General features: G+C 46.1%; 1 protein-coding gene across 1 annotated transcript; it reads right to left on the bottom strand.

Annotated features, from left to right (window-relative positions):
- Window positions 1-14,947: 14,947 nt before the first annotated feature.
- Window positions 14,948-52,407, bottom strand: LOC138293824 (retinol dehydrogenase 7-like). The gene is made up of 5 exons (XM_069233146.1): window positions 52,167-52,407; window positions 38,856-39,114; window positions 23,316-23,329; window positions 21,338-21,487; window positions 14,948-17,518 (listed from the first exon to the last, which is right to left on the bottom strand). Exons 1-5 carry the CDS (start codon window positions 52,405-52,407, stop codon window positions 17,307-17,309), a joined length of 876 nt encoding a protein of 291 aa, XP_069089247.1. The 3' UTR covers window positions 14,948-17,306.
- Between the last annotated feature and the right edge of the window lie 19,682 nt (window positions 52,408-72,089).

Genomic DNA, 72,089 nt, shown 5'->3' with positions numbered 1-72,089 from the left:
GGGGGTCGCAAATTGCGACCCACCTCATGAATATACATGAGGTGGGCCTTTGCGACCCCCTTGCGAGTCGCAAATGGTGTCGGGGACACCATCCTACATTCTGATTTGCAACTCGCAAATTGCGAGTCGCTCTGACTCGCAATTTGCAAGTCGCAAATATGAACCTACCTACATCTGGCCCATAGTTCTGAGGTCGAGTATCTCAGGCAGAGTTGGGAAGGTGATGGGCCAGGGTGCCTGAGCACGAATGGGCGTAGGCAAGCATGTCTTAGGTGCACCCTCTGCACGCAGATGCACAGCTGTGCCTGTTTTATATATGCCTGGGTGAAAAGAAGCTTGGCCAAGAACATAGTGAAGTATGCCAAAACAAGTTGCGAAAATAAAAGCCTACCATAGAACCCAGTCACTCCTGTTACAGCTGCCAAACTGCACTGCAGAATTCTATGTTCTAGCCCAGAATGCTGTTCTTTTTGTCTTTTTTTATTGGGGGACTAGCTAGATCTCTTGTGATTAGGGTGATCACCTCTCATTAGGGCCACTTTTTGTGAGCAATGACTTCAAACATTCAGAGCAAAAGGGCAAAAGTCAGGGTACAAGCCCAATTTCATAAACTCATCTGAACAGGTCAAGTATTAATATAAAAGTAGGTAAATAACATTTGACCCAAGTACAAGTAAAAATAGCATAGTAATCTACAACTAGCAGCGCACTCTGCCAGCATCCTCAGAATAGTGAACTGCAACTTCTTGCACAATGTTCCACACACCCAAGCAACAACGGTTCCCGAAATGCGTCGGGTGGATGTTTTTCTTTTGCAATGTAAAATAAATTGGATTTGAAGGCAGCTGTGACCGAGGTGTTTTCTCTTTTGGTTAAGAGGAATGATGTGTTTATTTACGGGGTTTGCGACACCACCTCGGTCTGCTGTGTCTGGGTGTGGACGAACTTTAAAGGACTTCATATATATATATATATATATATATATGTATACATATGGCACTACTCACGAAAGAACAAACACCGACACATCCAGGTGATTCCAATACTCTGATTAATTTCTCAGAGGCAGCTTGACACATTTCGACCGTACAATGCCGTTCTTGTTCACAATACATGACCCCATTTTGTTTTGAGATTTTACACTCTCACATGATCACATGCGTCCTCACAGACTTAAAAGTTTAAAGAACGTATTTCACATTAAAGGTTTTTTCTTTCTTTTCAAAGTTGAACATGCTAACAATTTCAAAATTGATTGTGCATAAAAAACAACATTTTGTAGGTAGATTGAATTACTATCACTTAGATCCAAATACTTCCCTTGATTAGTTTCATTCTCTCCCTGTAGCCCAAACGGGAAATTAGAATGTAACCTTATGCTATATATACCTGCTCCATATGTTCTAGTGCAAAGGAAATATAATTATTAGAAAAATTCAAACTCAAACATTGAAAAATGTCTCTCATTTTTCAAAACCAAAATTGTTCTCAGAGAACATTCAAACATAAAAGCAACATCTACTGCTTCTTTGTTTGGTGGAGATGTGATCATATTCCTGTGCATCAAGAACACATCTCCAAAGTAGGTGGGAAATGCAGTCGGGGGTCCTTTTAGTAATCTGTCCATCATCCTAGGAAAATGGTTGGAAGATGCTTCATACTACTAATGTATGTGGGGGAGGGCCAAACGGACAGGGCTTCTAGGCAATTTTACATACTTGTAGATTTTGAAAGGGAGAACACGATCTTTGGCCTGAGCAGCAGGTGACAAGAAAGATCCCACTGGTCGCAGTCACTACCTAAGATATTGAACTCGAAAAAAGCAAGAATGCAAACACCTCCATCAAGGATTACAGATAACCGTTCAAGGTGGAAGTGCAGAGAAAAAACTTGCTTTGCCTTGGTTATGTGCAAGAAATTAGGATGATTAGTGCTTTACCGAAGTTGGCCACCTGCTTTGTTTATATCTGTAAGTGCTTCCCATTGAGGTTCAATATTTTCTGTGAAATGAGCATCATGCCAGAATGAATCCTGCCTTGTGTATTTATCCAAGAAAGGCCATAGTTTTTTTTAAACATGTCAGGGAATGTGGGTGGAGCCTCGAGCCCCCGCAGTTCCAGCCAGCTCCCCCCCTCCTGCGGGGAAATGCAGCTCCTTGCGTGCAGGAGCAATACTTTCCTCTATTTAGATACACACAGACAGGTGTGGTGTGTCTCACCCAAAATTACAATACACAAACTGTACATTTGGGCTAATATGGGTCAAGAATGGGACCTAAGCATACAGTTATCTGATTTTACCTTCTCTCAAGCAGGTTAGACTAAAATCAAGTATTTTTTATCTTTTCCCTACAAGAACTACTGAGGTGTTACAAAGAGGGGCTAGAATATCCATAGAAAGTATACACATCACTAATGAATAGGTAAAGATGGCGGATACTAAATAAGGAAGATAAGGGATCTATAATCCTGATGAAGGTCCAGTGACCCATAGGGAAGAATGAAAGGGGCAAAACATGTTGATTAAAGCAGAGAGGGTAGTAATTTCCCAAGGTTCACCCAAATTAACAAGTTTGTAACTCTGCCTGGGGGGCTGAAATACAATTAGCGAGTACCCCCTTAGGCAGTGTAGTGGATCCCTTAAAGAGATAGAGGATTGGCCCTGGCTAATACATCTTTGCCCCACTCTGAGTGTTGGTCTGCAACTGGGTGTTGCAGCACACCCTATGATGAAGCATGCCACTATTTAGTGGGTGAGGGCAATTTTTTAAAATCCACTTGTGTTTCATGATTAGTGGGTACGAATGACCCTTTTTAGGTTGAGCCTAGACAGCGCTGTCGCTCAGCAACCTGTTGTTATATGCTTTGTGGACTTCAACTCCACCCATTTTTTTCATTTGTCTATTTCTGCGTCCTTTAAAAACCCTTGCATCCAAGCAGTTATATTGTCTTCTTTGTCCCTCCTTTTCATCGGTTGATCACTCCCCTGGAGCACCTCCAAAGTACTTGTAGCCTTCCACTAGTCCCATTATAGAGACTGGAAAAGGGACTACTTTTTCCTTTGGCCAACAGCAGTGGACACGAGGGCTCGAGTTTTTCCAGAGCAATCCTCAGAAGTGCTTGTGCTTTCACTGCTCGGACCCTCCTTCAGTAAACAGGGCTATAAATTGGGTTTTTATCCCATCACATTTGCTTGGGATTCAAAGACCAAAGTCAGCTGTTTTCATTGGACCTCTAATTTATTTAAAGTTGCTTTCTTCTAATTAACACTGTGCAGCACTTTATCATGCAGCAAAGGGGTGCAGATGCACATCAACGGACAGTGGACAAATGAACACTGTAAGTAGCATATCCTGTGCCTGGGTGTCTATTGATATTATTTCCTTGTTATTAATGTTATTGTTATAAAATCTTCACGGGGCAGTGCAGTCCACGTGTGTGTTTTATCTCGTGCAGTAATTTTGTTGCTGTTGTTTTAGATATATACCTTTTCGGGGCGTGGCCAAGCCAGAGACCGTCATGGCCACTCGACTGTGAAGCTCCGGAGGCAATCCTCGTGGAGCAACGGACAATTGGCAGCTCGGGACAGCGCTCTCAGCTGACGCCGTAGCCTGAACACCCCAAAAGGTAGGGGAGTATGGAGGAGTCGCAGCGACTCCATTTGCATGGCAGCGTGACTCAAGCGGCCCGCACGCATGCGGCCTGTGCGTCTCAAAGGCCCTGTGGCAATAGGGGCCTTGGGTGAGCCTGAGGCACAGGCCGGTCAGGCAGCGCAGTGCTCCCTGGGAGTGAATCCAGCGGGTGGCCTTCCCTTCCCCTGCCCATTGCCAGCAGGGCCCCCTCGCCCTGGGGACGGACGACAGAAGGAGACAGGGGAGATTGGAGGCAGCGCATGACTGACACTGAGTGCTGTGGCTGCCCCACGCTCGGTGTGGATCGGAGTGGTGGGGTGCTGTTGTAGATTTCTAATGGTTTCAGGTACACTTGTGGGCCTTAAGGTACTGCTTATAAATGTATATGCACCAAACACTGACTTGCTTGACTTCTTGCAGGACTTACAGGCCCACATGGACTGCTTTGAAGCAGATCACCTACTCCGGGAGGAGACTTTAAGATGGTGCTAGACCCCTCGGTGGATACCACTGCCACAGTCCCTACCACTCAACCGCTGTCTCATCGACTTCTGCGCACTATCTGCATATATATCCCTTACAGGATGTATGGCATTGACAAAATATGGGCCCAAAGGCATTCATGTTTCACTCAGTGCCCCACGGTACCTGGACATGCATAGATTACTGGCTCTTGTCTGGTCCAACTACTCCACTGATTACTGTCGTAAAGCACCTCCACTGCACGTTATCTGAGCATTCCCCAGTATTGATCACACTTAACGTTCCTGTGCAGGGGAGTGTTGCACGGTTCTGGCGTTTCCCTGATCTGGCGTTGCACGAAACAGTCTTCAGATCGGAGCTGAGGGAGGCCATGATCGAATACTTCAGGATTAAAGAGGGCTCAGTGAAATCGCAGGCGATTTTGTGGGATACATTCAAGGTAAACAATAGGGGCATATGCATCTCTAAACACTCTGGAGTTCTGCGTGACATCAGACACAGCCTCACTGGGGTGGAGGCACAGCTGGCAGTGGTTGAGAATGAGGCTTTGGAATCTGATGCTGAATTCCACCTTTACAAGAGTAAATTGCTTTTGGATGAGTTTCATGAATTGGCGGAGAGGGAGGCACTCCATCTGGGGAAATATGCTAGGGCCCACAGATATGGTGAGGGAGAGTGCCCAGGGCATACACTGTCCTGTTTACTTCGTCCTGCTTACTCGTCAACATACCTACTAGAAGTCAGGAGGGAGGATGGCACACACACCGTGGGCTCCTCTGAGGTCCTATCTGAATTTTCTAACTACTACTCCAGAATATACGCATCCCTACCTGCTCCTCATCACGAGGATTTGCCGGCATATCTTGATGAAATGCAGAGGCTGTAGGCACTGGAGTACTCCCGCAAACACTGCGGGAAGCAGTCATCACTCTGCTGCCTAAGCCTGGCAAGGACCCACTAGAGTGCGGCTCTTACAGGCCCCTCTCTCTTTTAAACTTTGACAATAAAGTTCTAGCAAAGCTAATAGCCATGCGCCTTTCGCTACTTTTAGAACAAATTATCTCCCCAGCTCAATCAGGCTTTGTACCACATCAATCCACTTCTCTTAACCTCTGCACTGTCTTCTCAATGTTGAACAGAGTTTTACCTACAACCCCGGCAACCATAGCATTGTTGGATGCAGAGAAACCCTTTGATTCCCTTTCCTGGCCATTCCCGCACGCCGCACGGCGTAAGATCGGATTCCCTCAGGGCTTTATGGCTTTAATCTCCCTTCTCTATTTGCAGCCCACCGCTGCTATTCAGCTCAATGGCACGTTATCCCCCTCTTTCCCTGTTGAGTGGGCCACTCGTCAGGGATACCCACTCTTGCCCATACTCTTTATAATGGTAATGGACCCCTTGGTGCGCCACATGCAGGAGAAGCATATTCACAGATGTTTTCAATGTAAAAGCAGTCCGCTTCTCATATCACTATATGTGGACGAAATGTTATTATTTGTACATCACCATGAAGACAATTTGAATCCCATATTGGACAAAATAGTCTATTTTGGTGCATTATCGGGGTTACACATTAACTGGGGGAAATCTGAACTCTTGCCCCTTACTGATTCCACTAACACCCCGCGTTCGGAATATCCACTAAAATGGTGTACTGACTCGACCAAATATTTTGGCATTTGTATTCATAGGGACAGTGAGCAAATTATAAGGCTTGATTATGGGGTGCGGTTGACAGATTGAAGGTGCAGGTGGAATGCTGGGTGAGGCTCCCACTGCTTTGGCAGGCTGAATATCTGTTATTAAAATGATAGTTCTAACATGTTTCTTCACCTATTTTTAAAGTTCCGATTCCGCTCACTAACAATTTTTTTGATACGCCCTGTGGCCAATTGACGCTGCTGGTCTGTGCTGACAAGTGTCCTCGTATTCGATGGGAAGTCCTCACTCTCCCATATGAACGCAGTGGATTCGGGGTGCCCCATTTGAAGCTCTATTTCCTGACAGCACAGTGTCACTATCACTGGTTCCATCCAGACATGCGAATTCTGTACGCCATACCCGAGCGGGACCTTGTGGCCCCCATGCCCTTGCACATGCTGCTGCCCCGTGGCATTCTCTTGGGCCCCAGTGACGTCCAAACTCAATCCACTACCTGTTGGGCATGGTTAAACTTGCACGTATGTTACAATATGATTTCCTGTACTCCCCCACTCTGCCACTACTGAATAACCCTTATTTTCCTATAACGCAGGAAGTATTAGTACAGCATACACTGCAGGCATATATCATTCGCACGTTGGGCAATGTGTTTCCAGACGAACATGTTTTTTCGCACATGGAGGACACACGTTTTGCTGACGCCACTCAGCTTGAGCACCTTGTGCACTGTCAATTCCAGAGTGCTCTCTGTGCCCCCTTCTCTTCATACCCACCAGCACCTGCAGACTTTCTGCCCCTCACTTTAGCCATCACAGCAGGCACAGGGGTACATTTAGTTTCCAGGCTATATCAGGCGAGCATTGCTCTATTACCCATTGATCACACTAAGCTTAGAGAGGCCTGGGAGGTGGACCTAGGTAGACCCCTCTCGGAGAGCATATGGTCCACGTGCTGCATTCAGACCTGGTATGTGACCTTTAATCAAAGGCATAAGCTGTTGCATTTTAAACCATGTGTAGAGTATGTCTGACACCAGTTGCTCAGGCCTGTATGGATCCTTCTAGATCCTCTACCTGCCCTAAATGACTTGCACCAACGGCGGACTTACAGCACATGACATGGGCATGCCACCACATTGGTACATACAGGTGTGAGGTGTGAGGTGTTTGGTCTGCTATTGATAATGTTGGGTATGCATACTAACCCGGACCCACTGATGGCTCCCTTGGGGTACAAATCTTCCTAAAAGCTTGAGGCCTTATATCGCTAGTGCACTCTTGCTGGCCAAGAGAGAAATTGCACTCCTTTGGGCAACCAAGAAGGCGCCCACTTCCAAGCGCTTGATTGCAAACCTCCTTCACTGTGATGCCACTAGTGAAATTTATGCATCTCTCCAGCCCCCAGTGTCGCATCCACGTGATATCTGGCAGCCACTCAGGGACTACTTATGCACTCTTGACACTACCCTGTCCATTTCCCCTCATCACGCAGAACCATGTTGACAAATGACAATGAAATTGGCTGTTATTAAATGTTTCTGCATGACTTTGAATGTTTTCATTTAGGTCATTGACTGCTGTTTGACCCTTTACTGCTAAGTCACCTGGATGTAAATGCATGCCATCTTCATTTACCCTTGGTATTTTCTTATGTTTCTCTATGATACATTGTGTGCTATCCTCATAGCATTGCTTGCTACTTATTCAGACATTCCTCTTGCTAATTGCATTGCTGTATGTTCTTGAAAATGATAAAGTTAAAATAAATAAATAAATAAATATGCCTTTTCTCTTCCCCAGTCAGCGTATGTTTCCCCACCATCCCTGATTTATAGCAGTCATAGGAAACAAAGCTTTTCAAAATAATTAGCAAACACAGGTTTGTTATTGTGGTTAAGATAAAGACATAAAAAGAAATGTCTAGCAAAATGCTTTTTTTTAAAAATGTAAAAAGTAATTTAAATTCGCACACTTTACATTATCATTAGATAAAAAGTGTTTTTCAAACGCTTCCTGGTGCATGTGTAGGCACTTTGGAAACTTGGGGGCATATTTATACTTGTTTTGCCCCGAATTTGCGTCTTTTTTTTAAACGCAAATTCAGTGCAAAACTAACTCCATATTTATACTTTAGTGCTAGAGCCGTCTAGCACCAAAGTTATGGAGTTAAAGTCATTTTTTGGATGTAGAAATCTACTTTGCGTCAATGAGATGCAAAGTAGGCGTTCCCGTGCAAAAAATGACACTATGGCCTTAGCGCCATATTTATCCTCCGTGCTAAAATCACGCACTGGGGGAGGAGGGGTCAAATAATGGTGCAAAGCTTGCTTTGCACCATTATTTAATGCCTGGGTCAGGGCTTGGAGTTAAGGGACCTGTGGGCCTATTTCCATGGTGGAACACCATGGAATAAGCCCACAGGTGCCCTTCCCAGGCCCCAGGGACACCCCCACCCACACAAGAGGGACAGCGGAAGATGGGGGACCCCATCCCAGGTAAGGTACAGGTGAGTATTGTTTTTTTAAGTGCCATTAGGGGCCCTGAAGTGGGCCCCCCTACATGGCACTGGGTGCAATAACCATGCCCAGGGGACCCTGGTCCCCTGTGCTGGCCACTGGGATGGTGGGCATGACTCCTGCCTTTTGTGAGACAGGAGTCATGTGGTATTGATGGTTTTGCATCAGAAAATGACGCTAGGCTGGTTAGAGTCTTTTTTTTTTACTCTAACCTGCCTAGCGTCATTTTTTGGTGCAAAACTCCCTTTCTTACATACCGCCAGACCCACCCGGCTAAAGTCATTTTTGTTTTACGCTAGCCTACCCTTTGCACCAGCTTGCACCATTCCATAAATATGATGCCCGGCTGGTGCTCAGAAATGGTGCAAACCGGTGCTGAACGTTTTGGTGCAAAACTGCGTTGGTGCAGTTTTGCACCTAAAAGTATATATCAGGGCCATGGTTATTTTTTTAAAGCGCACACATGCCTTCCAAAGAGTTTGACATTTTTTTTTTTTTTCTAATGGTAGTGTAGTGTGCGTGCCTGTTTATCTTTTGCAAGCGTTTGTGCGCTTTAGAATAAATACCAAATACGTTTTCAAAGCGCTGCACACGTTTCCGAAGTGCTTGAAAAATGATTTGTTTAACAGTGATGATGTGTGTGTTTAAAAAGTCATGTTTAAAATGTTGTTTCATTTACACATGTTAACAAAGGGCAGTTTTTGGGACCCAAATGGTTGCCCAGCACAAGCCTCATCAAGGTGACATCTGGTTTCCTGACGAGCCTCTTGTTTACATTCCCAATGCTCAGCTGTTTCATACTGTGGGTCAGGGGATAACACCTGAAAATACCAGATCTTACCTGAAGCGTCAAGTGAACTTGTTTTGGCTTTTTGACTAAAATGCACTTATTTGCTGGTGTTAGACTTTTTATCCTTGGCGTGGTCTCCCTTAATTTTTTGCCTCTGTTCCCCAGATTGTTGATGTGTGCTGGACTCTGATTTTGCTGTTTTTGTTACTCTGGGCACTTTACCACTGCTAACCAGTGCTAAAGTGCAAGTGCTCCTTTACAAAATGTGTATGTGATTGGTTTATCCATGATTGGCATATTTGATTTACTAGTAAGTCCCTAGTAAAGTGCACTAGAGGTGCCCGGGCCTGTAAATCAAATGCTACTAGTGGGCCTGCAGCACTGGTTGTGCCCCCCACATAAGTAGCTCTGTAATCATGACTCAGACCTGCCATTGCAGTGTCTGTGTGTGCAGTTTACCTGTAAATTCGACTTGGCAAGTGTACCCACTTGCCAGGCCTAAACCTTCCCTTTTCTTACATGTCAGACCCCCCTGAGGTAGGCCCTAGGTAGCCCCAAGGGCAGGGTGCAGTGTATGGTTAAGGTAGGACATATAGTAATGTGTTTTATATGTCCTGACAGTGAAATATTGCTAAATTCGTTTTTCACTGCTGCAAGGCCTGTCCCTCTCATAGGTTAACATGGGGGCTACCTTTAAATATGATTAAAGTGTAGATTCCCTTTGGGAGCGGATGGGATGGACATGTGGAGTTTGGGGTCTCTGAACTCACAATTTTAAAATACATCTTTTAGTAAAGTTGATTTTAAGATTGTGCGTTTGAAAATGCCACTTTTAGAAAGTGAGCATTTTCTTGCTTATACCATTTCTGTGACTCTGCCTGTTTGTGGATTCCCTGTCTGGGTCAGTTTGACAGTTGGGCTGGTTGCACCTCACACTAGACAGTGACACAAAGGGAGCTGGGGTGTAGCCTGCATATCCTGATGAGCCATCTGTGCTAGGAGGAAGGGAAGGAGTGGTCACTCGCACCTGAAAGGGCTGTGCCTGCCCTCACACAATGCAGTCTCTAACCCCCTGGTGAGTGTCTAGGGCCTGGCCTGGGCAAGGCAGGATTTCACATTCACTAGAGACTTTGCTTTGAAGGAGGCCTACTTCAAAGGAGAAACTGGGTATAAGAAGGGCACCCAAAACCACAGACTTGAGAAGAACACTTCTGGAAACAAGAGGAACCTCTGCCTGGAGAAGAGCTGAAGAGCTGAGGAGAAGTGCTGCCCTGCCTGTGACTGTGCTTTGTGGAGCTATCCTGCAGTTGCTGCTTCTGCCAGAGTAAAAGGGCAAAGACTGGACTTTGTGTGCCTTTCATCTTGAGAAGAAATCTCCAAGGGCTTGATCTAGAGCTTGCCTCCTGTTGTTTGAAATCTCAGGGACAGCAAAGACTTCTCTATGCCAGCACTTGGAGTCTCTGGAGAGACTCCTACTCTGACAAGTGGTGCCCTAGCCAGTTCCTGGGCCCTTGAAAGGAAAGCTGATGGAAATCCAAGGAAATCGACTTCGAACGACTTCGGACCGACGCCGCTGCTGAATCCGGTGACGCCGCCTGCACCCGACGCCGTGACCTTCGCTGAAACATGATGATCTTCCCAGGCACGATGCCGCTGCAGCCCCGCTGAAGTCCGCGACTCCGTGGAAGTCGCTGCACCACGTCGTGACCGACGCAGCTCGAAGTGCGCAGATTCAACGTTTCGCACTGACGCCGCGATCCCCGACTTCGTGCATTGACTTGTTTTCACTCTTCACCAAAGGTACTGTACTTGGGGGTCTACGCGACTCCGTGTCCGGCGCCGCTGGTGTCGGCTTGTTGGGAACGACTCCGTCACGACGCCGTGTTAACACCTCATCGAAGCATTTTTGTTTCTAAGCGCTATTTTTTTGTTTAATCTTTAAAAATTCATAACTTGACTTGTGTATGTCGGATTTTTGTCATTTTGGTCTTGTTTTGTTTAGATAAATATTTCCTATTTTTCTAAACTGGTGTTGTGTCATTTTGTAGTGTTTTCATTTAGTTACTGTGTGTGTTGGTACAAATACTTTACACCTAGCACTCTAAAGTTAAGCCTACTGCTCTGCCAAGCTACCAAGGGGGTAGGCAGGGGTTAGCTGAGAGTGATTCTCTTTTACCCTGACTAGATTGAGGGTCCTTGCTTGAACAGGGGATAACCTGACTGTCAACCAAAGACCCAATTTCTAACAGCTGGCATCTTTACTTTTTTAAACACACACAGTATTTTTTGTGTGTTCACTTTGTCCCGTTTTTTTGATGAATATTGTCACTGTCAATTATGCTATTTTTTGGTGTGCTTGTGTTAGTGTTGTGTGAATCTCTCTTTGTACCAGTGATGATAACACAGTTTTGGTGTGTGTGATCCTGTGTATCTTGTGTAGCTCATTGCATTGGTTTTGTTGAGTGACTCTCTATTTGCACCAGTTGTGGGTGTGTTTGTGTAAATGCCACCCTTTGTGTGTTGTGTAACTCCACATAGTAATATTGTGGTGTGTTAGTGTGTCCATACTTCTGAGTAATGATGTGTGTGTGCGTTGTGCCACTGACAGTTTTATTGTGTTTTGGTGCCCCTGTGTCAGTCATGTGTGTTGTGCAATCCTTTCTTTGTACCAGTGAGGCTGTGATTGTGCTGCTTTGTGTGATGTGTGTTTTGTAGCTCTTTGTGCGTGTGTCAGTGATGCTGTTTTTGTTGAGGGGCTCTCTGTGTACTAGTGATGGTCAATAGTCTAACGACCAGGCTCACCATTTACAGCAAGCATTGGCAAAGCCAATAGGTCTTGCCTATGTGTGAGTTAGTGTATTTGTCAGTGTCTTTTTTTTATTTAAAAAATACTGCCCAGTATATCTACCTGTGCTATACAGTCCCATCAAAAGCAATTGCCAAAGCCAATAGGTCCTAAAAGCAAGACCTATTGGCTTTGCCAACCCTTGTTTAACATTATCTCTTCACGCTTCTTTGTGAGTTTTTGGTATAGGTTGGGTGGATAAGGGAAGAGAAGTTCCTCTCATTCTTCTTTTGCTAAAAGGATAGGCACTTACCATACCAATAACTCTGGGGATAGGGTCCATTCACCTACCTAGAACCGGAGAGGGTTTTACCAACTGCTACAGAATATAGAAAGAAGAATCCATACCCTCCTACAAATATAAAGAAGGGACATTTACCACTTGTGATGTATCAGGAGCACGTATTACTTAGGAAATATGAGCTGGGGGATTTGCCATCTGCTGTGAACAAGGACAATGGGAATTTATTGCATAGGAACACTAGGAAGTGGCATTTAGTCCCTGTTATACAAAAATAGACATGGGATTCACTGTTTCAATTAACCTAGAGAAGGTGGGCTTACCACCTTCAATCTATGAAAAAAACTCAGGAATGCTACAGATAGGAACACTGTTCTTATCCCTGGGTAACAGTGTGCTGTGTTCAGCAGGCATCAATTCACTTCCTGCATGTGTTGACTGTGACAGTCTTGCCATAAAGGCCGTCATATGTTGCCAGATATCGAGTCCTGCACTAGCAGTCAGTAAGGGTGCTTCAGTGACTAACAAGATGTGGCCTCTGGGCATGATCAGGTAATGGTAACTTACTTTTGCTACTAGGTTGTGGAAAATGGTGCCTGTGGCGGAAGGGAAGTGTAGGGCAGTGTCTCATTGCTGGTCCTTTGGCCTGGTCAGGGCAGGTCTAGTTCAGGCCCTGAATCCTGTTGCCTTATCCATTGGTTCAGGCCTATTTGCCTACTTTTAGGGAGCGCTGCAGCAGGCAAAATGTTATGTTATCTAAAGTGCTGTCAAATGCTGCACAGTGTCTGTGAGTGCATGTTAAGTTGCCATTGTTGGGACATCCCAGCACAGGTCACCCCATTGAACTCTGGTAAATGCAGTACACTTACTTCAAAGTTGCTGTAGTTTTTCACATCCACCCAAATTAACGGACAGTATTTGTAAATAACGGACACGTGGTAATTCTACTTGTGATCACTGGTGACAGGTTGTGCTGTGACCTAAAAAGTCTCATCTTTGTGTGGCTTTTCTGTAGATATATATGTTTAGTGTCTCTCTCGTTTTGACTTCCTAGAATGGCTTTCGGCAAAGACCAGCCATGCATGGAGAGACTGAAAAGAATGGTTTTCTGGCTGGGGTGTCCCAACTCCATGGCTAGCTGTATGCACAGGAGGCCTCTGCTTAGCCTGCAGGTACAGTGTAGCTTGTCAAGAGAACAAAGAACAATGAAGAGAGAGCCGAACCTGAGGGCAATGTGAAATTGTAGAAGGGTTTCCAATAGTGTTATGACTCATTCGGGACAATAGATTCTTCTGGGCAGTCCAGAACCATGAGAACTACCTGTATGGGATCTGATTGCTTCACTGTGGTCTCAGATCTTGCTCACCTAGGCATACGAAATACCTGCCAACTTGGAATCGGCCATTGTAAATCTCTATCTTCACTGTCTTCGACCTCCTTCCATTTCACATCCAGACATAACTTCAACACAAGGGGGCGGGGTAACCAGAAGACATGTTTTTAAAAATGGGTAACATGTTTTTTAAATTCTATTCCACCTTGTCTTTCTGTCATTGTGTTCTAGAGTAGGATTCTGCTTAACAAATATCTATCAATGTTTTTTACGAACCTTGCAAACTTCTTTTGTGAGTAAAATGCATCAAAATATAGTAAAGTGTGGTGTGAGGAAAGGGATAATTTAAAGCTAATTGGTTATTGCAGCAGTCTGTAGATTGAGCGTACACGATTGGTCCAACAATATACTAGCTGCCGCTAAAATCAATGTATCTAGACTGCCCATCACGGTTTCTCAAATCACCCTTTTTACACAAGCACGCCCCAGTTCTGGTTTCTAATGCACAATGGAAACAGTTTTGGCTAAGCAAGTTCCAGTTGCTACTTCGCGACAGCCCTAGTAATTGACAAAGGTGCTGTTTTGTGCTGCTCTACTAAGTGTCCATCAGCTAGTGTAAGGAGCTCCCTCCTGAGGTTTCAGGGTACACTCTACTGTAGGGGAGCAGGGGAATCTGAAAAATCTATGCTTTCTGAAGCAGGATGGTGGCGTTATTAAGAAGTACACATTTGCTTCAGTCTCTCAAAATGACAAGGCTAGTAAGTTTTAGGCAATCCATTTGTGGCCTGTAAAGGAAGGTCTGAGTGTAAGTGCGTCCAGACGAGTTTGTAGGTGTTTCAATGCCCGAATAAGGATAAATGTAGGTGAATTGTGTGCAGCTACTGTTATGCCTGTTAACCGACTTAGCCAGTCCGAAGAGCCCTGGGATGAACTGCCTTTGACTCAGTGGATCACTGGGTATAAAGCTGTTGTTCATGCTTTCTTCTTCCTGCCATAGATGGAAGCAGATCCTCTATAAAAGAAAGAGTGCCCTCAGAATTCGCTGCCACTTAAGACGGTCTGAAAAAAACACACTTGAAGAGCAGGCTACATTCAGATTCTGTCTGGCTCTGTTCGATGATTACATTTGATAACAAATCTGTCTCTTGAAACATAAAATCTATTTTCATTGCATAGATCTAAACTCTAATTTACCAAAGTTGATGGGTGGAATTAACTGTCGTTATATCCTAAAAATGATAAGTTTCATGGCACTAGATCTCAACAAGTCTAATTTTATCTACTTCTAACTTTAACCAATATGCTATATTCAGAGGGTACACGGATCATGTAACATAAATTTACTATTTGCATTCATAGATCACAGTATCTGTATTTTAATTTACACAAATGGCAGCTTGTGAAGGATGGGTGCAATATTTTTTATATCTTTTATTTATGAGTTTTATGTAAGAAACATAGAGTACCTATTACCATCAAAAGTTACATTTGCAGTAGCATTGACAAAATGATACAGATACATACATTTCAAACTATTTCAAAGGTTCACAAAAGTGATCATGTTAAGTGAGGGTGCATCAGATGACATAACTTTCATTAGGACATCTTATGTTCAAACTATAGTTCTGGGTCCCTGAATGTCTACCACCCTCACCTTAACTATCCCTTCCCCTTTTCCATTATATCCTAGCCATCAATATCTATGTGTTTATTACCCCCTCATGGATTGTCCCCACTATTGGAGCTCGCATGAGGCATTTTCACAGAGAGAGCCCCATATGTCCTTGGCTGCATCGCAGATTGGATGAAGAACAACTGTCTGAAGCTGAACACACACAAGACAGAAATACTGATCTTCTGCAACAAGAGCAACCCCTGTAATGGCTCCTGGTGGCCCCCAGACCTATGAGCCGCACCCACAACCGCCGACAATGCCAGAAACCTCAGAATTGTCATTGACAACAAGCTCTCCATGAAATCACAGATCAACGCTGTCTCCCCCACATGCCTCCTCACTCTGTGCATGCTATGTAAGATCTTCAAGTGGCTACCCCTTCACACATTACACACTGTGACACAGGCCCTCATTACCACCTGACCGGCCTATGGCAACAGTCTCTATGTATCTATGTAGCACCTCCTACAGAAGCTATATACAACAGAATGCAACAACCAGACTTCTCCTCAACCTCCCCCGACAAACCCACATCATACCTCACCTCAAGCAACTCCACTGACTACCGTTTCAGAAGAGATGCCAATTCAAGCTGTTGACCCACAAACACAAGGCTCCACACAATCAAGACCCACCTACATCAACCATCACCTGAACTTCCACCAACCATCGAGAACTCTACGCTCTGCCTCCCGATCACTTGTCCACATGCACCACATCCACAGAAGCAGAAGTGGACGACGCTTCTTCTCCTGCATCACAGAAAGGACCTGGAAAAGCCCTCCCATGCAGCTCCAGACCATCAACTCTCTTCTGGAATTCTAAAGGGCCCTCAAGACCTGGCTGTTTGACTATGACTTCCGGGGCTTGCAAGCTCCTGGATACCATACCGGGTGATTAGCAGCACTTTATTAATCCTATTTGATTGATTGATTGATTGTTAGAGACAGGATCTTTCTATAGATTCTCATCCAGTCATTACAGTAAGCCAGGTCTTCGATCCTTACTAGGGGAAACTGACATCATCCCCTCTCTTAGCCAGTGGAAATTCCTTGACATATCCTAACAACTCCATTTAGGATGAGGGGGCAAAACATGTACCCATCATATTGTTTATCAAAACAAAGTTTTTATAGGAAAACTTTGTCACTTGAGGGGGGGCATGGCCATACTACATGCAAGAAATCTGCTTACTCGAGGGGCATCATGAACAAGCCGGGTCCACCTCCAGCCCAAAGGAATTCATTAGCGTAGGGGTTTAAAACAGTCAATAAAGGCATTTATACTGTATAGCCTATGCATACTATCTAACATGTCTGGGAGCAGCAGTATCTCCAATGCTCATCTGTAAGTGTGGTATCAAACCTACATTCCAGAGCTACAGCCACCTAAACTTGTTCAACATTCGCAGCGCACTTCATAAAGCACTTAAAATAAGAATATGCTCAGCGGCATCTTATTAACTACTGTTTTGAATTGGTCAGTGGTCAGGGATGTCCCCATGAAAAACACATCTCCCGGGTGAAATCTTTTCTACGTTTGTAAAATGTTCTCAGTTTAGCAGCATAGTCTTTTTCTCAAAATGTTGATATTACAGTGCTGGAGTTTATCTCCCAAACATAAATAATATATTGTAAGCACAGACTAAATGAGAACCCATTTTACATAATTCAAAGAGTAAACATGCAAGCTTTTGCCCGATCTCACAGCTCCCCTATCATGTATCTATCTGTACACAAAGTGCATTGTTCATTATTAAGGTGGGCGATAGTAAGAAAGAACATGATAGACTAGAAGGTGCTCACAAAAACAAAATCAAGCTCTTATTAAAACCAGCTTAGGAAGCCAGCTACAAGTCCCATGCAGGCTCTTCTGCAATAACGCACCATGGGGAGACCAAGCCCACTTAGCAGTCGTGTTTTTTTAAAAGTAAATAGATTCGAGCTCTGTGTAGCAAGAAGAAAGCTCAGAGATCTTTCTTTTACTCTTGCCTTGTTCTCGTCCAAGTTGTGAGGGCAATGCATGCACAATTTGTATCCGGTTATTTGAGAGTGGAATGTAACTGAATGTTAATGTCTAGGAGATAATGGACAAGCAAGACTGGAATTCGCCAATTGCATGTGGCTACTCATTGGCCAGGCCTGGGGGATGAGCGGGTCAACACGTAATCCGCGATGATAGTTGGAAAGTACGAGAAGGGTAGATAGTAAAACTTGCTGTCCCAGCCGGGGGAATAGCGACTTCGTGGGTAGACAGCAGTGACCGCGTGCTGTAGTGAGTCCACCACAAGGTGCAGGTTAGGGTTGCCTGTGGTCGACAGGTCCTCAAGATTTTTGAAGTCTAAGGAGAGAATATTAAACATTAGCAAAGAGTACATTTTCATATGCCAACTGTCACAGTACAGCACTGGCGCGACTACTGTATTGCACAACTCTGCTCCTCCCCTTCAGCCCTAACACCATTATTCCCTACCATTACTTATAATTCAAGGTATGTGGCTACAAGAGTCCCAGCATATATTTCCTGGGTCACTCGTGATGAAGGCCTCACTCTGCTGTAACAGTCTCCAGCACAGACACTATCATATCATACCACCTCTTGTTTTGTTGTTCTGCGCTATGGGGCCTCATTTACAATGTTTTGGCACAGGGCAGTACAGAAGGCCTGCTTGCTGTGCTGCCCTGCGTCGAAATAAAAAGTTAGGCATGATTGTTCAATGGAGGTGACTTCCTCTTACTATGCAGCACCCATAGAACGAGGAAAACATGAGGATAAATAATGTTATTTCTCCTCATTGCGCCTCCCTTTCACCCTCCCGGGGAGGCCCAGGCTTTTGACGCATTCGGAGGTTTACAGCATGAGCATGCTGTCAAGCTGGGAATGTGTCAAATGCCGTGGGTGTTAAGTGGGAACACCCATCGCAACGCCCACGGCACGCCTCTCTATCGCAGTGTGAGGCGACACAGCGATTTGCACTATGTTGCCCCACTCCATATTTACAAGTCCACGTAAAGCCATGCAGGATGACTTTCTGTGGCCTTGTAGCTATGGCTCTACAGTGTGCGGCGCCAGCCCATTTTTGAAAGTGACATTCTAGCGGTGCACAGGGGCTTGAAAATAAGACCTTAAACACCAACACTTCCTAGTTCCTACAACACAAACTCTATTACCTCCACGTCGATCTTCCTCGGAGCTATTCTTACAAGCTGAGAAAATATCTTTCCCACAGAAGTTGTTCCCTAGCTGATGAAAAATAGTAACCCTACCAAGGCTGCCAATATCCTGTAGTCATTAAGAGGGGAGGAATTTATGGTGAATACTTCCTTTTTTTCGTTTCCCTTGGCAGGCTAAAAAAATAGTAAGGCAATGTCATTCTTTTTATTTTTAAATGCCAATGGTTTCCTTTTTAAAACAGGAGATTAGCTATAGTAATCGACTACTGAATTAGCGTTAGCATATGCTCGCTGCCCCTGTTTGTAAGACTTACTTGAACAGTCTACACTGATTCAGCTATGCTGAACATAATCTCCCTGCTCAGCGCATATGGAGGTGTATACTATAATTTTGCCACGATTTTGTAATAAGTATTGTCTTAGTTTACGGATGGGTATTCTGCCTAAGCCAAGATGGCGGCTCCCTGAAGGGGCCCGCAGAGAGAGAGACGCAGTCTAGTCTCTCTGCGGGCGGTTTCGGGACGAAGGAAGTGGCGCGCAAGGCGCCCCATTGGGTGAAAGGTAAGTTGGGGCGGGTTTAGGATAGGAGTTATAAGGGGGGTGGAGGGTGGGGTCGGCCTCTTCTCCGCGCCGACTTAGCATGGGAGGGTCGCGTTTAATTAGGACCACCCACCCACCCAACTTAGGAGGGCAGGGGGAGGAGAGGATAGTTTAGGCAGGGAAGCGGGGGCAGGTAGGGGCGGTTAACAGTCATTTAGGACAGGTGAGTTGAGAGTGATAGCAGGAGATGGGGGAGGGTGGGGAGCCAGGTGCGGGCTTGTCCACCCTTCCAGGGGGAAAAACAAGGAAGTGAAGGATCAGAGCGGGGAGGGGTAGGCTACAGGCAGGGAAGGCATGGGAGGAATAGGGGAGCATATACGGTAGGAAAATTGAAGGGAGATATTTGAGGAGAAAATAAAGGAAAGGGAATTGTAAAAGTTAAAGTCTGTTTTAAAAGAAGATACAGTTAAATGTTTAAGTAATGTTGTTTAAACCCTGTTCTAATAAATGACCTTTTACACCAACAAGAGTGTCACGTATGTATGTCCCGATCCGGAATCATTAACACATTGTCCGAAACAGGAAGCTTCGGTCGGTTTTCGATCACGGAATGCCCTAATCCCATGTGAGATGCTCCTTCCTTTGCTGGCAGCTGTTTTGGGAGTGTTGTACTTTAAAACTGTCCTGTGTTGTGACAGGTTATTTCTTGATATAGTGACTCATGGAAAATTCAGTGAGTGATGTCGCTGGGCCATCCACAAAGGTCCCAGTTGCTGCCAATTTACAACACATGATTGAAGTTGCAATTGAGGCGGCTTATTGAGTTAGACAGGGCTCCCCTCCTGCTAAAATGCCTAGGGTTCAAGTTGCTGGGAGCACTATCAATGACCTTGATGAGGAGGAGAGGAAAAGCCAATTTATTCATGGTCCAGCCGTGGCAGAAAATCTACAGCATTTACGAGATAACTTAAACTTGCCAACTCCTCTGTCTCTTTAGCAGAAGAGGATTTCTTCACACAGTACCAGCGCTTGAGCCAGAGTCCGTTTCGCTGCATGGAGCCAGGGCCGGCTTTTGGGCGGTGCAAGCGGTGCGACCGCACGGGGCACTGACCTCAGGGGGGTGCTCTGTTTAGCAATTACTTACGAAATTTGCGATTTAAAAGCACCTGCTGAAAAGTTCCTTGTGCGTTTAGCCCTCAAGAAAAAATTAAAATGCCAAGATACCTCTTGTGATTAATGTTCCTGCTAGAGAGAGAGAGATGGGGGTTTTGCCTAGTGGCAGCTTTGATGCAACATAAAGTATCATAGAGGGTTAATATGCCTGGTGCAAAAAACAGAACTATGGGGCTTATTTAAGTAAAGTGGTGCTGCATAATGTGCAGCGCCACTTTTCTTGCACCCCTTAGCACCCCCCTAACGCCACCATGTGTGCGTCATATTTAAAATATGCCGCACCATGGTGGTAGTTAGGGGACTAGCGTCAGAATTTTTTACACTAGTCCGGCGCTTGGCAGAATTAATTTAGACGCTAATCTTGCAAAGCACCCAGAGGCCCATTGTAACCAATAGAAGCCTCCTTTTAACGCCTGCTGTTAGCAGGCGTTAAAAGTGCCAGAAAAAAATGATGCAAAGAAAGCTGACATGGGGACCCCTTCCCATTTGCGAATGTGTTAGCACCAGTGTGACACTGGTGCTAACTGCGATTGTTTTGCGACCGCGTTCGCGTTCACAAAACAATCATACATGGGACTTTGAGTCGCAATTAGGAAGGGGACACCCTTCCTAATTGCGAGTCGCAATCCTGTTTTGCGATTTGGTAAAAAGTTTACTGAATATCAAAACTGGCTTTGTACATGGGGAAATGCTTTTTGCATGTCGCAAACAGCCAGATTTGCTGTTTGCGAAGTGCAAAAAGCATCGTACATGTGGCCCCAAGTTCCTCCCATTTTACAGATTGCTAGGTAATAGCAGCCATGCTGGGGGAGATATTTTAATTCAGCTGGGGAACAACTTCTGTGAGAAAGATATTTTCTCAGCTTATACAGACTGCATCGAGAAAGACCTGGACTTGGAGTAATGAAGATTACTGACAAGTAACCAGGTCATTGGATTTGACAGTGCTAACTTTGCTGTTACATTGTACAGACAACTCCTCATCCTACAACACAAACACCACTGCTTTCCACAGCACTAACTCTGCCAATCAATTGAACAGCACATACAGTATTCTACCCTACAACACTAAGTTTGCTATTAAGTCCAAAAGACATTTGCATTTTCTTAGATGCAGCAATGGGATAATTGTATTTCAGATGTCTATGAAACACAGCTCAATAACAAGGGGATATGGTTGTTTTAATACTGAGAAAATGATTGTTAAACAGTAGTATAATGGATCCCTAAACATGCCTTCCCCCAACCCACAATAGATGCCCAGTGAACTCACATGTGTTGTAGTATTGCTGCCCGTAGCTCTCCTTGACATCGTTCGGCACACGGTCCCACACAGCATGTAAATTCTCCTGCACTTTTGGCTTGGTGGCAAAACCGGTGTTGAAGCAGCCAGGCACCACAATTGAGACAGTAACGCCAAATGCTCGCAGGTGATAGAGCGGAACGTAGTAATAATTTTACCTGCGTTCGGACGCTCTTTAGGCCGATGAATCTTTTGACTAAGTGGGAACTCTCTGTACTCTTAATCGATCAGTCGCATCAAATCAATAATCAATAACGAACATAAGCAACACCTTGAACGACATAACACTTTACAATTAATCCAGAATACATTTCGGCGAACCCTGACCTTTCAGTCAGGAATAACCACACCAGTTTATTGCAAAGTTAGTGAATTTATTTCCCTATATTAACAAAGCTAGCACAATATAAATGTGTCTCAACACCAAATGATAAACATATATGAACATTAATAGCTGTCCATAACGTCGAAACAAGTGTAATCTATGAAGCATTTGAATCACAAGGCATTCGATAATGGCAATGCAAATCACTAATACGATAATCTGTAATGAACTAATGGCATACATTTAGTCAGCATAACAAGATCTCAAATTGCATCGTGCGACATATGAAATCCTCGTCTAACCTCAAATTAGCATCAGCATGTGGGACTTCATGCAAAAACAATTTAGCAACATTAATTTAGAAAACTCCTAACTAGGGATCTTACCAAAAATCAGCAGTTGGTTACCTAAAAGAAACACAATGCAATTTTACAATTTCCTTTCATATTTACCAATTACGATCAGCATACAAGGAAGTCTTCCTCTCACAGGTACTGTTCTTCGGTCAGCCTGGGTACCGTTTCTCGATCAGCATGGGACGGGACAAAGGGGCAGGGGTGAACGGGGCAAATGCCTCACGGCGGCAAGGTAAAACTATTACTTCATGCAAAGAGATCAAATCAAAGTTACAGTCTCTAGGGCAAGAATCATTTAAAGTCTCTTTCTCTCGATTAGAGAAAGAATCAAGGTCTCTCAAAATGGCGTCGCAGCAAAGTGGGCCATAATAGCTACGAAGTCTGCAAAATGGCGGGTATCGAGCTGGTAATGGCTACTTTCTCCTCGTGCACCTGGGTTTTATAGACAACAGTTCAAGTCCTGTAGGGTCTCCATTGGAGGGTTCATAGGTTAGCTTCAAATTGACCAATCAAAAACGACAGTTCTCAAGCTTTTACTTAAGCATACATTATCCTTGGAGATGGGTACGCAAATCGCAACATTGTCTCCCAATTAGCTCACTTTCAGAGCCTCCGTTGTCCGCACCTGCAAGTAGACCTTGAATTAAAGAGAAAATATGCCAAGCTGGCACGAAACTTTAAGATAAGCATGTGAACAGTTTCTGTGGAAAAGTACAGCTTCAAGCAAGAATACACGTTTAATAGCACAGTGGAAAAATACGAGCATCTAAACCATGAGACCAGGCAACTAGGCCAAAGCCTCCGCTAAAGTAATGCTAAGCTAAAACATTTCAAACAAGCAAATCGTAGCACACGTTTATGATTATGTCGGATTAGTGCAATTCTAATTCACCACGTTATATAAAGCACGCGTATAAATGATGGCAAACTACTCTGAGGGCACATTTTGTCCCCGTACAATCTTTATTAGTTCGGTTAAAGTCACACAAGATTATTTCAGCACTACGTTTAAGCGTTAATAAATCAAAACCTTCATTTTCTGCTTCATCAATCCCTCCTACTACTTGTCATCACACAAATCATCCCCACAAATTTTATTCCATTAAAATTCTGTCAGTTCCCTTTTCCTTTTAATTCCCCTAGTTTGCGCTTTGTATTCTTCTGCCATTCTTTTCATAATTTTCTCCTCCTTTCTTCTTTTAATTCTTTCCATAATCAATATTATTCCCCTTTTTATTCCCCAAATTCCAAATACACAAATTATTACTATTAATATTCCTTCTATTATTTTCAATAATATTCCATTCCAGATTCCCCCAATCCAATGTCCCACTGAAGCTATTCCCTTTCCAACCTTCTCCCACACTCCTGGTTCTTTCAGTTCTTTCAAATCTGCACTTTCTTTTGTTAGATTAGCAAGCATAGTTTTAATTTTCACACTATTATCCGGTATATATGTGCAACAGTGACGTGCACCAATCATTTTGCAAACGCCTCCATCCTTTGCTAAAAGAATGTCTAAAGCAAGCCTATTTTGAAGAGTCATAGCTCTTTCCGCTGCAAGCTCAGCATCTATCAGGATTATAGCACCTGAAAACTTTGTCAACATGTTATCCACTATAGTAGACAACTTTCTTATTTTGATGGAATTCAGCACAACTCCCAATGAAGGAATCATGGCTCCAAATATATCACCTACCACAGCAGCTGCGGTCTCTCTTTTCTGGATACGATGGGATCCAGATGTCTTTTGAATCATCGATACGTCATCCAGTTGATAAACCTTGGGAACACTATACCCAAATAACATCTTCCCCACCATCCCTTTGGAAGACGATAATAGGCATTATGCCCACAAATGTAATACACCCCTGGAATGACAGGGTCAAGTCCGTTCATCATGAATGTCCATTTGGCCTTAAAGATAAACGTATGTTTACACTCACTCGCTCCTACAAAAATATTGTCATAATAAGATTCACCTCGATATATACAAAACTTCCCTACATGCCAAGCATCTAAAGCTATTTTCCCTTGTGTTTTTATAGCAGCAAAATCATAATTATCTACTGAAGTCCTCTTATGTAGCTCCTTTTCTAATTTCGCTTTCATTTGAGCCCTTCTATCATCTGTGCGATCCAAGAAGCTTATTTCTACAGCAGAGACTGAGCAAGTAAGGTTCTCCCTATGAGCATGAGCCGTTTCAAAAGGTTGCATTGGCTCGAAAAAGTCCCTCATAATTTTATAATCCCAATATTTTGCAGTCTGGCTTAGCTGCGCTATTATAGGAACATAAGCAAAGGTAACATCATAATTCGAGTAAAAATACTGTATGTTAGTTTGACCATAAAACCTAGACATTACTATACTACATGTAATCCCATATGTAAGAGGCATGTGGTGATAAGTTACCCCTTCCTTTACTGATGTCGGTATCTGTGTACACACATAACAATCCTTCGCATCCATAGTCTCAACATACTCTGTTAGTAAGCGATAGAAAACGTTATACGAAAGCTCTTTCTTATCGTGCAAGAGCCTCTCATCCAGTGCTAGTCTTTTCAATGGTGTTAATTCAGTGACAGTAACAGGAGCAATAGTAGAAGCAGCAATAGTCTCATTCCCACCCTTTCCATGCATTCCAAACACAATTGCCATTATTATTATTACACATGTTACTACCAAGCCTATACACACATATTTACAATATTTCTTTCTATTGTTTCGCGTCATGATCTGTATAGAATCAGAGAGCTAGAAGCACTTATAAATGAAACTATTTAGCAATTCAGTTACAAAGCTGAGCGAGCACAATGTTCAAACCGTCTTCTTCAAAAGGCCAGTCACTTATCGTTTAGCAGCATTTGTCTCAATTCGGCAATAACTCAGTCTTTATCAGTTTAGCAAATGTCTCATCCGGTTTAACAATGTCTCAGCTGGTTGCTTCTTTCACGTTATATTGTAGCAAGCAATATCATTTACTCTTTCAATCGACAGAGTCTATGAAACTTTTCTTTTCTATTGGTATCTCTTCTTCTTCTTCGTTCTCGATGCTTAGAGATACAAATTCGTCAGTCCAATCGTCATTGACTGCGTATGCCCATTCAGGACCGGAATACCTCCTGTTTGGTATCCTTTTTCTTTTCAATTTTGCTTCTCTTTTCGACTCTGCTTCGTTGGCACTTTCCTCTTTTGTCAAGTCTTTTTCTTCACTTGACGATTGTTCCACAACTGTCACTTCCTTTCTTTTCTCTTTCACTTTTGGCCTTCCTCCTTCGTTCAAACTTTCTTTACCCTTTTCTTTTATTGGTGAGATACTTAGGTGGTCATTCCAACCCTGGCGGTCCATGACCGCCGGGTTGGAGGACCGCGGGAGCACCGCCGACAGGCCGGCGGTGCTCCAATGGGCATTCCGACCGCGGCGGTAAAGCCGCGGTCGGACCGGCAACACTGGCGGTCTCCCGCCAGTGTACCGCCGCCCATTGGAATCCTCCAAGGCGGCGCAGCTAGCTGCGCCGCCGAGGGGATTCCGACCCCCCCTACCGCCATCCAGTTCCCGGCGGTCCGCCCGCCGGGAACCGGATGGCGGTAGGGGGGGTCGCGGGGCCCCTGGGGGCCCCTGCAGTGCCCATGCCACTGGCATGGGCACTGCAGGGGCCCCCGTAAGAGGGCCCCTAAATGTATTTCACTGTCTGCTGCGCAGACAGTGAAATACGCGACGGGTGCAACTGCACCCGTGGCACAGCTTTCACTCCGCCGGCTCGATTCCGAGCCGGCTTCATCGTGGAAGCCTCTTTCCCGCTGGGCTGGCGGGCGGCCTGAAGGCGGCCGCCCGCCAGCCCAGCGGGAATGTCAGAATTACCGCCGCGGTCTTTCGACCGCGGAACGGTAACCTGACGGCGGGACTTTGGCGGGCGGCCTCCGCCGCCCGCCAAGGTCAGAATGAGGGCCTTAGTCTTCTCTTTGCACCGTGTCCGTTTGATGGACCTGCGATCTTCTCTGCAGAGGTTTGAACTCTTTCGTTCTTGTCTTCCTTGTCCCCACCTTCAGGGGAATCGGCCACGTTTTCCTTTTCTTTTTCTGTATCGTCTGTTTCTGGGAAAGCCCTCCTCTGATCAGGCTCTCCTGCTTTTTCACCTTTTTCGAGCCCTTCGTCACCGTTACTTTCTTCAGGCTCTTTATCACTTTCAGCTGCTTCAGGCTCCTTGTCACCTTCAGCTGCTTCAGGCTTTTTGCTACCCTCAGCTGCTTCAGGTTCTTTGTCACCTGCAGCTTCTTCGTCACTGTCTGAACTTTCTCCTTGGTCTCCCCCAAGTGAGTTGGTGTCTTCGTCGTCAGAGAATATCTCTTTCTCTCCTGCTTCTGCCTGTTCGCTTTAAGTTCGCTTTTGTTCTGTCTCAGCACTCGGCACTGCTTTATCAGGCACTGGTAGTTTCAGCGCTTCAACTTCCTCATCTGTGGGACACAACACCTTCTTTGTGTGACTGGCGTGGATCCAGTTGGGAACCCCCGCGCACTTCACAGCGGTAGTTGTCGTCAGGATCACTTGAAAAGGGCCTTTCCAACGGGGTTCCAGACACGATTTTCTCACGTGCTTCTTTACCACGACCCAGTCACCTGCTTTCAGTGCGTGTCCTGGACCTTGGATCGGTGGCAAGGTGGTCGCTTCCACCTGGTGAGAGAAAGAGCGAACCACGTCAGCCAGTCCTTTGCAGTAGTCTAACACCATATCATCTGTAATATTCATAAGCATGTTTGCGGGAACTGCAGGAAGTCTCATAGCCCTGCCCATGAGAATTTCGTGCGGAGACAATCCAGTTTTTCTATCAGGAGTGTTCCTCATTGACATTAGCACTAAGGGCAATGCGTCAGGCCATTTCAAATTTGTCGATGCACATATTTTTGCCATTCTCAATTTTAGCGTACCATTCATCTGCTCCACCAGTCCTGATGCTTCAGGGCGATAGCTACAGTGCAGCTTTTGCTCAATGTTCAGTGCTTCGCAAAGTAACTTTATCACCTCGTTATTGAAGTGACTTCCCCTATCTGATTCTAAAGAGATCGGGAATCCGAAACGTGGTATCAACTCCCTCAACAATAGCTTGGCAACTGTAAGGCTGTCATTTCTACGTGTAGGGTATGCCTCAATCCAGTGACTAAAAATGCACACAATCACCAACACATATTTCAGACCCCCATGCACAGGCATCTCAATGAAGTCCATCTGCATACGGCTAAAAGGACCGCTTGCCCTACCAATGTGACTCGCGCTCACAACTGTTCCCTTCCCTGGGTTCATCTGCTGGCAAGTGACACATCGATGGCAAACTGCTTCTGCAGCTTGGCGAAATATGGGGTTAAACCAATCAGTTTTGAACAATCTTATCATGGCATCTCTCCCTAGGTGAGCTTGCCCATGATAGAACCGCGCAAGCTGTGATAAGAGACTATTTGGCAAAACATATTTTCCCTCGTGCGAGACCCATAACTCGTCTTGTCTCTTTATACATTGTGATTTAATCCAGGAATCCCTTTCATCCTCCCTGACATTGTTCTGCAGTGCTTTTAGTTCGTCTATTGTATCTACAACCTTCAAGGCGAATGCTTCAGCTGGTTCGAGTTCTGGCTCACTTATTGTATTCCAATCATCCCTTAGCAATATACAGTTCAAAGCACAAAATCTTGCGACTTGATCTGCATATGCATTTCCCAGAGACACATAGTCCTGTCCTTTCGTGTGAGCACTGCACTTTACCACTGCAACTTCAGCTGGTACTTGAATGGCATGTAACAATTCCCTTATTCTTTCCCCGTTCTTCACTGGGGATCCTGAAGAAGTCAGGAAACCTCTCTGTGACCATAGTTGTCCAAAGTCATGCACAATCCCAAACCCGTATTGACTATCAGTGTAAATGGTGACTTTCATCAATGCAGACAATTGACATGCTCTAGTAAGGGCTACAAGTTCTGCTACTTGTGCAGAGTAGACTCCTTGAAGCCATCCCGCTTCCAAGACTCCTGTTACAGTACATACAGCATATCCTGCTTTCAAAATCCCCATCCCATCTCTTAGACATGAACCATCAACAAAAAGAATCTGGTCATTTTCATCAAGTTTAGTATCCTTGATGTCCGGTCGGGGTTTTGTGCAAAATTCAGTCACCTGAAGGCAGTCATGCTCGACGTCTTCAGCGTTCTCAATTTCAGCATTTTCTCCAGGAAGCAAGGTAGCTGGATTCAACGTAGTGCACCTTTTCAGCTGCACATTCGGTGAGCCCAGAATTATCGTTTCATACCTTGTAAGTCTTGCTCCAGTCATGTGCTGCGTTCGGGAGCGGGTCAAAAGTATCTCAACTGAGTGAGGGACCATGACTGTTACTGGGTGTCCCATCACTATTCCTTCACTCTGAGTGAGGCTGATACCAACTGCTGCTACGGCGCGCAAACACCCGGGGAGTGCTGCTGCGACCGGATCCAAAGTAGCTGAAAAATACGCTACTGGTCTGTTCACGCCACCATGGGCTTGGGTCAAGACAGACAAAGAACATGCATCACGTTCATGACAAAACAATGTGAAAGGCTTCGTGTAGTCAGGCATACCTAAAGCTGGAGCCCTGCACATGCATTCTTTCAGTTCAACAAAAGCATCCATCTCGTCTCCTTTCAGCTCAATTTCATCCAAGGCATCCTTTTGGGTCAATTTCAGTAGGGGCTTCGCTAGAGACGAAAAGTTGGGAATCCACTGGCGACAATATCCCACCATTCCCAAAAACTTCCTTACCTCCTTCCTTGTCTTAGGTGGACTCATTTGGAGTATACTTGTAATTCTTTCCTTCATTATTCTCCGTGACCCTTTCTCTATTTGGTGACCCAAGTATTTCACTTTCTTCTGACAGAACTGTAATTTGGAAGGGGACACTTTATGTCCATTCCTTCCCAAATGATTCAACAGAGCAATGGTATCGGCTGTGCAGTTGCTTTCTGTCTTTGATGCAACCAGTAAGTCATCAATGTACTGTACTAGGGTTGACTTGAATGGTAATTCTAATGTTTCCAGGTCTTTCTTTAGGATCTGATTGAATATTGACGGTGACTCAGAAAACCCTTGAGGAATTCGACACCAACTGTATACTCTGTCTAGGAATTTGAAACAAAAGAGGAATTGGCTGTCCTCATGAAGAGGCACAGAAAAGAACGCTTGTGACAAATCGATGACTGAGAACCATTCAGCATCGCAAGGGACTTGAAACATTATCACAGCTGGATTCGGTACTACTGGGCAGCACTTTATTATGATGTCATTTATTTTCCTCAAATCCTGCACGAGTCGGACTTTCCCACTTGGCTTTATTAGTCCCATTATCGGTGAATTACATGGGCTGCTTAACACTTCTTTCAATACTCCCTGCTTTACGAATTCGTCAATGAGTTGGGCAACTTTCATGAGGGTATCTTGTGGCATGTGGTATTGTGGGGTCTGGGGAAAGATCGCATTGGGCTTTACCATCACTTTTACTGGTTCCACTCCTTTCATCAATCCCACCTCTTTCCCTGTCATGTCCCACACTTCCTTTCCGACTGTTTCCCGTAATTCTGCTGGGATATCTTCTTCAGTTATCATCGGGAAAAGACAAATCAGAGGATATTCTTCGTCGACTGTTTCCATCTCATCCCCCTCTACACTGTCCTCTTCTTCCCCATCATTGCTCGTCTGTATTGTTATTCCTTCGTTTGAACACATTATCGAACAACCCAATTTACACAATAGGTCTCTTCCTAACAGTGCTATCGGGCTTGAGTCACACACCACAAACTGATGTACCCCTTGATAGTTACCGATGCTGACTGGTACCAGATCTGTAATTGGGTTCGTCAGATGTCTGTTTGCTACTCCCACCACTTGAACTGTCCTCCCTGAGAGTGGCAAATTCGGTACTTCACTGCTCTTAACAGTTGAACGTGTGGCTCCCGTGTCAACCAAGAATGAGACACGATGACCCATTACTCTTCCCTCTACGTACGGACCCCTTTGATCAACTTCCAAGGATGCCGCAAGCACACAATCTCCTTCTTCTCCTGAACTTTCACTCTCCCATACGTTGTTTATTCCACTCTCACTGTGTAATGGGAACTGTTGTACGGTGCCATTTGTACTCATTACCTGACCCGTTACCTGTGGAGGAACCATCACTTGCTGCTGACTCATTGGTGCCAATGGTATTTGCATTTGCTGATTAGGTACCATAGGTAACTGCTGTTGCATCGGCTGCATTTGCGTCATCTGCATACGGGGCATCTGCATCTGCTGCGGCTGCATAGGTTGTAATCCCTGCAATTGATTTACAGTCTGAAAATTTGGGTTTGGACCTCTCAATTTCGGTCCCCTCATTGTCTGAAATGCATTGACATCATTGTTTTGCTGACCAACACCTACACCTGCACCTGCACCTACACTTGCACCTACACCTGCACCTACACCTGCCCCTTCCTGCACCACCATCGGGCACTCGCGCTTCCAATGACCTACAATTCCGCACGCGTGACACGGCATCACCTTCTTCATTGCCTGTACACCCGTCACAACAGTGTTCAAATCCGGACCATTATTCACAAAACCTCCTCTGCCTCTGCCTCTGGCCTGTGGTTGAAACGCCATGTTTCCCTGCAACTGTGGCTGCGGTTGCGGTAGCTGTTGTTGGAACCCTTGCATCCCTTGTAAACCTTGCAGACCTTGCAAACCTTGCAAACCCGTTTGAGCTGCCTTAAGCTGCATCATCATCACCTTTTCTTTCAGCTTTTTCTGTTTCACTTCAATTTCGTCGCTACAGTATTTCGCATAAGTCAAGACCTCATCAATCGGTTTCGACTGCCAACAAATCAAAAGCGACTTTATCATCTGACTTATCTCTGGTCTCAGCCCTTCCACGAATCTGAACACAAAATGGAGCATGTCCTTCGCCTCAATCGTTTCCGTGCCACTGTAATTCTTGAACGCCTTCAACAACCTTTCATAGTAACTATGAATCGATTCTTTAGCCTCTTGGGCAGTTCGATCAATTTTCTGCCAATCCACATTTTTCGCGGCAACCTTCGTCTTCAAATGCTCAATCACCTTATAGTACAAGCTCATCACCATAGGTGATGGTGCACCCGTCTCTCTGTCTCTCTCTGGTTCACTTGTCGGCCAACCTACAGCTCTTTTGCAATCCTCCCACAAATCTGCCGGAACCACAATCTCGAATAGAGTGTTCAGGTCTTCCCAGAGACATTTCGCAAGCTTCACAAACCTATCAGTCTGTTGATACCATTCAATCGGCTTCTCTCTCAGTTTGGGAAAATCATTCGTAAAAGACTGAATGTCGCTTCTGTGCCATGGTACATGTACAAATTTTCCCCCTGCTGTCTCCCTCATTGGTAACATTGTTACTGTATCACTACTCTGCGGTCTTTTCTCATTGTGCTCTGTAGCACTGTCCCTCCTCTTATCCTTCCTCTTTACCCACCTGCTTTCCCACTTGTCTAAGCACCTCCACACTTGTGCACTCTGCAACAATTCTCTAAGGTGTGCCTTCATGCCTGCTGATCTCATGTGTTCAAAATCTGTGGTCCCAAAATCCAACCTATAGCTCCTGCTCAAGTGTTTCGTCTTGCCTATGTCAATCCCGTTTCTGTCCGCTACTTCCTGCAAACTCTTATGTACCTTGTTTACTTCTTTCGTGATCTTTGGACATAGATACCTCAGCTCCTCTTCCGTGTAGGACTCTAACCTGTTCACACCCATAGTCCCTTCCACCAATTCTTGTGCTTCCATGTTCAACCTGACCCTATTCATATAGTCTTCTCCTTTCCCACTAGCTGAACTTTGTGTAGAATTCAGACTGTTGAACCACTGGGTTAACTGTTGCGCATTTACTCCCATCAGTATAGCATTCACATCGACTGCCATCGATGGCTGCAGCAGTTTTTCAGTGTTCGATGTGAGGGGTATTATCAGTGGGGGACTCGACCTCACCAGTGTTGACTGAGCACATATGGGACTAAACTCCATCAAGGACCCAGACCCATTTGGCTGAGTCGCTATCGGAGTTATCCCTGGAGTGTTTTCTATGCACCTTCTTTCTGTCCCATTCTGCAGCATTGATCCCTGACTGCTCAGACCCGAATTAGGCTGACTATACAGAGGTACCGCTGGACCTACAGTAATGGGTAAGGATATCGCGTCTGGGTTCTGTCCATTCCCCATGTTCTGTGGCATGTTCATTCCCACACCATGGGTCGTCATTGCCGGCATGCCCATCTGGCTCCCCGTCATTTGAGCATATGCATTTCCTCCCTGCATCTGCTTTTGAGGCATCAAAAACTGAGCTGATTCAGCTTGTGCCATTGTTGGGTTGTAACCATTCTGTACTCCCCTTACGGTTGGATCTAGAATCATTCCTCCACTATTTTCACTGCTGTAGTACCCTGGCATCTGCGGCTGATAATTTTCTACTGGTTTCAACACGGGCACATCTGGATATATTCTCCTAACCTGCGGTATCTGCGGGGTGAACAGCAGACTCGGGTCCTTTGATCCCGATGACGCTCCTGAACTCTGTGTTTCATTGTTCTGTACCAGTGCCGGAGGGGCAGAACTGGTACTTGGACCTTGTCCATTCTCTGCATAAGGCGGTGGACGGTCGTTCAGCAATTCCATTATTAACTCCTCATCTTCTAACTCCTCTTCTCTTCTCAACTTTTCCTCGTCCTCTCTATCCTTGGCACACTTCCTGTCTGTCTTGCAGGTAGCTTTCTTACCTGTCTCCTCTCCTTCCTTAGTAATCGCGGGGAACAATTTTATCCCCTGCAATACATCTGACCTCCACACCTTCTGTGCATTATCCCACCTAGCATCCGCTAGTGTCTTTTCTACCTTCCTCATTCTGGTCTCAAACTTCTTCTGCTGTTGCTGTCTGGCCATTAGTTCCCAAATTGCTAGAGCCTCAAACTGTGCTGGCCTTGGAGGCACCTTCATGTCGTACATCGTGAATCTCAAATTCTCTAAAATCTTTATATTGAATGTCCCGTATATTGGGAACGCTACGCTCCCATGTTTCTCTGTCAACTTGTGCCATTGCTTTAGCCAAAGGCACGGAGCTACCCCCTTCTCTTCCATTACAATGTAAGCTGGTGTACCTTCGGGCGGCGTCTCCTCTCCTACGTTCGCTTTAATGTAAGACTCCCCCTTCATCGCACTCCTAAACGCTTTAAGGAATTTCATTTTATCGTCTTTTATTTCACCAAGTTTATAGTCAATAGGTCACTTTTATTCCACAAAATTTGTAATCAATAGGTGACTTTAATTCCCGGAATACTCTTCACCTGCCTTTCCCCTTCCAATCGAGTCCCACGGACTGCGTTCAATCCGTGCGCGACCCTTCTCTGCAACCAACCTATCCCAGCGCGGCTCTTAGTGACGTCACACTCACACACACTGCGGCTGACAATGCCTCGCGGCTAGTCTTCCTTCACTCACCTCTTTTCGTAACAACTTCTGCATATATTGCGAGCTACCAAAAAATAAAACAGATCTGTCGGTTTACTACAGGAGGGGTAACACAATCGCTTCAGGACCTTAGGGACCTTTCACTAGCCTCGGGACTTTTCACTAGCCTCTGGCCGCTATTCCGTCTTTCTCAGTCCCCACATTCGCAAGCAAATCTGACCCGCAGACCTACTCTCAACTTGTCAATGATCTGTTCTAGTGCACGTAGAATCTTGTCAAAGCCCGAAGTCGAAGTTTCTTTCTCTCCCTAACACACGTACCGACTCGTTGACCACGCCCGATCAACCTACTAAACCGCCCAGACCACAGCATGGATCAACATACTCCGAAGTCTCTTGACCTCGCAGGGCCCGTCTCAACAACAACAACCACGTGGACCTTTTTATGCACAAAGCGCCACACGCACCTGAAGTTCGACGACTTCCCTACTCTCACACTCGGAGCCGCACCTCCGTTGTTTCTATGAAGTTCGGCGACTTCTCTACTTCTACACTCGGAGTCGCACCTCCGCTATCCTTAAAAAGAAAATCCTCGCAACCTTTTCACACACCCTGCGGCAATAAGCTGTGCAAGCGCAAAACCCTAACTTCACTCATACCATCACTAGTACCGCCAGCGCCGTTTCCACACCTCCGTTCTCTCCATCCGCAAGCTCCGAGATCCCGGGAAAGTCGCGGTGGACCTAGCCCATCATCATGTTGTCAATCCGTTTTATCCAAGAAAAATCTAATTCAACTTCTCGAGTGGGGTCTCAAAATGCGTAACCGTTAATTCAACACCATGTACTCCAATAGTACAGGGTCCCAAAAGACGGAACCGTTAATTCAACACCATGTACTTTAATAGTACAGGGTCCCAAAAGACGTAACCGTTAATTCAACACCATGTACTTTAATAGTACAGGGTCCCAAAAGACGGAACCATCCTCTGCTACCATCTACTGATAGAGCGGAATGTAGTAATAATTTTACCTGCGTTCGGACACTCTTTAGGCCGATGAATCTTTTGACTAAGTGGGAACTCTCTGTACTCTTAATCGATCAGTCGCATCAAATCAATAATCAATAACGAACATAAGCAACACCTTGAACGACATAACACTTTACAATTAATCCAGAATACATTTCGGCGAACCCTGACCTTTCAGTCAGGAATAACCACACCAGTTTATTGCAAAGTTAGTGAATTTATTTCCCTATATTAACAAAGCTAGCACAATATAAATGTGTCTCAACACCAAATGATAAACATATATGAACATTAATAGCTGTCCATAACGTCGAAACAAGTGTAATCTATGAAGCATTTGAATCACAAGGCATTCGATAATGGCAATGCAAATCACTAATACGATAATCTGTAATGAACTAATGGCATACATTTAGTCAGCATAACAAGATCTCAAATTGCATCGTGCGACATATGGAATCCTCGTCTAACCTCAAATTAGCATCAGCATGTGGGACTTCATGCAAAAACAATTTAGCAACATTAATTTAGAAAACTCCTAACTAGGGATCTTACCAAAAATCAGCAGTTGGTTACCTAAAAGAAACACAATGCAATTTTACAATTTCCTTTCATATTTACCAATTACGATCAGCATACAAGGAAGTCTTCGTCTCACAGGTACCGTTCTTCGGTCAGCCTGGGTACCGTTTCTCGATCAGCATGGGACGGGACAAAGGGGCAGGGGTGAACGGGGCAAATGCCTCACGGCGGCAAGGTAAAACTATTACTTCATGCAAAGAGATCAAATCAAAGTTACAGACTCTAGGGCAAGAATCATTTAAAGTCTCTTTCTCTCGATTAGAGAAAGAATCAAGGTCTCTCAAAATGGCGTCGCAGCAAAGTGGGCCATAATAGCTACGAAGTCTGCAAAATGGCGGGTATCGAGCTGGTAATGGCTACTTTCTCCTCGTGCACCTGGGTTTTATAGACAACAGTTCAAGTCCTGTAGGGTCTCCATTGGAGGGTTCATAGGTTAGCTTCAAATTGACCAATCAAAAACGACAGTTCTCAAGCTTTTACTTAAGCATACATTATCCTTGGAGATGGGTACGCAAATCGCAACATTGTCTCCCAATTAGCTCACTTTCAGAGCCTCCATTGTCCGCACCTGCAAGTAGACCTTGAATTAAAGAGAAAATATGCCAAGCTGGCACGAAACTTTAAGATAAGCATGTGAACAGTTTCTGTGGAAAAGTACAGCTTCAAGCAAGAATACACGTTTAATAGCACAGTGGAAAAATACGAGCATCTAAACCATGAGACCAGGCAACTAGGCCAAAGCCTCCGCTAAAGTAATGCTAAGCTAAAACATTTCAAACAAGCAAATCGTAGCACACGTTTATGATTATGTCGGATTAGTGCAATTCTAATTCACCACGTTATATAAAGCACGCGTATAAATGATGGCAAACTACTCTGAGGGCACATTTTGTCCCCGTACAATCTTTATTAGTTCGGTTAAAGTCACACAAGATTATTTCAGCACTACGTTTAAGCGTTAATAAATCAAAACCTTCATTTTCTGCTTCATCACAGGTCGCCTAATGGTTGATAGAGAGCCCGCATTAAAAGGTGGATGAATGGTTCTGAACAGCAAGCCACTATGAAAAAGAACAGCACTCCAAGCATAAGACCACACAAGGAGAATTTGATGCAAAGGGTGCCATGTGCTGGTGGTACATGGCATTTTGAAATCTCAGTAGACTTGAAACATCTCAAATGGAATAAATTTGATGTTATGAAATGTATGCCTACTTTAACCTAAAATGTCTACTCTGGAGATTTGTACACCTTATTGAGCTCCCATCGATACTGAATCTTCTGAGTAGCATTCTCAGTGAAGAGAGAGGAACTGGTCTTTATTTAGAGTTTGGTGGACAGGATACTGAGACACAAAAGTGGTGGAGTACTGTGAAAACTGAATTTATTACTAATGAATTTTATGTATTTTGGATTATGAATTTGCATAGAATTTGACTAATATAGAAAATAATGTGCAACTTGGAAAATGTGCCCACTTGAGTGGCCATCATTAAAGTACAAAATGTATTTATTAAATGCTTCTTAATCTTAATTGAAGTGCCTGCATGTAGACTATGATAGTAGTGTGTTATATTAATGAATTTACATTATGTATTTGCTTTATTAATTTTAGGTCTTAAGTTAGCGAGGTGTATGCCTAGCTGGCACAGCCTCATATTAAACTGCACTGTTTAATAAAATTGTGGGAATGTAGATCCATAAAAATTAATTCATGTATTTTTCACTCCGTGTTGACCAAACATTAGCATGTGCCTTTAACTTTCTCATGAGAACTGCTTGCTAGAATATCTGGTAGTAGAAATTGTTACACTGTATAGTTTGATGCATGAGACAGCGATGTTCCCAGCTCCTAACAATGGATGCACTGACTGGGCTACGGATGGATACAAAAGTGTTACATGACGAGTCTAACAATGGGAACAAGAGAAAGAATAGCCAATCATCGACATGTGAAAGACAGTTTAGTTATATCTTAGATTTGGGGTTCTATCCTTATTGGACTAATTGTAAACGTGCAGTTTTCTTTCCAATTACAATGTGGGAAGTTCTTTAGATGATTTTAATTTATCCCGACTGCACAGAGGAGAAGAATGCCCATTCTTTTTGCCTGAGGAGCTGAACAGTTCCTGATGACTTTATTTCTATCTTTGTCTGTATTGCTTAGGTTTCTAATGCTGAATGCTGATCCCTTGGATATTGTTTCCACAATGGTTGAGATAGCTTAGAGTCCCCGTCTCTAAATCATTCCTTTTCACTGCCTGTTGCTGAAGCTGACAGAACAGATGTCCATGGACAAAGAGAAATCGCAGCTTGCTGATCCATATGAGGAGAGGTATAACAAATGCTATTGTTCTTGTTGTAGGTTACGTTCTTTGTTTCTAGGTACCAACCACTATTTTTATAGAGCCATAGTTAGATGTTTTTTCAAATTAACATTAACTGAATAGTTTTGCATGAAGCCTAAACATGCTAATCAGAACTGTAGGGAGATACTGAAATGCTAATAGGTTGCTATTAACAGAGAGCTGATATTCTTCATTTGCTGAATTTAGATGTATGCTATTTCTATTACGCAATAGTTCTTGCGTTTAATATTTACTGTGACTCTTGAATGTCTGACAATCAATGCATTAGTCAAATTGAGATTCTTTAGAAGATTTTGTCAACCATTGTTGTTTATGTATGTTTACCATCTGGTTTTGAGACTAGTTTATGTGACATTAGCATTGTTAATCTAGGGAAATAAACATTCTAACTTTTACATAACGGTGTGGTTATTCGTGACCAAATTGGTCATGGTGAGTGAAGACTACTGACTCCAAAGGTATTTTATGATGTTTATTGATTATGATGCTGTATTTGCATTGAAGTTTGAAATTATGGTGGAATTACTTTAAGCGTAGTCAAAAGATCCATTGAACCTCTAACGCGTCCCTTTATAAATCGAATATTAAAGACCAAATAAGGACAGATGCGCTAACAGTACCATATCTTCCAAACTTGTAGGTCCCCACTATATTTATTGTCGGGGGAGCTTCCATTTTCCACTGGAGATACTTCTGCTGCCTTCACCAGCAAAACCCCCTGACCAATAGCTCAACTGGCATTGGGCCACCAGCTAAAGTACCTTTGTCCTTCCAGCATATTTAAGGTGGGTGTTCTGATAGATTTTTTCCCCTGTTTGGGACCACTAGGGAAAGCCTGGCTGCCCCAAACAGGAAAGCAAATAAGCAGCCCACATACTGACAGAAAACACCCAGCGTGTCATGGGGATTTCTTTTTTTTGTTTTTTTAATAATTGTCTGCTTGGGAAGGTTTGCTTTTAGAAACCACTTCTCTGTGCAGGCGTTGTCCACACAACAAGCCTTCAGGGCATTCAGTGGGGCTGGGATGGCATCATCTTCTCTGAAGGCACAGAGATCTCAGCTCGCCTGGTGCAGGTCTCTAAATAAGGTACACTGTAGCCACTAGGGGAGCCTAGTACATCCCTCTGATGCTCTGGAGGGAACAGAGTGTAGCATCACAATCTATAAATGAAGGCTTATGTACGTTTATAATGTCTTTTCATAGGTGCAGCAACTCAGCTGAAATAATCATGTGTTTTTTTCTTTTTAAATGTGTCTCATTTAAATTTTGACATACGTTGGTCAACACAGTTGTCATGTCAGTCATTTGACTGGATTGCCATGCCAGCAACGTGCTTCTTACCTTAAGCTGTCAGAGAAAGCCTCCACTCCATACTTAGAAATGCAGTACCCTCCACCAATGATTGCCATCCTTCCTATAGCACTGCTCATATTGACAATCCTGCCCTTGCACTTCCTCACCAGGGGCAGCAGGCTAAGGGTCACATCGATCATACAAAGCAAGTTCACGTTGATCACTTTTGCAAAATCATCTTTGGTCAACCACTCGCTGGGAGCCATGGGGAAGCCTACACAGGCGTTGTTCACCAGACCCCATAGTCCTGGTAAGAGAACAAAAAATAGAGTTAAACAATCATCTCGTTGAATTTTCCATACCCACCCTGAGGGAAGATAAGTGTGTCAAGAAATGGTAAAAAGATTGGGTAGGCACAGTCGTTGCCTGAGGCTCATTAAACTTCTTGCATGATACATTCATTTATGGCTGCACAACTAAAAAAGAAAGTTCTGCAGAAAGCGTAAGTGGATCATAGTGTGAATCTTCAATTTGTACTTTTCTCTCTACCACAAAACTGAAAATAATGTAGCAAACCTCAAACCCCTGAAAAAATACAAGCCTTCCTATGTCTTCATTGTATCTAATCAAAATGGGTATTTATTGTTAGACCCTTCTCATTGACTAATGGAAATACATTTAAAAACATCAATTGGCAGGTTATGCATCATTGTAAATTTTTTGGAAGTCTGGCACATGACAGTAGCACCTTCCCCCAGCCGGGTGCCCACCAAATGAGAAGGCCACTCACAAAGTTGTAATTCACATGTCTTTATTCCTCTGCGTAAACCTGTGAACCTCAACATTCTAAACCAAGCTTTCATTACATTCTATTCTAGCGATTGCATTACACTGATACAGAGTCCTCAGGGAGCCAGAAAGGTTCCATTATAAATCATGCAAGATACTACAGTGGCCACATGTAATTTTTTCCTGTTTCACAGAAGAACTCTGCTGTTTCTACTAGTTCATCTGGGAATGGACTTTGATGTTTCATGTCCCTGATCTGAGGAATTAGCTGCATGAACTGTGATGTGTGAAGCGGCTCGATGGCCGTCTCTTTCCCGTCTTTTGCCCATTAGCCTGTATTCCTTCTTTTAGTACAGCTGCCAGATCAGTGCCAACTACATTTTCAGATGGACTCCAATGGCCATCAAATCCACATCTGACTTGAAAAAAACAGGGAACCTGCCATACAGTAAGTGCTTATGTCGTATACTTCTATTAATTTTGAAACATGATCCAAAGGTAATGATACATTTTGCTGTAGCAAAATACTTAGAGCAAGCTTAACTAATTCCTTCATTGATATTAAATGGTCCCCAAAGTTTGAATCCTATCTGGATGTTATACCGGATTTGCAGGGCAAGAGCTTATATGCAAGGTTTCATTTTGGCTCTTTGCCCTTGATGTCATTGATCCATAGGTGGGGGTCGATTAATCTTCCCTATATATGCCCTGCCTGTGGCAGTACTTTCGAAACCATTGAGCATTTCATGTTCTTCTGCCCAGCCTATGCGATTTCGCGATTAAAATGGATTCGCAATATTTGCAGGGACATGGGATTCAAGAAATGCTCTTTGGCTCTACGGGTTCTAAAAAGCCATAATTCAGCCGACGTAATTCTTTCAGTAAGCAAGTATTTAGCAACAGCTTGGCGCATACGATGCCATCTTCAAAAAGTTATTTAAGGTCTCATTTCTTTTATAGATAAGTTTTAGAGTCATATGTGTAATTCAAGTTATTGTTTTAATGTTTTTACACCAATTTATAGATGTGTATTTATTTATTTACTTAATAATTATTTATTATCTTGTTTTTATGTGCTTTTATAGTCATTGATCGAATAAAGCTGCTGATGATGATGATGACTTAGAGCAAGCTTGGTGGATTAGATAGAAGGAAATGTCCCTGGTAAAGCTATAACTCAGAGTTCATGGGCAGATCCTACTGATTTTGATCTTCATGTTTTACTGAGTAAATTCCCCTTCAGGTTGTAATCTATTCTTTTTAAGCTCTAATTAACCTTTCTAATGTTTTTTGGACTTAGGGTACTGGCACCCCCCGGGGGAAGAGAATCGCTTGACAGCATAGCACATCCTTCATAGCCACCTGTAGGCCTTTATAGAGGCTTTTGCTGTCTGAATTTATTCATGTTGATTTGGGAGGAGATGCTCATCATTCAATTTTGTGAGGCAATCAGTCTGTTTTTAACTTATTTTATGGTAAACAGGTGCTTGATATGCATTTTTTTATTTATATTGTATTTATTACTTGTATTTGATTGTACTTTTATGGTCTTTCACCAAAATAAAGTTCTACATATACATCTATGAATTATTAGGAACAATTTTATTTGCTTCACCAAAGCCAAACTTCATGTCCTTTCAATGAACATACCAACTTAAGACCTCTAAAATCCATGTCACCAAATGTAATATTCCGGTATAGATCGTCCATTTGAGCCACATGTCCATGCTTTTGTTGATGCACTCTGAAAATCACCCCACTCCTGCAACCTGGATCCCTGGCGATGGTACACCTGAACTACTGTGCTCCACATAGCCCTATGAACATGTTTTACTGATGGCTGCAAAGGCTTCAAAACGGGGGCCACAGGGATGCGTTTCATTCAGCAGAAAGGTAACAATGTGGAAAAGTCATCAAAGTGATGACAATTTGTCCACTGGCTCACAATGGAGTCAAGCACTGAGTTCAAAACTCTCTGCCCCATGCCCAACGTTAACGGTGCAAAGACCAGAGGCACCATTATTATCTTATGACCTGCCACTCAATAGCCAGGAAACTACACTTGGCTGCCTCACACCTCTACTGTTAATATATTTTGAACTGATAAAGACATGTAGAGGTCAGTCGTTGAGAGTCCTGGGGTCCCACACTCTGAAGAACTGTGGATTCATCCCTAGTGCAGAAGTGAATGACTTGGTTGAGCATTGTCCTGCATCACACTGAACTCTAAATTGTCCACAGTATGACCAGGGTATTAGTAGGTGTCTGTGATAAAGCACACAGTGTGATGACAGTGGTGAAGAGAAGCCCGCATAGGAGTCGTCAGTTGCTTTGCTGGCTGCTGGAAGTTCTTTAATTGGATATATTCAGGATTTAATAAAGCCAAACTTGCTTGAAAGAAATTGGGTGAGGTTGCAGATCCTCCTTATGCCTCTGTTTTAAAAATATACAAATATTCTCCTGAAAAATATGTAATTTCTCCTAAAGTATTTTATACTTATTGAAAGAACTGAGTTCTAACTGTTCTGCACTATCACTAAGAAACAAAAGTATATTTGATTTATATGAGGGCTTTTGAGATGATAGATGATACAGGTGGACTGAGACCACCAAACACCAAAAGATAATATAAGTGAAAACTTCAGTCTGGTGTGTAGCAATAATCAGGTGAAAGAAGAACATTACTTTACCTCCAAGAAATGGAGCCTGTCTTTTAAACTTTTGCTTCCCTTCCTAGTTTACTGGCTATTCCTCCAATATTGATATTGACTTTAAATATCCATAAATAGAGCTCAGTGACCCCATATGTTCTTGAACTAGTTAGTAACAAGGACCAACCATCTTGCAGAAATGATTTGAAATATGTCACATCTCCCTATAAGAATCCTTCCAAAACTTTGATGTTGTGAACCTGTGGCGAGGGTGCAAATTATAGTTACCTTAGGGCATGAGTTATATCTACCTGAAATAACACCAACTATAACAGCTGAATTTCTATGATTTTGTGTGTGTAAATTCTGAACCAAACTATAATGTCCCTGTAACCTTTGTTTGTTTATTTATTCCTAACTATAACGTCCCCATAGCCTTTGGGTTTTTTTCCGTGAATTTCTACGTAAGATGTCTATCGTAATGCACGGTGGAAGAGGGGTGTTGATGCAGGCCCTGGCTCTCTAGTTTTCCTACTTACTACAGTATCCTCAGTAGAAAATACTTTAAGTTTTCCACTTCAGTTCCATTAAAATGGCATTCAGGTGTGCCATACACACTTTTGGCATAAATTCAGAATGTAAGCACTCTACTTACTCCTTAGAACCCTGTGAGCTGCTTGTTACCAGGTAGTTAACTGACAGTCTGCTTTTGGTTTGAAAGTGTATGTTTCAATTCACATGTCAGAATATTGTAATGAAATAGAAGAGAAAGATATTTGAGAACTCACTTAAAATATGTGCTAATTTTTCTTTTTACAGTTCCGTTCTAAATTGAATGTTTTAGGTTTTACCAGTTTGATTCAATCAATATGACTTCATCTGCGTCACACTTTTGTCATAAGCAAGACTGTTAGCGCTCTAGATGTTCTTTAGAACTAAAGGGAAACATCTGACAGACTGCTCCTGTTGGAAGTACAACAGGAAGATACTTTAGAAATCACTTAAAACGTGTCCTATTTTTTTCTTTCTACAACACTAACCATAATTTCTATGCCAAAATGAACCCCTCATTTTGTTCCTTTCTAAATTAAATGTTTTACGTTTTATCAGTTTGATTTAATCAAAATGGCTTCAGGTGTGCCACACTTTTGTCATAAGTAAGGCTGTTCGCACTCCAGTTGTTCTTTAGAACACTATGGGAGGCTGCAGTAGAACACAAGGAAACAGTGTTGCCAGATTGGGCGATTTCCCATACAAATGGGTGAGATTTTACAATGTGTGCAGGAAAAAACACCCAGGCGTGCTTGAGAAAACTGGGCAATATTTGCCCCTTTGTGCACAAAATTTCCCAATTCAGCGGCACCCACAGACACTTGGCAAAATTAATGCAGGCTGTGAGGCTCTTGCCTTGTGGTGTGGGTGGGCCTCAGAGTTCAGGTTGCTGTTGATCCCTGCCCGTCCACCAGCCCGCACCTAACTGAGCCTGAGTGTTCAGTGATAGTGATGGGCCATAAACGGCAGTGAGGTAACTGGTGATTATAACTTTCCATAAGTGCTCTGAAAAGCCACCTTCATTTTCAACATGTTGTTCCTTCCTTTGTCTCAATTATCGGTTGGGCATGATTAAGCCAGTTCTAGAGCACATTTTAAAGTGCTTTCTTGTTATATTTACTGTTAAGGTTATGTACTGATGATAGGAAAAATATTGTGTTTTCGCAATTTTCCTAATTTTCATACCTGCAAAGAACCTTAATATAAAGCTCAAGCTGGTAAGCATCCAAACTGCTGTCAACTCTACTTATAACATGCAAATCCTTGATGTGTGATGTGTTTAGATAGCTCAGTGGGTTACTTCATTTGTTACAGAGATCCCTTAGTAACTTGAAGTTAATATCCTTTTGATGTAGCACAGTGAGCTGTAAACTCACATCCAGGAAATACATGCAAACTAAAACTAATAGCCTTAGACCTTTTTTATTGTTGAAACTCTCATTACTCCAAGGTTGTTAAAAAGGGTTCCTTTGGGGAAAAATAAAGTGCCATTCTTACAGTACAGTACATGCATAACTCTTACATACGGGGAATAAACAAAGTTAAAACCTCCCTCAGAATCATAGTTCTGGTTAAGCACCTATGAAGTGACAACAAGCTGTGTCTGTTTCCCTCCATTGCATAAATATTTAGCTGTTAGGCTCCAGATAGCACTGAGCCAGGCCAGGCCAACAAAAGGAGGGCTGAATGCCCATTAAGTGAAGCCATTGTTTTGGCCCCAGATGGAAGTGAGAATATGAAACCCCCTACAAGTTGCTGCTCTCAAATTAAAGCAGACACTGCACGGCTAATGATGAATGTGTCCTGGTGTCTGCAGATTACACAACGACAAACAGTGTATCTCACTGATGTTGGCCCGACCCATGGAGTCTGGTGCTGAAGAGGAAAGAGGTGACGTGAGTTATGCAAATTGAGGATTTCAGAAAAATGTGCGGATGAAAGGGATCCCACAGCCCTACCCTCACTTCACCCAGATGGGCATGTAAAACTGGTCATGATCCAGCATCCTGTTGCACACGTGTAGCGCTGCTTTAATTTGCAATGTAAATGTATATGACCATCGATCTGTGCACTTTGCAGGCGTGAAGACTGCATGTCAATTTAGTCTAAGGGGGTCATTCTGACCCTGGCGGCCAACGACCACGGGAGCACCGCCAACAGGCTGGCGGTGCTCCCACGAGCATTCTGACCGCGGCGGTTCAGCCGCGGTCAGAAGCGGAAAGTCGCCGGTCTCCCGCCGACTTCCCGCTGCTCGGGGGAATCCTCCATGGCAGCGGAGCGCGCTCCGCCGCCATGGGGATTCTGACACCCCCTACCGCCATCCTGTTCCTGGCGGGTCTCCCGCCAGGAACAGGATGGCGGTAGGGGGTGCCGCGGGGCCCCTGGGGGCCCCTGCAGTGCCCATGCCCATGGCATGGGCACTGCAGGGGCCCCCGTAAGAGGGCCCCACTGTGTATTTCAGTGTCTGCATTACGCGACGGGTGCAAACTGCACCCGTCACACCCCTGCAACTACGCCGGCTCAATTCTGAGCCGGCGTCCTCGTTGCAGGGGCATTTCCTCTGGGCCGGCGGGCGCTCTTTTGGAGTGCGCCCGCCGGCCCAGAGGAAATGTCTGAATGGCTGCCGCGGTCTTTTGACCGCGGTGCGGTCATTTGGCGGCTCCCTCCAGGCGGGCGGCTCCCGCCGTCCGCCGGGCTCAGAATGAGCCCCTAAATTTCTTAAATACCCATGGCAGGCACTGTGAGAAACCCGTACTGCCTTAAGCCTCAGGGCTCACAATTGTGCCCGTCATGAACACCCCCCCAAAAGCTGAACTTACCAGACACAGACTCATGGGACTCAGTACTGAATATGTGCTACATAGTAGTCATATGTTGCATGAAAACAAAACTACAGAAACATAACATCTGAAAAAAGGAAATGTTCATATGGATAAGGTTAAGCATGTGAAATGTAAACAGGGACTGCTTTGCTGCCATGGATTACCTTAGGTTTTCATAGTTATTGTTAAGAAATTGACATGTGCATTTGCCTTTGAAATTAAGAACATGAATGTAGGTATCCCTTTCAAAGTCAATTTTAGGACCACACCACATAAATTCCACTGTGGGTGATGGGTATAAAGGAGCTGCACAGTCTCATGATGTTGCCTAGGTCAGCGGTTGTGTGACAGCAGTACAGCCCAAATGATAAAGTGGAATGGATTGTGATGGGACAAGAGGAACGATCACAGTGGCAGCATTATTGAGGGAGCATCAATTTTCAGATGTTGGCGAGAAGTTGTTGCAGTATGTTTTGAGAAAAGGGGTCTTCTAGACACGAAACAAACACATCTGCTTCATGCCAAGGCTACGAGCATTAGCCTAGTTTTTGCTGCAGCACAAAAGCAACAACACACACCCTGTATAACTTTTAATTCCAGTGCTTGTGGTCATGATGAAAGACTTTCAAGTGGAGGGCAGGGAAGGTATTTGGTCAGAGTAAGTTAATGTCTGTTTTCCGGCCTTTTCAGACATTTGAACTGAACGGGTGTAGGCCTCTGCTCTTACTGCGGTGACCCTCGCAGCTCTCAAACAGGACACTGATCCTAGTCTTTTAAGTATGTTCACATAGTCACTTCATACTTAAGCACCCTTGTTATTTATCTGAATAAACTTTTATGTTTATTTTTTTCCCATACTTCATGTATACTTTGTAAAAGATACTTTTTCTATTTGAATATTGTCAGAGAATTAGATATAATGCAAATCTTGTCAGATAAATCATACAGAAATTATTTTAACTCAAGGGTCATTTCATTGCACATGTATCATTGTGTGGTGTTAATCTGTTCAATATCCTTTTTTTGGAGCAACATTTCTGAAATAACTTTGATGTTTCCGTTCTTAGATTTTATTAAAGGTTGATTATAATCTGATCTTGTAGATTTATTTCATGAGTGCCAGGCTCGAGTTTGCATTTGTGGTGCCAGAAGGGTCACTTTGAAAGCCACAGTGGGGAGTGATTTCCTAAATGAGTGTTTTAACAGAAGTTTGGCATGATTTCAGAAGTCCATTGGTGTTTATTGTACCTCCACCAACTATATGTATATTGAATAGACTTTAAAATTATCCTTTAAAAAGCTTTGGAAGCTATTTTAGAATGGGGCTGAATTTGAGCTTGTACTCGGACAGATTTTGGCTTTGGACGGATCTCAAAATCTGGCAACACTGCAGGGGAATCAAATGACAGGCTGCTCCTGTTCGAAGTACATGTTTTACTGAGAATGTGTGATGTCATTCTCATATGGTTGAGAAAGATAGTGTGAATTTACAGAAAATATGCTCTCATTTTAGCTTCCCAAGCACCTTCCGTAAACCTCTATGGGAAAATCATGATTAAACAGTTTTCTCTCAAACATGATTCATCAAACCCCAGCAGGGTAAAATCACCTTAGAACACACCACAACTACTGAAATTACTATGGTAGTATGGTACCATCACAGATGATATATATTGTAACTAAAATGTGTTATCACCATTTATAGGTTCTCCTTTTTGTGACCCTCAAAAACTGCCATTCACTGCAATGCATTTTGATGACTACTGTATGTATATTGGTCCCAAGATGGCTGCCAGCACTTCCTGGTTAAAGTGCTAACAGCCAATCAGATCTCATCATGAGATCTGTGCTTTGCCTCTGCCCAGATATACAACTTTGGTTGTCCTTTAATATCTCAAAAACGAATGAACTAATGAACAGGTTTGCACTAAATAAGTAAAAGCAGGATTTGCATACCAAAAGCTACCTTTTTGCCAAATGTTGTGTCATTCTGTCCAGCTGTTCGTGCTATAGTCATGTCTAAAGGTCCTATAGGAATTAACATAGGAAACACAACTTTGATGACCCCCCCTTTTTCTCAGCCCCCGATTGATAGATCAGCCCAAAACTTTCCAATCACGGTGCACTTTAAGAAAAAAAAAATCCTGAATATTGGTCAAACAGTGCCAAAGATATAGGCAAGTCAAAAAGTGTTTTTTTTCTGTGGAAACATGGCCCTAACTATAACTACCTTTTGGTGGTCAACAGTAGGCAGTTTTATACAGGACCTTGTTTCTGTAAGAAAAGCATTTTCTCATTTACTAATATCTTTTGGGCAGCTTCACAAATCTTCACAAAATTTTCTAAACTAGTGTGCCAGTTAATTCAGCTGCTGTCTGGAAAGCTTTGGGATGATTCGTCAAACGGGGGCAGAGAAAAAGGGGGAATTCCATAAATACGTTTTCCACTTGCAATTTCCCGTAGGGATTTTGAACACAACTACAGCCCAAACCGCTGAATGGAATGGCATCAAATTTAGCAGAAAGATAGATCTTGCCCCAGAAAGAGTGTTTTTCGTAATTTGGTGTAAATCCATTCAGTAGTTTTTAAGTAATTAAAAAAAAAAAAAACTATATATTTAGGGACCTGGAGTGTCTGAGGATCTGACATATCTCAAGGTGAGATCTTATTGGCTGACACTACTTCGACCAAAAAGTGGTGGCAGCTATCTTGGGACTCAGGAATCAGCCCGAGGCTCAAGAAAAACAAAAAACAAAAAAAATACAAAAGGGGGCAGAGTAGGAATACTCTTATTCCTCAGGCCTAGTGGGGTATTCCCCGGAGACCCCACCTAGGGCCAAAACGTTTTTAAAAAAAATTCCACTGACTCACAGAGGAGCCATAGCAAAATGTAATTTAATTTACTTTGGTGGGAAAGCCCCGGGGGGAATTGTTTATGTTAATATGGAGCGGGGCTCATAGCTCCCCCCTCCTTGATCTGATTTTGGCCACAAGGAAACCAATCCCGGGACTCAGCCTTATCAAAATGTGGGAGGATCACCCTGACCCCTCCCAGGCCGATTTCAGCCCTCGGACACCATCGCCAGGGCCCGGCCATGTTAGTAATGGGGAGGGTAGCCATGCAGTCCTTCTCCTTGGCCTGATTTCATCTCTGGAGACCCCATCTCCTAGGGCCCAGCCTCAATAAGAAAGGGGGGAGGCTACGTGAACACCCCCCACTCTAGGTGCCATCATTGGCCCAGGAGACCCCAATCATCAGGGTAGGCCCTGCTACTTTCAGGGGTACCCACCCCTGGGACATTGCGGTTTCTCTGCCCACTCTAGCGCAGGCAAGAAAACCTTTGTTTGTTCTGTCTTTGCAGGAGCAATTTCAAAGCTCCCGCCAAGGTGAGCAAGCATGAAGTACGCTTCCAGCTTGCAGGAGCTTTAAAATGCTCCCGCCATTTGGGAGCGGACTTCAGATCTATTTTGCTGCATGTAGTGATGTGGGCAAGGGAACATATCTAAATATTGCTCCCGCCAGCAGGGAGCAGCACTTTAGCTGCTCCCTGCCAGCAGAAGACGTGCTGGTTTCTGCTGGAGGTGGGGAGCTGGCTGGGTCAGCGGGGGCCTTTGGGCTCCCCTGTGGCCACCAACAAGGATATCGTGGGTGCTCTGGGTGGGCACCAGGGGTCCCACCATTTGTTGATCAGACCCTAAGGGATGGTGTCCCATGCCCAAAATTGGCACAGGGAGGTGGGGTTTGTGCCCCCTCCCCTTTATTAACTTTGGCCTGGCTCCTGGGGATCTGGGTCACTGGGTCTGAAAAAGACCCAGGGAGGGGGGCTGCGTGCCACCTTCCCCATAAATCTAATGATGCACCCACTGGCGATGAGGACCACGGAGCCAAAAATGGCTCAGGGAGGGGAGATGTGCCCCCTCCCCTACAAAATGTGGGAGGCAGTAGCGGCTCGCAAGGATTCCTGGGGACAGGGTGGGTGAGCAGGCATTAATACATTAACATTTATTAAAGAATATTTTTTTTAAACGTACCTTCTCTGCCACGCATCACTCCTCTCTCCCGCATCGTCGCTCCAGGCACAGGCTCCCAGCCTGCCCTTCGCCAATACTGACACTGCTCATTGCAGTGTCAGGATTGGCCGGGAGCGCCCAGCCAGGGTGCTTCCAGGCAGACTGGAAGCTTATGCAGGCTGCATGGCTGCATGCAGGGGATTGGCTGAAAGCTATGAGCGACGGCTGGTGGATTATTGTGTGGTAATTAAACATTCCTTTATGGTAAAAAAAGCCTACAAGTTCACTGAAAAAATAAAGGTCACAGGGACGTTATAGTTAGGAAATGTCATTAAATAAACCCTAGAAATTCACTAAATAAAATGTTACAGGAACGTTATAGTTAGGTTCTGATTTTACAGACACAAAACAATAGAAATTCTGGAGTTATAGTTAGAGTTATCTCGAGTAACTATAACTCATGCCTTAAGGTAACTATAACTCGTGCCCTAGCCATACACTGCTAATTACCCCACAAATTACATCAGTCATGACATGTTCTGTGACAGCATTGGTAATATCAGTGTAACATTTTCTATAAAATTATTGATGAGAAAACTACGCATGGCGAGGGCACGAGTTATAGTTATCTTCGGGAATGAGTTATAGTTACTTGAGATACCTCTAACTATAACTACTGAATTACTTCAGATTTTTGTATGTAAGATCTGAAACTAACTATAACATCCCTGTAACCTTTTTTAGTGGAGATATAAAAGTTGATTTACTCTTATATGTTTAGCTTTAATTTTGCTTACTTTTTGCATTTCATTTCTAATGGGATTAGGAGCATGGAAGACACTGGAAGTTCAGCAGTACTTGAAGATTTGGCGGCTTCTACCATGATCTTGCACAATAAGCTATGTCTCTATTAATTTCAGTTAAATTACTTCAGCATAAAGATTCATTTTAGCTGACCATTACAACTTAACGCAGCAAGAATGGCATGCTTCTGTTTTCCTAAAGGGCAGTAAATCGTACTTGTCGTACTACTGCTTCCTTTCATGATGGAAACCATGCATTACTGCTGAAACTGAAAAGCACTGGAAAAAATATAAAAAGATTAAAGAAAGCTCCAGCAAAGCTTGATAAAGAACATACATGCTTCCTTTCGGATTAGCGTTCCAAGTAGTACTCAAATGTGCAAAATCTAGGAAGGAGCAGCTGAGTGGGATGTTGGAGCTTCCTTGGTCTGAAAAAATATAAAAAGAACATATTTTAAGCTAGCATTGGCAATGTGAATAGGTCTAGCTTGTGAATGCTCTGTCACACCAGACCTAAAAATCCATGTGCATTGACTGCCCTCCTCCCATGTGTGCTGCTGCCTCAAAGAAATGCCATTAATTACCTAGTTATCTAGGACACTTTAATAGCATTCCAGTGGCATTCGTGTGCCCCTTAAGCTCAGCCTCAGGCAGTTTGAAAAATAAACAAAATAACCACTGCTGTTTGAAGGGCAAGCACTCTTCATTGAATCACCCAATTTCTGCCCAATCAAAACAGGTACCCCTGGTTGCCATCATGTGGGCGGAGTCAAAGCCCCTTCCTGGTAGCTTTGCATATAACTGTCTGGCGAGAGCTGCACTGTCTAGCCGAGCCATAACAAAAATGTGATGGGAAGGGGCTGGGTAGCAGTGTTACAATGGACAGCACATTTGGATTCTGCAAGTAATCCCAGCAAGGAGGAGTAGGTGGAAAGCAGTGGAGGAGCTGGGTTGGGGTTATACATACAAAATCCCCCAAACAATCTGAGCAGGATTCAGAGGGGCAGGGTAAGAATCAAATAGTCTTAGGAGGGTAAAGTAACACTGAGAGCGTAGGTATACGAGGAAGGAAACATCACATGGTGGTGAGAGAGCAAGAAAACACATGCCCTCCTATTGATTGCTGAAAGAAAAAGAAAACAGTAGTTCCCTAATGTAGAGCCATGGGAAGATACAAATCAGCCATTCAAATGAATGGAAAATAACCTATGCTCCATGTCAGGAACAAACACTCAAAGAGGAAAATAATATATATCGAAAGCAAAGAAAATTAACAAGAAAGCTAACCAATGGCGACAAAGGGGATGATCCCTATAGTAAGCATTTCGGTCATTGTCAAGATGTGAGACCTCAAAAACAGCCAAAACTGCTCACATGAAAAAATGTGTATTATTTTCATATTATTTTCATCATCCATCCATTCCTCAATGTATCATCAGCACTCATGAATCCAATAATCTACCCTCCCACATAATAAAACATCTATTCATGGATATTGTATCCCTATGGATGTGCTACCTAGTGACCTTTAATGAATGTCACCTTGTTACTATTCAATGAATCCTAGATACATATTTGAGCTGGCTGCCAAAATTAAGCATACAGCGGTTTTGTTCCCTGCATAAGAGCATGAACTATCTTGTGTTCCCGAACTTACACTATAACACTTTCAGTAAAATACCTGATGAAGTATAATAAAAATAATTATTAATTGCCAAATAAAAATCTTGCCTTTGTCTCCCACTTGCTGCTTCACCCACTCTGCCATGGCAGCCACATTCTCGCTGTTGGAAATATCCAGGTTGATGGTCTGGAGTCTCTGGGAGGTGACCTCATTTAATTGTTCAGCTCCCTCCTGGGTTAGGCACGCCGCCAGGACGTGCATTCCTCGCTTGTCCAGATTGCGTGCCAGGAGGTTCCCAAAACCGGTGACATCCTCATCCGATTTAGGAAATGTAACATACATGTCCATTACCCCCCACAGACACCACCACTCATGCCACCCTGACGGAAAGGCCAAGGAGTGCCAGGGCCTCATATGGAGACAGAGGCACCACTCAGGACACTGGAGAGGGAGGTGTGGACAGTAAGGAATACCCTGGCCTGTCACACAGTCCTGGACTGTCACCCTCCAGCAGCCCCACCCAGGATACTACTGACACCCCTACCACCCTGCCACCAACATCAGCTCTGGCCAAACGACCCCACACCAGTGGATCCAGGTCACAGACTGATGGAACACAAGTACAGAGGCCAGAGTCTCCAACTACTAACAGGCAGGATAACGATGGCCCCAGTACAAGTGGTACCGCCAGACCGGTGCAGGGGACACAGGCAGAGGAGGCTAGGCCTAGTGGGAGGGTATCAGTGGTCCAGTGGGGAGGCCAAAGGATGGACGCTGCAGCCCAGGCAGTGATCTCTGCTGTCTTGGGAGCATACCACCATACCCAGGACAGAATGGGCCAGATCATGGCCACCCTGGAACAGATTCAAAGGTTACAGATAGCCCAACATCAAGAGACCATGGAGCAGTGGAAACAACTAAATGCCCCCATGGCCACCATAGCAGGAGTGCTGCAGCACCGCCACCTAACCCAGCCTGAGACCCCCACAAACCAGGAAGCCCCTACCACTGACCAGGACATTGCCCAGCCATCTACATCAGCAGCAGCAACTGGACTGGTGGCACTGGCAAAGGACATACAGGAGACCAGCACCCCTACACCTGCAGCCCAGCACCAGACACTCAAACGGTCCCTCAGACCCAGATATGGCACAAGAACACCTGCCAAGACCAAGGACCCTGCCAAGAAGTGACTCTGACATGGACTGTCTCCCAAGTGTGCCACTGTGCCACCATCTTCACCGGCCAATAGCAACATTACAACATGCAAGGGACAGATGGACCTATACCCACTGCCACCAATCGCGGAGGCCATGTACCTAGTATGGACATCCACTATTAGATCACTCCCTATCTCTATAAAGCACACCAATGCATTAAGGACACCAAATGAAACACATGTACACCAAATCGTATGTCCCCTGTCATATTGATGAATCAATTGTAAATGTGAATGCATTTTCAAGTCAATTCCATAATCAGAACTTTATTGCAGGAATGGCACCCCCACGCACAACATTGGGTGGAGTAAACAGAAATGTACACCATGTTTGTCTCAATGGCACATGCCACCTCTATATTCAGGTAACACTGTCAATTACTACAAACCCCACATCCCAATAGTGAACAAGTCAGACTGACATTATGCAGTGTAGACAACGTCATCAGTGAACAGTACCTCATAGTCACTGGAAGTATAGTTGGATAAGCTGGTTCTTGGAGTGGACATCTTCCCCCTTTTCATCCTCACCATCACTCTCATCCCCTCTCACATGATGCAGGTCTGGATATACAGCACCCTCCTCCTCCATTTGGGGGCTAGCATTCCTCACAGCAACATTGTGGAGCATGCAGCAGGCCACCACTATTTTACACACCTTCGCAGGGCCATGGCACAGGAACCCCCAGAGAGATAGAAGCAACAGAGTCTAGCCTTCAGGAGACCTATAGTGCGCTCTATCACCCTCCAATAACGTTGATGGGCCTCATTGTAATTCCTCTCTGCATCTGCATTAGGATTTCTCAAAGGTGTCAGGGGCCAAGGCATGTTGGGATAGCCAGAATCACCTGGAAAAGTGTTTTGAAACAGGACTGTAACAGACTGCCATTACTTACAGACAGTCTGGCTGTCAGCTATGTACAGAACCAGTGTCATACACACTCACCTATGAGCCATCCTCTGTCCCCTTGTAGTTGATCCATCATGTGTGGTACACTGCTGTTCGTCAGGACAAATGAATCATGGACTGATCCTGGAAACATGGCATTCACATGTGATATGTTCTGGTCTGCAGTACACACCAATTGTATGTTAATTAAGTGGAAGTTTTTCCTGTTCCTGTACACCTGTTCATTTGCTCTTGGGGGGTGAGAGCTATGTGTGTGCCATCTTTGGCACCTACCACATGGGGTATGTTTGCAAAGGCATGAAATTCAGACTTGATGGCAGAGAGATCAACCCTTTGGGGAAACTTCACATATGTCTGCAGGTGTAGTACAAAGCATCCAGGAACTTGGACAGGATGATGCTAAACACTGGCTGTGAGAACCCTGCACCGAAGCTCACTGTCACCTGAAATGAGCCCGTGGAGTACAGACAGCACTTGCACTTCAGTAGAGATGGCATGCTGGTTCCGATTTGAAGGTCTCAGTACTGGATCCAGTAATGCATATAGCTCATGGATTGTAGGACGATTGAGTCTGTAGTTGTTAATGATGTGATGTTCCACCATGGTCTTCAAATCAACAGGAGGTCTGTACACAGATGGGGCCCTCCCTGGCCACTTGGGTCTGTACCTAGGGGAAGTGGAGAACACATGTGAGGGGCACATATACATATGCACAGTATGTTGAGTATAAATAACTGCTGTACCAAATGTAGGTTACACACAAGCAATGTATGATGTACAACTGAAGGGACATGTATGAGGTGTAACATCTGGACAGTTATGGGGAGGAAAGATTCATGTGTGCATGTGACTGAGAAATGGGGTCCATAGAGCCTGCATGGGGCTCATGACAATTAAACATCTGCGTAGTGCTAGCCAAATGGCAGCCCCCTGCCATCCAGATATGTGGCAGTGGAAGTGACCTCATTCCGCCGGCGGTTGTTATAATGGCATATGCAGGTGTTCACCACCATGCACCCATTCATTGGTTAACATGGTTGTCAATGGGGTATCTGGGCCTGTCATGATCGCCGTCGGCGGTGACGGTGCACACCGCCGCGGAGCATATGCAATGTCATCACCCCAGGTTCACTTGACTCCCAGATAAGTGCATGGAAGTACTCCACTGAGTGTGATGATGTGTCCTGACTCTGGTTACTAAAATGGCGAGACACAGGGGAAAGGGCCCCGGCCTTCACCCCGGAGGAACTGCTGAAGGCGGTGGATGGGGTCCTACCCCTGTATGCCAAGTTATATGAGTGACCAGAGGTGCAGGTGGGTAGGCAGTTGACGTGCATGAATGTGTGTGATGGTGGCGGATAATTGTATGCATGTGTGGTCGCTATGTACCTGGACAGGTGTAGAATGTGTGTCGAGTACTGTGAGGGAGGTGGTGAAATGATCTTGTGACGTGTCCGTCCCATAGGGTACGTATAGTCAGCGGTATCACAAAGCCAATTTCTGAACTCTGTGTTTCTATTCTGTGTGTCACCTACAGGTCAGTGCCCATCAGAAGAGGGCACTCTGGCAGGCCATCGCTAGGGGTCTACAACCGGCGGAGCACGCATGCAGGAAGCAGTGGGAGGACCTGCGGCGGTTGGCCAGGAAGACCTGCTAGGCACAGCAAGGGAAGTCCTCCCAACGAGGAAGGCGTGCCCATCGGGCCCTAACCCCCCTAATGCGCTGCATTCTGGTGGTGGCATATCCAGACTTGGATGGGCGCTTGAAGTCTGCACAGCAGCCACAAGGGGGTGAGTACCAACACCATATCATGTCTCTTTGATGGATGTCTGAGGGTGCTGGCAGATGTATGCTGTCTAGTGCCAGGTACTCTGACAGGTGTCTTACAGCAATCCGGGCCCCATGTGCACAGAGATGTTTAGGGGCAGGTCTGCAGTTCATCAAGTCCTTGTATCATGTGGGAAAAACGTTGTATGCTAGGGTTGTGGCCGCTAGTCAGGGACATAGGCATTACTATAGCTGTAGGTGCTGCGTGTTGGTGTATAAGCTGGATGGGAGTGTGAGTGAACCACACATGTACATCCATTCTGGTATTTACATATATCGCTCATATTTTGTCCCCCCTCCCCTGTACTCTTGTATCGTCTGTGTACATCAGTATCATCTGGCGAAGGAGAAGTGGCACCGGTGAGTGAGGATGCACCCACCCACGGTTCCAAGGAGGCAGAGTCTACCGAAGCCAAGGGGACCAGTGAGTTGGATGGTGAGGGGAGTACCACGGGGGGCTACTACCACTGGTGGTACTGGCTCTGATACCTCCTCCAATGGGAGCTCCCTGGTGGTGGTGGACCCTAGTGGGCCCATCCATTCTGTGTTATATTCCGCCACCCCCATACCCTCACCGCCCTCCCAGTTGCGCCCCACCCAGTTACCCGTGCCCGCTCACCCAGAAGGGTGGGCATCTCCTTCCCTCCAGGCACCTCATCCCCTGCCCCAGTCAGCCCTGCTGCCCTCACAGAGGAGGCTATTGACATCCTAAGGCCCATCTCTGTAGGTCAGACAACAATTGTGAATGCCATCAAGGGGCTAGCATCCCAGATGCAGCCGTGCAATGCATACCTGGAAGGCATTCACAGTGCTATGTCTGGCCTACAGAGATCTTTTCATGCTCTAGCCTCCTCTTTGATGGCAGCAAGTGTCCCTGGCCTTTCCATCCCCCCTCCAACCACCTCTGCCCCTTCCAGCACCCCACTCCCTTCACCCATCCCAATCACACATTCAGACAGCCACGCACACACCTCAACACACAAGAAGCACACAGAGAAACACAAGCCCCACACTTCCCACCACAGGCATACACACAGCCAACATACAAAGACACACACCACAACATCCACTTCCTCCAGTGTGTCCACCTCCCCTGCCTCCCTGTCTGTCATCTCTACATGCACACCCACAAGCACTGCACCATAATTCACTGTTGCTGACCCCATTATTGCAGTCACCACATCAGACATCCAGTCATGTACCCCAGACACCACATCTGCACTCACCACACCGACATTGACTGACACAAGCAGCACATTCACCACACCTGGAGACACCCAGACAACATTCATGTTCACTGGCAGCCTGTCTTGTCCCACTGTGTCCACCCCCCCTCCACCCAAAACACTCAAACGTTCCCAGACACCCACCCAACACACATCCACCACACCTCAGCATACTGTACAGGCATCAGCATCCACGTCCAGCACAACTACACCAGTTACATGCACTCCCTCCACCTCCACTCTCACACCTTCCTCCACGTCCACCCCAACTGCCCCTAAAAAACTTTTCCTGTCCTGTGTTGACCTTTTCAAACCCACTGGCCCACCCAGTCTCGTCCCTAAATGTGCCCACCTCCTTGCCCTGTCCACTCCTTCCACTTCTAAGTCTGCCTGTGTCCGCCGTTCCCATTCTCGTGCCCCATCCCCGTGATGTTGGGAATGTGTGGTACATTGGATGGCCTGATAATCGTACCAGTGTCCTATTTCCTCCTCTGACTGTGCAGGTGTATTTCAGTGACCAGTTACATGTGTCCTCCCCCTCAATGCTGTTGTCTGAGCAGTATGACATTTGGGATCTTACATTGTGATCCAGGCACAGGGTGGACCCTGACATATGCAGCATGGGTATGTCCATAGTGCTGTGTAGCTCCTATTGTTGTTGACATTGGCTGATGTTTGTGACAACTATGGGCATTGACATTTGACAGTACTGGGGCCTTTGTATTTTTTCAGGGGATTGTTGAAGTTGTCATCCTCAACCCTCTAACTTAGGTGTGTATGATCCATGGGGAGGTTACTGCCATTGACTAGTTGAGCTGCACACAGAGCAGAGGTGGTAGTGGCAACTGTTGTTGCAGTTACATTCCAGTTGTCGGTATGGCTAGAGGTTGTTAATAGGGCCCTAGTTAATGTGGAGGGTATGGTGGCTGACGTGTGCCGGGATGTCAGTTTGACGTTGTGCCCTTCCCTCCTGGCGTGGCTTTCCCTTTGCTCCATCGTTGGCATGGCAGCATGCCCCCATGGGATTGTTGTTGGTGTAGTGTAATGGTGTGCCCCAGCTTCTGTCTGTGCAGGCCATGCCCCCATGCCGTGCCCCTTTACCCATGCCACTCCATGTATATGATGACTTACATGCAATGTGGAGTAGGTATTCCCCCCCGGTTGCAGTTAACATTAGTGCATTTTAATTCCCCATGCAACTTACCCTGCATGTGCGTTGTCTCCTGGTAGTCTGCGCTGTCCTGTCCTTGAATCCCTGTGACGATCTCCTCAGGGATGACGGCTGCGACCATCTCCTCCATGTGGTCCAGGGCCTCCTGGTGTGCTGGACTCCCACCTCCAGTCTGCTGTGCTGCCTTCCTGTTCCTGGCCATCTTTTCCTTGGTCCTGCGCTTGCAGTCATGCCAGCGTTTCTTGCACTCGATGACTGTTCTGCGTACTTCTGCCACACTGTTGATCTTGTCAACAATTTGTTGCCATATAGCCTCTCTCCTACTAATTGGCAATTTTTAGATGACAAACAGTTGGTGCTGATGTTCCGTCACCTCTTTAACCAGAATTTCCTGCTCCACTGCACTAAAGCGACAATTTATTTTCTTCTTATAAGTGTCCTGGTTCTTGTGTGGGTCCTCCTGGCTGGTTCCTGGTCTGTTGTCATCTTCCTGGGGTCTGTAGTGGCATCTGGGTTCCATTTTGGCTCTCCTCTGATGAAATGGCAGTGTTTGCAGGGTTTTTTGACGCTATTGCATCAAAAAACGGCGCATGTTCGGTTTGCGGGAATCGACCCACAGTAATTTCCGCTGCGTTAACGTTGTTTTGCTTTACGTCTTGATGCTGCGGTGTGTGTCAAAATAAATGACTCCTACCTGTGGTTTGCGCTGCCGTGCGTCAAAGTATAAATTTGACGCCCGCACGGCGCACCAAAATGGCGTTAGCCGGCGGTATTATTTTTGACGCAAAACAGCACCGGCGCAGTTTTGCGTCAAAAATTATAAATATGGCCCATAGTGCCCCGAGAGGGAGGCAACTGCTCATCATGAGCGAACATAACTGGGTGGGAGGACCACGGAGCAGGTGGTAATCCACCCACGGCCGGCACGGCCACCAACAGCTAGTCGCTGTGGGCGAGGAAAGGATCACTGATACACCAGCAGGGAACACTCAGACAATCTTGACTCACTAAGGGATCACACGACCTCTCTCTGGCAGGACTACTGCATTTTATTTTATCATCTTAAGCGTTATCCCGTTTTGTTAGTTTGGACATTACGTGTGACACCGTATTCTAAAACTCACAGAAACGTGTACGTTACGTCACTGTGGATGCTATCTCGTCCTGCCTGGGGTCAAGTGGAAGGTTGGGGGATGGAGGGAATGCATATGATGTACCGGTAATGTAAAACTCATGTGTTTTAAGTAATAGTTTTATACAAATGTGACTAGTACACATCATTTAGGTTAAGTTATTGCACAGGTAGATTTGAATATTTACAGTGAGTAAATGCAGATGCGCAGAGAGGCTAGATCCCAAGACTGAACCCGGACACACTCTCCCTGGCAAAGTACATCGATGCGAGCATCACCAGGTAAGGACAATGAGCAAACCCCTCTGTAGGCTAGCCTAACCCTCCAGCCAGCCTAGAATCCACATCAAGGAGTCTACAAATCCAGGCTGTCATCATATAGGGTGTCTTTCAACTTGCCTCTTCTCACTTGTGGTAGGCTAGCTACCGGGCAATGCCACAAAACCATAACAGAGGAGGGCAGAGCAGGTGATCATCGTTTACAGGTGGTATAAAATAGCGCAACAGGAAAGGCGTGAAAAGAGAGCAAGCATAGCGTCACTCAGGTATGTAAAACTGGTTGCCCTTCCCCTCACTCAGTCCTGTCCTCTCAAAGGTTACCGGCCCGATCCCACTCCTTGGAAGTCCATTAGCACGGAGTAAGGACGGGAAAAGATGAAGCAAATGAAAAGGAGAGGATCAACCCCCAAGCCCTAAAACGGAGTGGAGAGACCATTGTGTCCCTGGCGCTTGTGTAGCCTTAGACTGTTCCTGTCTATTCAGCATGTTCGGTATTGCATTGTTTGAACACAATTAACTACTTTCCTCGAAGATGCATTTCTACCTTTGACCGAATTTGAAGAAGACAGTTAAGGTCTGGAATGCATGTCACCACTGAAATGAGGGTAATATGTGTCACTCCATCACTTATACCTGACAGAACAGTCAGCAGTGGCCATCATTGCACTTCATCCGTGGTACTCAAAGTAGGGCCCGGGCCACAAGAGGCTCTCCGGCCCTTCACATGCTGCCCCCAGCTGAATGACTGCAATTTGCTGCTGTTTACTTTAGAAAGCACTAACATTCAAAAATATATTAAGTAAATAGGGAAGTGTTTATTTACAGGCAAACTGAAGTAAAAGAAAAGAAGCAAATAAGGTGCCCTGCATAACTGAACTTTGGGTACACATTCATTTTTCAATGCATCTTGCAACAGACGTATACAAATATGATAAAGGTGGTTATTACAACCCTGGCGGTCGGTGTTAAAGCTGCGGTAAAACTGCCAACAGGCCGGCGGAAACCGCCAACATAGACAGCCACTTTAACACTCCGACCGCCACGGCGGTACAAACAAACACCGCGCGGAAGGCGGAAGACAAGGTTCTGCCCACTGTATTACAACAGTCCAATCTGCCACCTTTTCCGTGGCGGATTCACCGCGAACAAAAACACGGCGGAAACAGGACTTGGAAGGGAAAACACTCACCTCTACACACCCCAAGAGGAATCAGGACGCCATGGAACCTGAGCTCTAGATACTCCCAGCCTTTGTCTTCCAGCTCGTCTACCAGAAACATCAAAGATGGCGGCGAAGACCACAGTGAGTACTGCACCTACGACACAGGGGAGGGGGGAGGGAAAAAAGAGTGACACACACACGCAACACGCAACACTCCCATCCCCACCCTCACCCACTACAACACACACACAAGTACATGTTGATACATCACATTTACAACCCCCAACCCCCCTTGGAAGAATGCAAGGACAAAAGGATATGAGTTGAACGTTTGTAATCTATTAAAATACAGTAATCAAAAATATATATATACATTAACACTATAAACAAATATATACACCAAGAATACACGATTAAAGTCTGTGGACCACTGGGCCCAAAATGCATGGGCGAGGCCCACACTCAATACCCGATCAAAACGGAGAGAACACTGCAGGGGCATCAGATAGAAATACAACAGGCACCTCAGGGGGAAGGAAAGGGGGGGCACCTCAGCCGGATGAGTGCACAACGCCAGATCCACGAGGGGGCTCCATGCCCATTGAGGTATCCTGGGGAGTGCAAAGCCACAGTCTCACAAGTCTTTACAGTGGGTGGTTTGCCCACTGCTGCATCTTGGGGAGTGCAAAGCCACAGTCTCACAAGTCTTCACAGTGGGTGGTTTGCCCACTGCTGCATCCTGGGGAGTGCAAAGCCACAGTCTCACAAGTGGATAACAGTCTCCACTGGTTCTGGAGGGGGCTTTGTGCCCAGAGTGCTTCATCCTGCCAAGGACTGAGGTAGTGGATGCCTTTCTCCACTAGTTCTGGAGGGGGCTTGGTGCCCAGAGTGCTTCATCCAGCCAAGGACTGAGGTAGTGGATGCCTTTCTCCACTGGTTCTGGAGGGGGCTTGGTGTCCAGAGTGCTTCATCCTGCTCGTGGTGGCCTCAGTAGCGTCTGAGCTTTTGGCGCTCATTGGCCTGCGGTGCTGGTGGCGGCGGTGTCCTGTTCAGCGGTGCTGGTGGTGGCGGTGTCCTTGGCAGCAGTGCTGGTGGCGGCGGTGTCCTTGGCAGCGGTGCTGGTGGCGGCGGTGTCCTTGGCAGCGGTGCCTGTGGCGGCGGTGTCCTGTTCAGCGGTGCTGGAGGCGGCAGTGTCCTTGGCAGCGGTGCTGGTGGCGGCGGTGTCCTTTTCAGAGGTGCTGGTGGCGGTGGTGTCCTGTTCAGTGATGCTGGTGGTGGCGGTGTCCTTGGCAGCGGTGCTGGTGGCGGCGGTGTCCTTGGCAGCGGTGCTCGTGGTGGCTGTGTCCTGTTCAGCGGTGCTGGTGGCGGTCTTGTCCGCTGTGCAGGTTTTTGGCGACTTGCCTGTTTTTATGTGCCCCTTCCCCACCTTGGATGGTGGCGCAGCTGTCTTCCCACTCCCAACTGTACTCCTGGAAGGGGCTTTGGTGGTAGATGTTTTGCCTCTCTCCTGCCGGGCAGTGGCCACCTTTTTTGGCTTTTGAGGTGGGGGACTGTCCGTGGTCTGGCTCCTTGGCACACTGGCTGCCCTGCTGCCTGGCGCACTCCAGAAGCCAGTTACTACTGGCACCACTGTTCCCGCAGATGTTGTGCCTGAGGTGCTGGGTTGGGACCTGGAAAGGTGGGCCCTAGGGGACTGAAGGGGTGTGGGAGGTGAGGGGAAGAGGTCAAGGGTGGACAGGAAAAGTTTTTGGGACACACTGGGATGGGTAGATGGAGGGGGTTTGGGAGTGGAGGAAGAGGTAGTGGTTGTAGGAGGTGTACGTTTGCTGACTTTGGGTGAAGATGCATGGGCTGGAGGCTAGCGTGAGGTGGATGGCTGTTGGGTGGGTGTGTGGCTGCGTTTGTGTACCTTGGGAGGTGGGCTCACAGACACACTGGGAGAGGACACAGGGGATGTGTGAATGGTAGTGGGGGTGGTAAATGCAAGTGAGCGGGGTGTGGTGGTGGGTGTGCTGGTGATTGAGGTAGTGGCTGAAGATGTAGTGCATGCAGGTGTGAGTGGAGATAAGACTGGGAGAGAGGAAGGAGACGAGGAGGAGGGGGACACAGTGGAGGCAGTGGATGTTGCTATGTCTGCATGGGTATGATGCTTGCGTGAGTGCCTGTGAGATGTGTGTTGCTTATGTTTGCCTGAGCTTCCCTTGTGTGTTGAGGTGTGTGCATGCTGGTCTGATGGTGTGCTTGGGATAGGCTGAGGTACAGGTGTTTGGGTCTGGGTGGAGGAAGTTGGAGGGGGGAGGCTGGACACAGGGACAATGGCTGCCATCAGTGCAGAGGCAAGAGTCTGAAAAGCTCGCTGTTGGGCTGCCTGAAAAAAATTAATGCCCTCTAGGTATGCATTGGTCTGTTGCAACTGCCTCTCTGCACCCTGGATGGCATTCAAAATGGTAGACTGGCCAACAGTGAGGGACCTGAGGAGGTCAATGGCCTCCTCACTGAGGGCAGCAGGGCTGACTGGGGCAGGGCCTGAGGTGCCTGGGGCGAAGGAGATGCCCACCCTCCTGGGTGAGCGGCCACGGGGCACACGCTGAGGGGCTGCTGGGAGGACGGTGCTGGTAGGGGGGGTGGCGGCTGTACCTGCAGATGCAGGGGGCACAGAGGGGCCCGCCACCGCAAGGGAGCTCCCATCAGAGGAGGAGACTGTGTCGCTGGTTTCAGCTCCTGTCCCCGCCGTGGAGCTCCCCCCGCCCTCCGTCCCACTGGTGGCTTCTGACTCCATTGTGTTGCCCTCCAGGGCCATGTGGGATGCAGCTCCCTCCTGCTCCGGTGCCACTGCTCCTCTGCCTGATTATGCTAATACACACAAAAACAGGAGGACCACAAAAAGGGGGGGGGGGAGAGAGAAGAAAGACATGTTCAGTGCATGCAATACCACTACCGCTGGAGGACACTACAGACACAGAAGCACCCTGCACTACGCCGTGCACTTTGAGTTCCCTAATTAATCACAGGGACATGCGGTACAAGGCCTATGCCCGATTGCTGCACACATGGAAGTCACAGGAGCCTGACTAGGTGTAGTTGCCTCTGAACACAGGTGGGGTGGGGTGCCACATGGCCTGCCTTAAGAAGGGACCTTGCCTAGGAAACTCACCCTGGCCTAGGGGAACCAACAGCCCACCCCCCCCACCCAGACACCTACAATGCGTGCTGAATCAGCAGAATGAGAGTGTACTCACCCCCTTGTGGCTGCTGTAATGCCCTCAAGCGCCCATCCAAATCCGGATACGCCACCGCCAGGATCCGGAACATCAGGGTGTCATGGTGCGATGGGCACCCCTCCCACGTTGGGAGGCCATCCACAGCTGGGCCTCCGCCGTCTTCTTGCTCCAGCGGCGAATGTCCTCCCATCTTTTACAGCAGTGGGTGCTCTGTCTGTGGTGGACCACCAGGGTCCGGACTTCCTTGGCGATGGCACGCAAAATATCCTTCTTCTGGTGGGCGCTGACCTACACGAATAGTACAGGGGAAAAGGAGAAGATATAACCGTCTGCACCGTCACAGTCATTGGCCCGCATCCCTACCCTTGCCATGACGCACATGCACTCACCGTTGTTTCATGCACGCCTCATTCCCCCCCCCACTATCTTTCATCCACACCACTCCACACAGGCATGGCCCATTCGGCATGCTCACAGTGTCCTTACCTGTTTGTCTGGAGGACCGTAGAGTAGCGTGTACTGGGGGAGGACCCCATCCACTAGTTTGTCCAACTCCGCCATGCTGAAGGCAGGGGCCCGTTCCCCAGACACATGAACCATTGTCTCTTCCAGACTGAGGTCACAGCAGCACTTGCAGTGTAGGTCTCTCCTTTCGAAGATCAGGTATCAAGTGAGTGAACAGACAGAAAATGGCGGTGACGTCCACGGCGGTGCGTACCATCACCGCCGGCGTACATCGTCATTGGCTCCTGGAACCCATAGGGTCCAATGTTAATGTTAACCAGGATTGCGCCGCCTACCGCAACGGTTTACAACGCCAGCGCAGTTACATCATATCCCGTTGACCCACCTTACAGGTCAAGCAGCTGCCATTTCAGGGGGCAACATGGCATTAATTTTGACTGCGTCACACATATCTAGGCCTTGCATAAACACTAATACAGGCATATATCGATTTACAAAAATTATGGAATAAAGTGTTTACGTACCTTAGTGTTGGTTGACTCTCTGCTCGCTGTTCTCCTCCACAGAGCACGTCCGCTGTGGCAGGTGAGGAAATGGTGGCATCCTCCGGTGTACAGACCGCTGGTGGACCTGTCGACAATGGAGGAGCGACATGTAATTGTCACATACAGACTTGATCGTACCACAATCCTGGAACTGTGTGCCCAGTTGGAGCCAGACCTGATGTCAGCTATCTGCCATCCCACAGGAATCCCCCCTCTAGTGCAGGTCCTGTCAGTACTCCATTTCCTGGCAAGTGGTTCCTTTCAAACAACAGTGGCCATTGCATCAGAGATGTCCCAGCCTATGTTCTCTAACGTGTTGTCCAGAGTGTTGTCTGCCCTGCTGAAACACATGTGCAGCTACATCGTGTTCCCTCAGGTGGAGGATTTGCGCACAGTGAAAGGTGACTTCTATGCCCTGGGACATATCCCCAACATCGTAGGTGCCATTGATGGGACACATGTGGCCTTGGTACCCCCACGCAGGAGTGAACAGGTGTACAGAAACCGGAAAAGCTATCATTCAATGAATGTGCAGATGGTGTGTTTGGCTGACCAGTACATCTCCCATGTGAACGCCAAGTTGCCTGGCTCAGTGCATGACGCTTACATTCTGCGGAACAGCAGCATCCCTTTTGTGATGGTCAACTCCAGAGGCACAGTGTGTGGCTATTAGGTGAGGACATGGACCCAATACAGTGTGACTAGGTGTCTGGGTCTGGGGATGTCCCTAAGAGTTAGTGTGTGTCTAACAGTTGTCCCTCGACATTTGCAGGTAATTCTGGCTACCCCAACCTGTAATGGCTACTGACCCCAGTGAGGAATCCCAGGACAAGGGCAGAGGAACGCTACAATGAGGCCCATGGGTGAACTAGGAGGATTATAGAAAGGACCTTCAGCCTCCTGAAGGTCAGGTTCAGGTGCCTCCATATGACAGGTGGATCCCTCTTCTACTCACCAAAGAAGGTGTACCAGATCATCCTGGCCTGCTGTATGCTTCACAACTTGGCTTTGCGACAACAGGTGCCTTTTCCGCAGGAGGATGGTCCAGATGGAGGTGTTGTTGCAGCTGTGGGGCCTGTGGACAGTGAAGACGAGGAAGCAGAAGAAGAGGACATAGACAACAGCAACACAGTGATTCATCAATACTTTCAGTGAGACACAGGTAAGAACACAACACTGCCTGCTACATCTGATTTAATTCTTCTACCTCTCATCTGTCTGTCAATTTCACCCAGTGTATGGACCCTGATTTGTCACTTTCCCTTTCAATTTCACAGATTTAGGTCCCACTGTGTGACATCTGCTTTGTTTGCGCATGGACTAGAGCTGTGTGACATAGGTATGTTGACAATACATTGGATATGGCATTATTCCACAGTTAATGCAAATACACATTTTCGAAAGCACAGACTGACTCCAGATTGTTTTGTGATTTAAGGGTGTTTATTTAAGTGCAAAATAGTGGACAGGGTTGTAAATTGGTCAGGGGTGATGGTGGAGGATTGTCCATGGCAGGGTCCAGTTTATTAGTCTCACAGGTGCATTGTCCAAAGGGGCATAGGAAGTGGAGCTAGGGTAGTTTGAGTATGGACAGGGTGACAAAGTGGGACAGAAGGATGACATTCAGGGTGGTCTCATTTCTTGGTGGGGGTCTTGGCATTGTTCTCTGTCTTTGTCCTGGATCTCAGGGACCATTTGCGGGGTGGTTCCCCATCTGCAGGGGGTGGGGTGCTGGTGTTGTGGTCCTGTGGCATTCCCTCCTGTCCACTAGCGCCGGCGGAGGTGGTGGCCAGTTCATCATTCAGGCTAGTGTCAGGGGCCCCTTGTTGTGCCACAGTGTCCCTCCTGGTGTTGACGAGTTCCTTCAGCACCCCTACAATGGTGCCCAGGGTGGTGTTGATGGATTTGAGTTCCTCCCTGAACCCCAAATACTGTTCCTCCTGCAGCCGCTGGGTCTCCTGAAACTTGGCCAGTACCGTTGCCATCGTCTCCTGGGAATGGTGGTAGGCTCCCATGATGTTGGAGAGGGCCTCGTGGAGAGTGGGTTCCCTGGGCCTGTCCTCCCCCTGTTGCACAGCAGCCCTCCCAGTTGCCCTGTGTTCCTGGGCCTCTGTCCCCTGAACCGTGTGCCCACTACCACTGCCCCCAGGTCCCTGGTGTTGTTGGGGTGGTGGGTTATCCTGAGTTCCCTGTAGTGGTGGTGGGTGGACACACTGCTGCTTGACGTGTCCTGGGGATAGAGGTATGGGCCCGCTGGGTGGGTGCTGTGCTGGTGTTTCCAGAGGGGGGAAGCTCTGTAGTGGCCTGTGCCAGTGTGAGGGGAACCGACTGTCCCGAGGTCCCAGATGGGCCGGGCTGGTCATCTAGATCCAGCTGGACAGAGCTGCTGTCATCACTGTGGGCCTCTTCTGTGGGTGGAGTGGACATGTCTGGCCCGACGTTGGGTAGGGGTCCTGCAGGGGTGTAAAGGCATGATTATTGCATGTGTATGTGCCATGGTGTGCAATGGGTGGGTGACCCTGTACCCCAGTGCTTGCATTCTTGTGTGGGACCTTGTGTGATAATGGTTTAGGGGAGTGTATGGGTATGTGCAGTGGCCATGCCTTGGTGATGGGTGTCCATGCTTTGGTGTTGCATGCAGGGCTTTGAATGTGTGGTTTGTGATAGTGGGGCATGTGTGAGGAGTTGGAGTGATGGGGGTATGTGACCGCATGCAGGTAGGGTGGCGGATGAAGTAGTTAAGATTTGACTTACCAGAGTCCATTCCTCCAGCTACTCCTGCGAAGCCCTCAGGATGCAGTATAGCCAAGACTTGCTCCTTCCATGTTGTTAGTTCTGGGAGAAGAGGTGGGGGTCCGCCACCAGTCCTCTGAACTACAATCTGGTGTCTTGAGACCACGGAATGCACCTTCCCCCGTAGGTTGTTCCACCTCTTCCTGATGTCATCCCATGTTCTTGGGTGCTGTCCCACTGCGTTGACCCTGTCCACGATTCTGCACCATAGCTCCATCTTCCTAGCTATGGTGGTGTGCTGCACCTGTGATCCGAATAGCTGTGGCTCTACCCGGATGATTTCCTCCACCATGACCCTGAGCTCCTCCTCAGAAAACCTGGGGTGTCTTTGTGGTGCCATGGGATGGTGTGGGTGATGTGTGGGGTGGTGTGTGTTGTGATGTGTGGGGTGATATTTAGGGATGTGTTGTGTGAGGGGCGTGGATGTTGTGTGAGTGATGGTGTTGAGTGCCTGTGGATGCTAGTGTTGTTTCTGGTGGTGTCTCTCTCTGGCCTTCTTTCTCTGTTTTTGTCGTAGGGGTTTGTGGGTGATGTGTATTTTATATTGTATTGAGTGTGTGGGAGTGGTGTGTGTATGTGTATCAGGTGTGTGTATTTTGATTTGCCCAATGTGGATGTATTTTGTAAGAGTGTGTGTATTTTGAGCGCGGCGGTGTGTACCGTCAATGGAATACCATGGTTGAAAGACCGCAGCGTGGATTCGTGGGTCGTGATAGTGTGGGCGTATTCTTGTTGGCGTGACGGTGGAGGTTTTGTTATCGCCAGTTTATCACTGACCTTTGGTGTGGCAGACGTGTGTGGGTGTCTAAATTTTGGCGGATTCCGAGCTGTGGGTCATAAGAGCTGTGGCGGAATTCCGCGGTGGTGTGTTGGAAGTCTTCTGCACGGCAGTAAGCGGCATTTACCGCCAATGTTGTAATCAGCCCCAAAGTCCCTTCAAAATTCAAATAGTGTGTTTCATTAACATGCAGAAACATTACACCTCAGTACATCAGAATAGCTAAGTGCATTCAGAAGTATTTTATTTCAAACTTATCCTAATAAAAAAATTACTGTAGAAATATTGATGTCTCCTCACACCTTGAAAACAATGCCAATAGTGAACTAAGGGACAAGTCAGTTGCCACCTGGAACTCTCCGGGTAGTCAGGGTTGTTATCGTACATGGACACATTATAGTTCATTAACTCCAACACAAAAGGTTTGCACTGTATATATCCTGAACTGATGTATTTCAAGGTGCTCCTATATGTTGTAATGAAGAAAAAGGAGGCAAAGTGAAATTAGGCATTTGTCTAGAATCAAACCATTGGGTGAAGTGGAGAAGCTGGGATTTTCCCTTTAGTTTCTGACTTCATATTGTGAAATTCTATTTCATTCAATTCGATTGAATAATCAAGTTACATCACTTTTACACTCGTCTGTCCCATAGTAGCAGTGGCAAGCAGAAAGGCTTACCACAGAGGGGCATATTTATACTCTGTTTATACTCTGTTTGCGCCGAATGTGCGTCAAAAATTTTGACACGCAATCGGCGCAAACCCTGCCCCATATTTATACTTTGACGTCCGACCCCGCGGGCGTCAAAATTCCACCATGTGCGTCATTTTTTGGAAGGGGGAACCAGCCTTGCGTTAATTATATGCGTTCCCTTCCAAAAAATGACTTTAAGGCCTGTGCCCCATATTTATACTCTGACGTCATTTTGACGCACAGGAGGGGGCGGGCCTTAAAAAACGGCGCACAGCCTGATGGGCGCCGTTTTTTAACGCCTAGGTCAGGGCAGGCGTTAAGGGACCTGTGGGCTCAGAAGGAGCCCAGAGGTGCCCTCCCATGCCCCCAGGGACACCCCCTGCCACTCTTGCCCACCCCAGAAGGACACCCAAGGATGGAGGGACCCATCCCAGGGAAGTTGAGGTAAGTTGGGGTAAGTATTTTTTTTCGTTTTTTTTTTTGTGGCATAGGGGGGCCTGATTTGGGCCCCCCTACATGCCACTATGCCCAATGACCATGCCCAGGGGACATAGGTCCCCTGGGCATGGTCATTGGGCAAGGGGGCATGACTCCTGTCTTTGCTAAGACAGGAGTCATGTCAATGGAGGTTGGGCGTAAAAAAAAATGGCGCAAATCCGGTTTGAGGCCTGAATTTTGCCTCAGACCTGACCTGCCCCATTTTTTGACGCACAACCCCCATTTTCCCATACGCCGGCGCTGCCTGGTGTGAGTAATTTTTTTTGACGCACACCAGTCCGCAGCGCCGGCTAACGTCATTCCATATATAAGGCGCCCGCATGGCGCGTTGGAATGGCGTTAGCCGGCGGTAACATTTTTGACGCACAACTGCGTTTGCGCAGTTGTGCGTCAAAAAGTATAAATATGGGCCAAAGTGTAGTAGAGGGATACCAATTCAGATACAGAATAACACCACATTGTCAAATCTATGGTGGTCATTACAACCCTGGCGGACGGTGTTAAAGCTGCGGAAATACCGCAAACAGGGCGGCGGACAAAAAAAGGGAATTATGACCCTGGCGGTAACCGCCAACAAAGACAGCCACTTTAACACACCGCCCGCCATGGCGGTACAGACAAGCAGCGCAGCGGTCACCACCAACAGACAGACGGGAGACAATGTACCGCCCACACTATTACAACCCGCCAATCCGCCACCTTTTCCGGGGCGGATTCACCGTGGATAAAAACACGGCGGAAACAGCTTTTGCTATGGGAAAACGCTCACCTCAACATACTCCACGAGGAAGGAGGACACCATGGAGGCCAAATTACAAATCCTACCTGCCCTTGTCTTTCTGCTCCTCTATTACCAACAGCTACGTAGGCGCCGAAGACACCGGTGAGTACTGCATCTATGACACGGGGATGGGGGAGGCAAAAGTTAGGGGGACACCCACTAAACACCCCCACCCTCGCATATTACAACATACACACCAATGCATTCACAAAAATCACAGTAACAACCCACAATCCCCCCGGAAGAATGAAAAGACAAAGCGAAATTCAGTCAAACATTGTAATGTGCCAATATACATGTCATATAAAAAGTATACAGATATATATATATCAAAATCACTCTTATTTACACATACAATCTGAGAAGTAGTGCAGATATGTACACAACAATGTCCGTGCACCAACAGTCCAAAAATGCATGGGCGAGGCCCACAAACTATACCTGACCAAAATCGGAGAGAACACTGCTGGGGCATCAGATAGAAACACTACAGGCACCTCAGGAGGAAGGGAAGGGGGGGGCACCTCAGCCAGATGAATGCAAAGCCAGATCCACGATGGGGCTCCATGCCCATTGATGTATCCTGGGGAGTGCAAAGCCACAGTCTCTCAAGTCTCACAAGTGGGTGGCTTGCCCACTGTGCCATCCTGGGGAGTGCAAAGCCACAGTCTCTCAAGTCTCTACAGTGGGTGGGATGCCCACTGTGCCATCCTGGGGAGTGCAAGGCCACAGTCTGTCAAGTCTTTACAGTGGGTGGCTTGCCCACTGTGCCATCCTGGGAAGTGCAAAGCCACAGTCTCTCAAGTAGATGCAGTTCTCTACTGGTACTGGGGGAGGCTGGGGCCCAGACTGGATGTGTCTCCCTGTGAAAGTTCATGTCCGGTCACTGTCCCAGCTGCACATGGGAGAAGGATGCCTGATGTGGCGGCCTTTTCATTCCTACACAGTGCATGCCCTGTTCAGCGGTGCTTTGCCATGGCGGTCTTTGCCCTGTTCAGCGGTGCTTTACCATGGTGGTCTTTACCCTGTTCAGCGGTGCTTTGCCATGGCGGTCTATGGACTGTTCAGCGGTGCTTTGCCCTGGCGGTCTTTGCCCTGTTCAGCGGTGCTTTGCCATGGCGGTCTTTGCCCTGTTCAGCAGTGCTTTGCCATGGCGGTCTTTGCCCTGTTCAGCGGTGCTTTGCCATGGCGGTCTTTGCCCTGTTCAGCGGTGCTTTGCCATGGCGGTCTATGGACTGTTCAGCTGTGCTTTGCCATGGCGGTCTTTGCCCTGTTCAGCGGTGCTTTGCCATGGCGGTTCTGGTACAGACATTGGTGTGTGGCATGACG

The sequence above is a fragment of the Pleurodeles waltl genome, chromosome 4_2, assembly GCF_031143425.1.
Source record: "Pleurodeles waltl isolate 20211129_DDA chromosome 4_2, aPleWal1.hap1.20221129, whole genome shotgun sequence".
In the NCBI taxonomy this organism is placed as follows: domain Eukaryota; kingdom Metazoa; phylum Chordata; class Amphibia; order Caudata; family Salamandridae; genus Pleurodeles; species Pleurodeles waltl.
The sequence above is the reverse complement of the archived record's forward strand: the minus strand, read 5'-3'. Positions and strand labels throughout refer to the sequence as shown.

Excerpts from the sequence above, each read along its gene's own strand:
- LOC138293824 (XM_069233146.1), bottom strand. The coding sequence starts at position 52,407 with ATGGACATGTATGTTACATTTCCTAAATCGGATGAGGATGTCACCGGT. Across the intron at positions 39,115-52,166 it reads GCAGCAAGTGGGAGACAAAG|GACTATGGGGTCTGGTGAAC; the intron begins GCAAGATTTTTA and ends TTCTCTTACCAG. Across the intron at positions 17,519-21,337 it reads GCAGCAATACTACAACACAT|ACTTCAAAAATCTTGAGGAC; the intron begins GTGAGTTCACTG and ends TTCTCTCCTTAG.